The sequence below is a fragment of the Erpetoichthys calabaricus genome, chromosome 1 (assembly GCF_900747795.2).
Source record: "Erpetoichthys calabaricus chromosome 1, fErpCal1.3, whole genome shotgun sequence".
Taxonomy (NCBI): Eukaryota; Metazoa; Chordata; class Cladistia; order Polypteriformes; family Polypteridae; genus Erpetoichthys; species Erpetoichthys calabaricus.
This window is the reverse complement of record NC_041394.2, coordinates 19,541,425-19,613,513: the sequence shown is the minus strand read 5'-3', so window position 1 is coordinate 19,613,513 and position 72,089 is coordinate 19,541,425. Positions and strand designations below refer to the sequence as shown.

General features: G+C 42.7%; 1 protein-coding gene across 2 annotated transcripts; it reads left to right on the top strand.

Moving 5' to 3' along the window:
• The first annotated feature begins 15,821 nt into the window (after positions 1-15,821).
• pglyrp5 (peptidoglycan recognition protein 5) lies at positions 15,822-40,534 on the top strand. Of its 2 annotated transcripts, none has more exons than XM_028796049.2 (4): positions 15,822-15,951; positions 28,288-28,495; positions 28,719-28,837; positions 38,283-40,529. In XM_028796049.2, exons 1-4 carry the CDS (start codon positions 15,846-15,848, stop codon positions 38,459-38,461), a joined length of 612 nt encoding a protein of 203 aa, XP_028651882.1. In that variant the 5' UTR covers positions 15,822-15,845; the 3' UTR covers positions 38,462-40,529. The 2 variants fall into 2 exon arrangements, with proteins under 2 accessions (XP_028651882.1, XP_028651887.1); XM_028796054.2 differs by lacking the exon at positions 15,822-15,951 and adding an exon at positions 22,085-22,144 and having other exon boundaries at positions 38,283-40,534.
• The last annotated feature ends 31,555 nt before the right edge of the window (positions 40,535-72,089 follow it).

The window sequence follows — 72,089 nt, the reverse complement described above, 5'->3', positions numbered from 1 at the left end:
TAGAGCAACTGCAACACTTGTTTATTTTGAGATTTCCGTTGAAGGGACACATGCCAATGAGCATTATTTTAGAACATTAGAACACTCTAGACAAGAACAGGCCATTCAGCCCAACAAAGCTTGCCAGTCCTATCCACTTATTTATTCCAAAAAAACATCAAGTCGAGTCTTGAAGGTCCCTAAAGTCTTTCTGTCTACCACACTACTTGGTCGCTTATTCCAAGTGTCTGTGGTTCTTTGTGTAAAGAAAAACTTCCTAATGTTTGTGTAATGTATGTCCCCATGTTCTTGATGAACTCATTTTAAAGTCACAGTCTCCATCCACTGGATTAATTCCCTTCCTAATTTTAAACACTTCAATCATGTCACCTTAAACTGTAAAGGCTCAGCTCTTTTAATCTTTCCTCCTAATTCATCCCCTGTAGCCCTGGAATCAGCCTAGTCGCTCTTCTCTGGACCTTCTCTGGTGCTGTTATGTCCTTTTTGTAGCCTGGAGACCAAAACTGCACACAGGACTCTATATGAGGCCTCATCAGTGTGTTATAAAACTTCAGCAGAACCTCCAGTGACTTGTACTCCACACATCAAGGCGCTATATAACCTGACATTCTGTTAGCCTTCTTAATGGCTTCTGAACACTGATAATGTCAAGTTCACTGCAACTCCTAAATCCTTCTCATAAGATGGACTTTTGATATTCAGACCTCCCATTCAAAACCTAACATTTTTACTTCCTATATGTAATACTTTACATTTACTGACATTAAATTTCATCGTCCACAAATCTGCCCAAGCCTTATGCTATCCATGCTTGAGCATGGGAAAGGTGCTATATAAATAAAATGTATTCCATCCATCCATCCATCCATCCATTTTCCAACCCGCTGAATCCGAACACAGGGTCACGGGGGTCTGCTGGAGCCAATCCCAGCCAACACAGGGCACAAGGCAGGAACCAATCCCGGGCAGGGTGCCAACCCACCGCAGGACACACACAAACACACCAAGCACACACTAAGGCCAATTTAGAATCGCCAATCCACCTAACCTGCATGTCTTTGGACTGTGGGAGGAAACCGGAGCGCCCGGAGAAAACCCATGCAGACACGGGGAGAACATGCAAACTCCACGCAGGGAGGACCCGGGAAGCGAACCCAGGTCCCCAGGTCTCCCAACTGCGAAGCAGCAGTGCTACCCACTGCGCCACCGTGCCGCCCTAAAATGTATTATTATTATTATTATTATTAAAAAGCCAACATTTTGATAAATGTTATTGAAGAGGACTGGAAACAATTGGTGAAAGCAGCAAACAGCTTCAAGTGAGAAACTGGACACCAAGCTACTTTTCATAACTGGAGGATTTGTTTCCGAGAGTTGTAATGGGCCGTCTCATCTTTGTCAGAGATGTGCAGAAGATGGCTTTGCATGTCAAATATCACCTGAATCACACCCTCCCAGAACAAAAACAAATTAAAATAAGGAAAGTTTTTTTTGTTAAAAAGGGACTTTCTGTAGGGCCAGCTCTAGGGATTTGGGTTCACATCTCAGCCTGGTGATGGGTCCTGTGGAGTTTGCATGTTCTCATCATGTCAGAGGGGGTTATCTCACACAATGCACCATGGCGTAGGGTGTGGGAGATAGCCAATGCCTTACCCACTGGGGCTCCTGTATACTGGAAGGACCGGGGGCAGGTGCAATGGGCATTAGCTCCCCCGAAAAGCTGGACGGCAGCCCAACTGGGTTGCTACAGCACCACAGATTCCCACAGGGCTTCATGGGCAGATGGATGTTCTGCAGCTTAGCCCTGTTGGGTCCCGTGGGTGCCGTCAAGGGGTGCTGTGAGGACTAGTGAGTCCTATTTCATTGGGCTACCACCTCACCCAGAAGTGCTTACGGACCACCAGAAGTCCTCTTGGGTGTAGCATAAAAGAAGCCCGCTATCTTCATTTTGGGAGTCAGAGTTGGAAGGAAGAAGACGAAGCTTGCCAGGAGGAGTGGAAGCTGAGAGAGGTGCTGAAGGAAGAGAAAAAGAGAGGACAAACTGTGGCAAAAGTGTTGTGTAGCTGTGTGCAATAGATAGATAGATAGATAGATAGATAGATAGATAGATAGATAGATAGATAGATAGATAGATAGATAGATAGATAGATAGATAGATAGATAGATAGATAGATAGATAGATAGATATTCATTTGTACTGAGCTGATTCCGTGGAAAACGCTTGGGAGAAGCGTTTCACGTGAATAAAAACCTTCGTGCACTGCTAGACTTTTGCATGTACCTGCTTGTGTCGGGTCTGAGGAAGCTGAAGTGCCCCCTTCAGGCCACAAGGGGGTATGTGCCTCATGATGGACTGCTCTCCATTCAAGGTGATTTCCTGCCTTTGTAGACTCCAGCTGCCTTTGATACCAAATTGGAAATACACATTCACAAAATAGAAGGAGAGATGGTGTCACACACGTGCACATGGGAGGCAGCTGAAGGGCTCACAAAGGGAGATTTCCATGCCAAACCTGTGGGTGGCAGGGTGCACTAATCCTCCCTCTTTTTCATGGGCAGATCAGCCACAGGAAATTTCACCTGGATTTGAAGATGTTACTTCTGGTTCCAGGCCCAATGACATCACTTCTGGTCCCGGGCTCGAAGATGTCACTCCCGGTTCCCGTCCTGATGACATCACTTCCCCTGCCTGGCTTTAAAACCGCCATCTTTGCCGGTTATGATTGTTCTATTGTTGGACTGAAGTCTATGGAACCAACCTTTCAATTTTGGCAGCCTAATTCAAGTATTCGGGCAGCTGCCCGCAAACCGCTTCCTGTGTCTGTCCACTCTTTTCACAATGGATATTTTCTGAATCAGCCACTTTTACATTTTCAACATACTGACGTTTTTCAAAACTTGGCAAAAATGTAATAAAATCACCGTAAATTTAACAGTTAGGGGGCCAGTTTGGTGACCTTGGGATCGCATCTCTTTTTTTTTGCAGTTGCTGTGGTCCTGTTGGCTTCATCGAGTGGTAACCTCAGGTGCCTACTAGGACAGTGTACAGCTGAGTGTGAAGCGGTCAGGATGAGGATCAGCATCTCCACGTCTGAGACTACGTTCATATTACCAGGGTGAACAAACTCAAATCCAATTTTTTTTACCTTAACGTGACGTAAATCAAATGTTTTCAGGGCTTTGTGGATACAGAAATCCGGTCTATTTAAATCCGATTTGAGTCACTTTTATAGGTGGCCCTAGATGGGATCTGTATCCATTTTGTGGCCATGCAACATGAATGAAAACAGAAAAATCACAATTCCTGTTGTGATCACTAGGTGGCACTGTTACCCCTTTAACACTAGAATTATCAAAGTCTACGAAAAAACTTGTAAACCCGGCTCACCTTAAATCCCTTCGCACCTCTCCGTCAGCGTCTTTTGTCTTGTAAATGTTACAAATGCAAATCAAATGTATGTTTTAATTGCATAATATTAACAATAAGAGCAGCTCATCACTCAAATCAGTAAATTCACGAGCCACCCAGGATCAAACCCGTGGTCTCTGGATTACAAGTCAACAGCTCTTACTGCTGCACCACGGAAGCTGTTTTATTATCCTTGCCCCTTTTGTGAAAGTGTTTGATCTTTGAACTTCAGCCTTCACACATTATATAATTTATGTCTATATTTGTTATTTTTTTACTAATACATGAAAAACATTTTTGTTTTAACGATGTGTTTACGTAGATTGTTGTAGACACGGAACACGCATGAAATGCATGTGTTCCAAATACAGTGATCCCTCACTATATTGCGCTTCGTCTTTCGCGGCTTCACTCCATCGCAGATTTTAAGTGTAAGCATATGTGAATATATATCGCGGATTTTTCACTGCTTCCCGGATGTCTGCGGTCTACAGTACGTGTGCTTCCTCAGTTGATTTGCCCATTTGAATTCAAACAAGGGATGCTATTGGCGGATGGCTGAGAAGCTACCCAATCAGAGCACGCAGTTAAGCTCCTGGGTGCTGTGCTAACTCTCGAGCATCTCGCGACCATTCTACAAATGGCAAAAGATCTCCAGACATCAGTTGAGGAATGGGACCCGCAAATGATTCGTTCTTTGCAATTTAAAAATGCTCTTGACGGCGCCACAGAAGTGTATAGGAACCTCTTTACACAAATGAAAAAGCAGCGCCAGCAACTGCCCATCACGATGTTCCTTACACGCAAAACACTGCCTAGTATGCCTTCAGTGGAAGAAGACGACGGCGGTGCTACACAATCGCCTGAAGAGGCTCCTTTAGAACAGCTGTGACAGTGCAGTAAATGTCATCGTTATCTGACAAGTTGGTGAGTGCCCAAAACTATTTTTCTACGTACTTGCCGGTGAAATGAACTTAATCCCAAAAAACACATTTGCACTGCTGTTGTGAAGAAGGCTTCAGGGTGCCCAAGAAAGTCCAGCAAGCACCAGGACCATCTCGTAAAGTTGATTCAGCTGTGGGCACCACCAGTGCAGAGTTTGCTCAGGAATGGCAGCAGGCAGTTGTGAGTGAGATGAAGACTTTTGGAGGATGGCCTGGTGGGTGTCAAGAAGGGCAGCAAAGAAACCAAGAAAAATATCAGGGAGGAACTGAGATTCTGCAAAAGGTACAGGGATTGGACTGCTGAGGACTGCTGGGGTCAAGTCATTTTCTCTGATGAATCCCCTTTCCGATTGTTTGGGGCATCTGGAAAAATGAAGAAAAGGTGAGTGGTGCTACCATCAGTCCTGTGTCATGCCAACAGTAATGCATACTGAGACCATTCATGTGTGGGGTTGCTTCTCAGCCAAGGCAGTGGGCTCACTCACAATTTTGCCAGCCATGAATAAAGAATGGGACCAAAACATCCTCTGAGAACAACTTCTCCCAACCATCCAAGAACAGTTTGGTGACCAACAATGAACAATCCAGCATGATGGAGCACCGGGCCATAAGGCAAAAGTGAGAACCATGTGGCCCGTGCAACAAAACATCGAAAAATTTTGGTCCAAGGCAAGGAAACTCCCCAGACCTTAATCCCATTGAGAACTTGTGGTCAATCCTCAAGAGCCAGCTGGACAAACAAAAACCCACCAATTCTGACAAACTTCAAGCATTGATTATGCAAGAATGGGCTGCCATCAGTCAGGATTTGGCCCAGATGTTGATTGACAGCAATGCCAGGGTGAACTGAAAATGAAGAGCCAACACTGCAAATATTCACTCTTTGCATAAACTTAATATAATTGTCAATAAAAGCTTTTGAAACGTATGAAATGATTGTAATTCTATTTCAGTATACCATAGAAACATCTGACTAAAAGATCTGAAAACACTGAAACAGCAAACTTTGTGAAAACCAAATACTTGTATCATTCTCAAAAATTTTGGGCAGGACTCTACAGCTTCCATTAATGTCCGCAGTGTACGTTGCCATTTTGGATCAAGGTCATAATCTGAAGTCGGATAAACTCAGACTTGACAGAGCAGCCCAGAGTCTCCAAGTTGGAAATTTGACTTGTGGGGACCTTCCAGCGGAACTTGGAAATTCCAACTTCCCACTTCAAATGGAATGCAGGAAGACAGATATTGGGTCCCCTAGAGCGGCTTGTCACTCCCCCAACTCCTGATTCATCCCGATATTGCAAAGTCTTGCAGTTAGAAAATTTAAAGGATCTGGTTAAAGAGAGATTGGTGCGTTCCAAGGCTAAACAAGCCCGGTTTTACAATAAGCGCCGAAAGAAGGTTACATATTCTGAAGGGGACCGGGTTTGGCTGAGGACACACTACATCTCAAAAGCATCATCCAGATTTACATCTAAGCTAGCGCCAAAATGGTTTGGTCCAGCCACAGTATTAAAACAATTTGGGCCCGTTAATTACCAAGTCCAATGGCAAACTGACAGTAACATGAAAACAGATACATTCCATGTGACCAACATGAAACCCTACTATGCCCCCATGGAGGGTTTGGGGAGGGGGACTCTGTAACGGTCGACCGGAATATGTATATGTACTTGTAAGTTTGTACCTTTTTCCATACCTGTTTGAGTGGTACGCCTTTATGTGCAGGGCCAGCCCTTTATACAGAGGGAGGGGAGCACCTGGCTTGGAGGGCCAACAAACTGTACGGAGAGGAGCTATCCGTATGTAAATAGGTGGCGGGAAAAAAGAAGATGGAGAAGAGCTAGGAGAGAGGAGGAGGCCATAACAGGAAAAGGCACAAGGGAAAGGATTAACACCTTCTAGATATCGTCAGGAGAACCCGGGCTCATTGCCAGCCAAATTATTTTTTCTTTCGGGAGGACGGCATACGGGAGAGGACTTGACGGGCCAGCCCATACCACGAGTTGTCGCGCAAATGTGATGTACTTATGAATATGCACCATCAGGATAGGCCAATCCGATCTGAGCACAAAATTAGAATTGAGCAAAGAAGCTTGTAATGTAAATGTAAAGGGAGTTCATGGCTCTCAGCTGGGAAAGGGTGGAGTGCCGTCTCCAGGTTGCACAGTAAAATCAAATTGCTTAAATCTCAGGAAGTCATGAAGTGATCGCCACCATTATCATATCTGGAAGACTTAAGTGGCTATGAGTTAATTCTTAAGTGGATAGGACTTAATTAAGTGGATAGGGCTTGTCGGGCCTGTTCTTGTCCAGATTGTTCTAATATCACATCAATCACTTGCTGTATTACTATATGATTTAGCACTTCACCCACTGAACAGAAATTAGAAATATATGCCTATTGTGAAGCTCTGGGCGTGTACGGCCGCCCTAACCCAACACAGACAGGCAGGATGCAAGTTTCACCTCACAGCACTATTTCAGCACCACAGTCCCTTCTCTTTGACAGTCCTTTTTTTAATTCTATATTACAAAATCAAAATACAAAAAGTTATATATGAACCTTAAGAATTACACACACATCCAGTGCCTTATTTGTATGTTCCCTTTAAATAAGGTGAGAAATATTTACTTTTAAAAAGTTTCTAATTTGGCATCTCAGTGCACTTCGAGCTTCTTAGAATTAAAATGGCGCATGCGCATTTCAAAGCCACTTGCCAGTTCATGGTACTGGCATTCATTTTCCTGATATCTACAGTATCTTGAATTTGAAAAATTAATAAAAAAAATAATTCATCAGACAGATGCAAATTTATAAACATTGTCACATGCTTGTGCATGGGGGGGGGGGGCAACTTAAAGGCACAGATAATAGTAATTTCCTGACAGAACACCAGAGGGCGCTGTTGATTAATACCTTTTGTCTTCCTCTCTCTCTTCAGACCGGAGGACTGACCATAGATATAGAATTACTAGACGCCGCATGACCAGCAGCATCGTACGTCAACGTCGCCGCCATATTGTGAGTGGCACTGCTGTGGAGTGAAGTAATGGATAAAGATGCCTCACACATGTGCTGCTTGGGATTGTACAAACCGCTGTACACTCCAAACCAAATCACAGGGATTATATTTCATAGGTAAAGCTGAACAATTGTTTTGGTTATATTTGGCCATTAGAAAATCCCGTTTTATAATCTTAACTTTAGCTACGCCAGGCTAAGATAGCAAACTATGCATTTATGTGCTCAAGTGAGCTTCCAAGCTATGTTTTGGATAAACGTTTTTAGTCACTATGTAGATTGTTGTTAGCTGTTAACATTTCTCAAACTTTGAAGGTTTCCCAAAGAAATCCACCTCAGGAAGCAGTGAGAGGTAGCCCTTAGACGGGATTTTGAGAAAGCTGTCCTGTGATGTGTGCCTGGTAACAGACGCTGTACCGGCATCATATGATCAAAGCTACCACTCGCTCACATTATAAAACAAAAGAGGTTTGATGATTCCTTCTGAGGGTCCAGTCAAGGTGGTCAAAGTAGCTGAGCGTGTTATCTGACAGTCGACATTAGGACAAGCTGTCAGTGTATCTTTGATCAGTCAGTTTGTTCGGGCTGAGATTGGTTCAGATGATGTGTTTTTTCTCAAGGAGCACATTAAGGAAACACAGTTTGAAACTGACAACCATCACTGTATGCTCATGTGTTTAGTTGTGTCCGTCTTTTACAAACTAAGGCTGCACCATATTGTCAGACTGAATACTCTCAAATTACAGAGTGGCAACACACGGAAAAAGCTATGTAAGACAGTTCTGTTTCAAGGACTTTAGATCCTATCCTCTATATATTTAAGTAACCAGATTGTGTGTGTGTGCACGTGAGAGGAGAGAGATTGAGAGAGGAATGAGTGAAGTGTTTTCAGAAATTATTAAGCCAATTTGTATATAATAAAATTGTTTATTTGTGTCACTGAGTGTATCATTTCACTGTTAAAAGAAAGACCAGACTGTCAGTTGCAGTCTTACTATTTTGACTTTTAGACACTGGTCAAGTTTTTGTACTGTATTCTGTAGTTAAGAGGGAGCCAGTGAAGTTGAGAGAGAAGAGGTGTAATATGCTCAGTGGATTTAGAACAGCAGGTTATTATCCTGGCAGCAGAATTTTGAAGAAGTTGTAAGCGATGGATAAGTTTTTGTGTGTCCCAGATAGAATAGCATTACAGTAATCTACAGTCTATGTGAAGTGACTCGGGCATTAACCAATACTTCAGTACTGTGTTGTGTAAGAACAGGACAAAGTCTAGAAATGTTTAGGAGGTGGAAGAAGGCAGTCTGAGAAATGTTATTATAAGGGAGGAATTATTTAATAATAATAATAATTATTATTTAATAATTGCCATTATTAGTGTATAAATTGATATAAATAATTGCATTTAAACGATTTGCCAAAATCTGTTGCACATAAACGATACTGTTTTAAACGTTATTGTTTTTTCATCATTAAGCCCGGTTTCCACGTCTGCCTGTATTAGTTTAAATGGCACTTTTGCCACTCGCAATATGGCGGACGCGCTGACATATCGTGTTGACTGGGCAACACAGTGAATGCGGCGTCTATCTATATATGTCTAGGGGACTGACAACCTTAACATCTCTGACATCACTTCCGGTGACCCGCCTCTTCCTGCCAGGAGTCCATATTTCTAGAAGCTCCTCCATCTTTGAGGCAGTTGACTCCAGAGACTGCATGACATTTTCTTTGATTTTAACGCATTTATAAACCCGCGTTTTGCTTTCATTATACGAGGTTAGCCTACAGGTTCCCCAAAACTTTACAGTTGTCTGTATCTTGTATTACAACATGAACAGCAGTTACATGCTGGCTTCAAATTCTTAACATTCAATTTAGTTTTGTTAAGTTTGACTTGATTGGATGGAATATTACAGGCTTTAAATAAATTCAACACAAGTTCTTTACAGTTCAAAATGTCTTGGAATTGGTCAGCACACTGTCCTGATTAGGGTTTGCATGAATTCATTTGGTATGTCTTACTAGGCGAGGTATCACCTGCAGCACTGTATGCAGTTCTTGTCTCCATATAACAAAAAAGACATAGCAGTACAAGAGAAAATCCAGAGGAGAGCAACCAGGCTGATTACGGGACAGAGGAATATGAGCTATGAGGAGAGACTGAAGGAGCAGAGCCTTTTCAATTTAAACAAAAATGAAGATTAAGAGGAGACGAGGCTGAAGTGTTTAAAATTATGAAGGGAATTAGTGAAGTGGATCAAGATGGTGACTTTAAAATGAGATCATCAAGAACACGGGGGACACAGTTGGAAATTCGCAAAGGGTAAACTTCACACAAATGTAAAGGAGGTCTCCTTCAGGCAAAGAACCACAAGCACATGGAATAAATTACAAGTAGTGTGGAGGAGCGCAGGACATTAAGGACCATCAGATCTCAACTTGATTTTATTTTGAACAACTTTGGTGAATAAGATGAACAGGCTGGTTGGGCTGAATGGCCCGCTCTTGTCACAACTTTTCTAATGTTCAGACTCTTTAGGGGACAAAGCTGTTTTAGAAAATAACAAGATGTCAAATTGATTTAGATATCTGACTCATTTTATCACTTTTGTCTTTAAAACATTTTTGCTGGCAACCATTAAATTAATTAAAATCTTATGTTTAAAACATTACATATTGATTATAATAAAAATGAATGATATCAAGTCAAGTTTTTGAGGTTGTCTCATTTAGTGCTTGTCATTTGCTTGTCTAAATAAGTTAGTTGTGGTTCTCATAATGAAATGTGATCTCTGCGATCAAATGTTTTAAACGTTCTGACTTTATTATAATTTATAACTCCTTGTAACTGTTAAACAAAACTTGTGAGAATAAACATGCAAAGAAATTCTCTTTTACTAATGCAGGTGTAATAATAACACTGATGATGACAATCACAACCTCATTCGGGAAGCTCCTGGGAATTCACTGGGTTCTGTTTTTCCTTTCTTTCATTATATTGTTAAGGAAGCACTGACAAACATTCGACAAATTAAAATAACAGAGCTTTCATGTTTTTTCATAGTAAAATATTACTTTGTATTTTACCCATTCAGCCTTATTGTTAACCTCGTAACAAACCTGTGTGCTACAAAGCATTTAACAGGCAACAAGTCGACAACCGTTGGACCTTTTCTATAAACTCCAATGCGATGTTTACTTTTCACAGGTCAAAGAAACCAATGCAGCTGCTGACTCACCTGTGCACACAAAGGCCGTTGTAGGAGAGTCAAGTGTACAAAGAAAGGTATGCTGAGGGTCTGTGGGGGGGCTACACACCTGATACTGCACAACAGACAATCACACAGGCAAATATGGAAGGAGCCGTCACTGTAGATTGGTAGATAAAAAGAAAGGAAAGACACTGAACAACAGAAAGATAGACAGACAGATGTTAAGGGCACTGTATGATAGATAGATAGATAGATAGATAGATAGATAGATAGATAGATAGATAGATAGATAGATAGATAGATAGATAGATAGATAGATAGATAGATGTCAAAGGCACTATATAACATAGATAGATAGATAGATAGATAGATTGATAGATAGATAGATAGATAGATAGATAGATAGATAGATAGATAGATAGATAGAAAGATATCAAAGGCACTATATAATGATAGATAGATAGATAGATAGATAGATAGATAGATAGATAGATAGATAGATAGATAGATAGATAGATAGATAGATAGATAGATAGATGTCAAAGGCACTATATAACATAGATAGATAGATAGATAGATAGATAGATAGATAGATAGATAGATAGATAGATAGATAGATAGATAGATAGATAGATAGATGTCAAAGGCACTATATAATAGATAGATAGATAGATAGATAGATAGATAGATAGATAGATAGATAGATAGATAGATAGATAGATAGATAGATAGATGCCAAAGGCACTATATAACATAGATACATAGATAGATAGATAGATAGATAGATAGATAGATAGATAGATAGATAGATAGATAGATAGATGTCAAAGGCACTATATAATAGATAGATAGATAGATAGATAGATAGATAGATAGATAGATAGATAGATAGATAGATAGATAGATAGATAGATAGATAGATAGATAGATAGATAGATGTCTAAGGCACTATATAACAGATAGATAGCCAACAAGCACCACTCATGTCCAGAGTTAGGAGGAGGAGGACAACGCTTGCTGAGAGGACTGGTGGAGAAGCGTGGGCTTTACTTTGTTTTATTGGTGTGCTTTGGGACTGTGTACTGCCTGTGGATCACGGGGAAGAAAAATAAGTCATTTTAGTTGATTTTAACATGCCTCTATTGTCAATCTGTGTCGGGTCAGGCACATATATGGTGCCTTTATCACAACATACACACACAGACATAATTCCAAAATTGGTATTTTCTGACTCAGGGAGGTCTGAAATGTCGAGATTTAATTTCCTGCATAAAACATGTTCCAAAATGGCCTAAATATTTGTGATTTTGAGTCCACAGCATCTTGCATAACTAGATATCAAAACGTGATGAACAGCATATCACAGTGTTTCTCGACCTTAATTACCTCGTGATCTTTTCAATTTCACAGGTGACTCATAGACAGCATTTTGAAGCGAGTCTCCCCCAGATGACCAGATGACCCACTGGTGCTTGAGTAATATAATTATATCATATCTACTGCTTGTCTAGTACTAGTAGGTGGTTCAGAAGTAATTCTTATGATCACAACACAAGCACTACTACTAGTAGTTGCAGAGTACAAATGGTTAATTTTAAAATATTTTAGAATATGGTAAACCAATCCGTATTCCATTTGTAGGACTATTGGGATACTGAACTCCAGTCCTGGAAGGCCACAGTGGCTGCAGGTTTTTGCTTTAACCAGATTTTTATTTAGAACCTGTTTAACTTTGCATATAAAATAGAATGTCTGTCTGTCTGTCTGTCTGTCTGTCTGTCTGTTTGTCTTCCAAACAATCCAACGCCCTTTGACCAGCCTGGACCACATTTTGCATAGATGCTCTCTAGGACAATACAGATAAAACAGACTACTTTGGAGCCCAAAGTTATGACCCTGGAGGAGCCAGTGTGCTTTTTTCTTTTTTTCCTGTGGGCTACAGTTTCCACACCAGTATGACCTGCTGACTGAAAGCAAGTGAAACATCCCAACAAACTGAAGCCACACTAGTAGACAAATGGACCAGAGCTTGACATGACTTACCCAGGCAAGGCTGTGTGCTGCTGCTGTCTACTGTGATATAAGATGGAGTACAGTGGGCTTTTTTTAGCGGAAGTGCAGCCCAACACAAAGAAGAATCTAAAGGTTGCTGTTTAGCTCCTGCTTTGTCGACTCTTCTTCATAATGTAAGCACTACGAACTGTCACCCTGGAACTAAAAGGTGGAGTCAGAGTGGACATCATTCATGGTTACAGCCCAGTAAGGAGTTACCACAATTCTGGAATCCAATCGGACCCAAAAAGAACAAATGAACGACTCAGCCACTGATAGAGAGGGAGGGTGGATGACAGATATGGCAGCTAGCAATAACAACAGGGTCACCAACTGAAAAACACGTACAATGATGCTTTCTTTCCTTAAGCCATTCTAGAAATATACCGAGGCAATGCCGGGTACTTTGACTAGTTTACTAAGAAAGCAGTAAGTTTTGTTGGGGTTAATTTTAGTTAATTCTCTTATTGTGATTCAGAACCCTTAATTGCCTATTTTAGTTTAACAAGGTGGAATTTAGGTTTTATTTGCTGCCTATTTTCTTAAACAACCATCAGTTAATAATGGGGTGCAAATGACAAAGGAACCAGCAGCTCTCCAGCTAATGGGCTTTAGTTTACACCTGTGCATGCATCATGAAGTATTTGTGCTAATACAATATTTTGAAGGTGGCACAGTGGCACAGTGGTATTGCTGCTGCCTCGCAGTATGGATACATGGATTCGCTTCAAGGGTCCTCCCTGTGTGGAGTTTGCATGTTCTCCCCCTGTCTGCGTGGGTTTCCTCCCACAGTCCAAAGACATGCAGGTTAGGTGCATTTGGAGATCCTAAATTGTCACTAGTGTGTGCTTGGTGTGTGGGTGTGTGTGTGCCCTGCGGTGGGCTGGCACCCTACCTGGGATTTGTTCCTGCCTTGCGTCCTGTGTTGGCTGGGATTGGCTTCAGCAGACCCCCGTGACCCTGTGTTCGGATATAGCGGGTAGGATAATGACTGGCTGACAATATTTTGAAACAAATGACAGAAAAGGACCGAGATGTAAAAATCTGTTCTGGACCACAAAACATTTTAACAAACGCAGGGTCCGGACAGCAGAGAAACATACTCCTCGAATGGCTGGAAAGTCTGGAGATACTGTATATGGAAAAGGGGGCTATAAAGCAGGCCATGAGCAGCAGGTATGGGGGACGCGGTCACAGCACTTCAATCAGACGTGCCTCCTGGAAGCTCAAGCCAACCAGCTCAGTGGTGTCACCTCGGACTGGACCCTGGATTTAGGTCAGCCTGCAGAGATCAGTGGGGCATAGGGTGGCATGACCTCAGGTGGAGGCGTGCATGAAGGGACAAGTGCCTAGAAAAGAGTGTGGCGCCAGCGCTGAAGATGCCAATGGTCCTTCCTCACCATCTTTAATTCCACCAGGGGGGGGTAAACGTTAATATTTAACATTATACATAGTTATTGTCTGTTTTTTCACCTGCATTATTATCACTCTTTAATTTAATATTATTTATTGTATCAGTATGCTGCTGCTGAAGAATGTGAATTTCCCATTGGGATTAATAAAGTATCTATCTATCTATCTATCTATCTATCTATCTATCTATCTATCTATCTATCTATCAATCGGCGTTAGAACCTAATTCCATTCCTCCATCTCACCGCAACTCTGGGTCATTACAAAATGGATAACCTTTTCAAAAAACGAAATATCTACAGTGCTAAAAACAGTTGTCTTGAAAGAATGAAAGCACAGCAAGCCATAAAATAAAATGCTAAGTTTTATCCTCTGCTAGGCTTGATTTCTTATCACAAAACTAGTTGGCATGAAAAACTTACAGCGACTGCGGACCTTCAGCCCATCAGAGAAGGGCATGTTTGGAGGGAGGGTCTAACACAGGGGTCGCCAACTCCGGTCCTGGAGGACCACCATGGCTGCAGATTTTCATTCTAACCCTTTTCTTAATGAGTGACCTGTTTTTGCTGCTAATTAACTTGTTTTGAATTCATTTTAATTGACTTGCTCTTGAAGACTCAGACCCCTTTAATTGTTTCTTTTTCCTTAATTAGCCGCTAAACAATGAGATACAAAACAACAACAACAACAACATTTATTTATATAGCACATTTTCATACAAAAAGTAGCTCAAAATGAAGCAAAACATGACCAGCAAACTGTGACCATCATACAATATCAGAGAATAAGGAAAGACGAAGGTCTCAGGAATGCTGATCTGCTCAGGTCCCCAAAACATTTGACCAGTTGCTCTTAGAAAAGAGAAAATCCACAATTTCAGAAATGTCTGCTAATGCACCATGAGAGCAGCAACAAGCCACGGAATTAAAGAACGAGTTTAATTGACGAGAATCAGCATGTAATTAAGCAACTGGTTGGAGTGAAATTGGTTTGAGTTTGAGGCCCTGACTTAGTTGGTTTTCTGTCGGCTCCCTCACTTCTCATTTCATTTCTGTTTGGGTGCCATTTAAAGAAAGAAATGAAGCAAATCAGAGAAACGAGGAAGAAAATTCAGAAAAACAAATCTTTAAACAAGTCAACTAAAGTTAAGTAGCAGCAAAATCAGGTCACTAATTAAGAAAAGGGTTGGAATGAAAACCTGCAGCCACGGTGGTCCTCCAGGACCGGAGTTGGCGACCCCTGGTCTAACAGGTGTCGTTTGTTTAAACATGACACAGCCCCCTCAACAGAGGGATTCCCGAAATGTCCACATGTCTACAGACCTGCTCCTGTAATCCAATCGCTGCTCGGGAGGCGTGGTCTGTTTAATCCCATCGCTGCCCTGCGCTGGCAATCACAGAGTTCCCGGTTCAACTCCTATAACTGCCAGAAGTGATTCCATTTCGTTGGGCCATAGGGTAAGGCCCTTAACCTGTAATTGCTCCGACCTGGTGTGACATTAACCTTCATTCAGGTCCTTCAATTTGCAGGGAAAACCCAGGGGTTGGTGACAGGATTGTCACTCCAGCTATTCACAGTGTTTCACTCCAATCGAACTAGCGTGGTGCTGAGGTGTCACCCGCTGGATGGGTGCGCTCGTGTGGTGTTTGCGACAACGCGCTGTTTCAATGCAGGCTTCTAACCTCCTGCTCGGGAGGCGTGGCTTTCTCTGGCCGTGAGTCACCGGCCGACCTTCCCATCCCCGCCTTTTTCAAACAAAACTCGTTAGTGTGGATGCCGTAGTCGTCACGATGACCACCCATGAAGTGGAGGCAGACTATATGGAGCCGACAGATGGTAAAGAAAACAGCCCTGTCTCGTCATGCCCAACATTGCTGTCCACGGTGTCTGGAAAAAGTAAGTTATCTTTTAAAGACACGTACGCATTTACACAGCATCCACTTACGGAGTTCGCTTTAAAAAATATTGGGTACAGAAAGTGGGCTGAATTGTGGTGTGTGAAATAACAGGAATTTTCTGCGACTTGACAGATTGAAACAAATCGCTTTCCATTACCATGTCGAAGCCCTTTTCTATCCGTTCCCTGGAGAGGAGCGAACCGGAGCTGCCGCACTTCACGCCGAAAAGACCAAGGAACAGGCGGAGAAAAGCGGCAGTCCTGACATTCTCAAAATAGGTCTTTTCCTTTTTTTATCATTACAGTTAGTACCAGTCACTAGACGTTCCGTTTTGTAATTTTTTCTCAATCTCGGACCATGTGACTTCCTTTTTTTATATAAATAATCGCCTAATACGCTGTGACTGTCACCTCCAGGCATTAGCTGAGAGGTAACGACGTGACTCAGCAGCAATTTATGGGCGTTGTATTCGATTTACTTTAAAAACTTAAACACATCGTGATGAAATTTATCTAGTTATTTCCAAACTGCTGTTTTCTATAATACAGTTGTGGGCAGCCAGAACATATCCTGAAACCATGGGTAACAAGGCATGAACAAATCTCAGATGGGGTGCATGTTTATTTTAGATTGCCCTTTCACTCAGAGACCAGTTTAGTTTCACTCTCTTACCCACACAGCATGTATCTGACCAGATCTGAGGACACCATTGGGGGCACAGACAGAGGCGTAGCTAGGGTTTTCAGCGCCTGGGGACAACTGAAGATTTTGCGCCCCCTCCTGTTTGCCAAAATGCAATGGGGAACATCAATTTGGTGCCCCCTGCATGCTGCGCCCGGGGACAGATGTCACTCCCTTGCCCTCCGCTAGCTACGCCACTGGGCACAGAGAGAACATTCAGGCTCCATACTGAACACTCAGCCAGGAAACTAATCATTTGGTTTTACATATAGTAGCTGGCATGCTATGATTTCCTGTACATCTGAAATTTTAATTTGGCCCTTTGGCAAGATTTGTTGCTTCTTGCATTTACATTATGTCTCTAAAATGAGTTTCCCCTATAGAAGGAAAGAAAGGTCTATCTTAGTTTCTCTTCTCTTAGCAAGGGTCTCAGCAGCAACAGACTTAGCTGTTTTAGCCTGGCCTCCATGTCCCCAGCAGCCTCCTCCAGCCTGACGTGGAGATTACCCAGGTACCCATAGAACTCTTCTAAAGTCTGACCCTCAGTCTTCTCCTACTGAGCAGCACTTTGTGCACCAGCTGATGCAGGTGTCTGGGGGGGCATTGTAACATTATGTCCAGAACATCTCAGTTGGCTCCTCTTGATTCAGAGAAGCAACAGATCTACAGAGTTTTTTGTCATCCCAGAACTCCTGTCCCTCTCATGGAGAACAGAGTCCAACAACACTGTGCAGGCTTTGGCATTTATTATCACAATGATATTTTTCCACTAATCGTGTTGTGACTACAGGTAAGGATTAGGATGATGATTGTCTGGTAAAATGACAGCTGCCTCCAATGCCTTCAGTCTGGCACTGTGTTAATGAAACTGCTGCCGCTGCACTGACTCATTGCTCAGTGTCACAATCATCTCTACTGTCACTAACAGACAATGTCAATTTACACGACTGAAAATCACTGCCCGTGTCACACTTACTGACTCTGTACCAGGAGCGGACTGGGTCTCAAAACTGGCCCAGGCTTACTTCAACGAGGGAGGTGACGAGGTCGACCCACTCGGTCTATTATTCATTGTAATATTCTTAAAATTTGTGGTGAGTACGCAGCTCGCCTATGATATAAACTCTATCTGAACTGTTGCCAAACTTAATCTGTACACTGTTGTTTAGACACAACTTTAAAATTGATGACATGCTTAAAAATAAAATTTAATGAAAAATAAAAAACGTTATTAGAGTACATGTCAAATGTCAATTACATTTACGTTTACATTTACATCATTTAGCAGACGCTCTTATCCAGAGTGACTTACAACAGTGCTTAGTAGTCTACGACTGTTCTTCAGTCTTTAAGGCTAGGATTAAATCTACTGTCATTAAACAAGTTACCGCTGACCAAGTTGTATACAAAACCATGCTAGAAGAAAATAGTAAGTTGTTAGTACAAAAATTTTTTTTTTTTTTTGAAAAAAAAAAGGGTAGAAAAAAAAGTATGGGGACTTTAGTCCAAGTGCTGTTGAAAGAAGTGTGTCTTCAGGCGATGTTTGAAGACAGTGAGGGTCTCCGCTGTTCGTACAGCAAGAGGAAGTTCGTTCCACCACTGAGGAGCCAGCACTGCAAAGAGTCTTGATGCATGTCGTCCTCTTCTTTTAAGTAGGGGTGGTTCGAGACAAGCAGTGCTTGATGTTCTGAGACAGCGAGAAGTGACACGCTGCTTGACCAGTGCTGATATGTAAGGTGGTGCAGTTCCAGTTTTGGCCTTAAAGGCAAGTGTTAGGGTTTTGAACCTGATGCGGGCAGCCACAGGGAGCCAGTGCAGGTTCCGCAGCAGAGGTGTAGTGTGCGAGAATTTGGGAATATCAAAAACGAGTCTTGCAGCTGCATTCTGGATCAGTTGAAGTGGTCGTGTTGCCTTTAGTGAAAGTCCAGACAGCAGAGAGTTGCAGTAGTCCAGCTTAGAGATGACCAAGGTCTGGACGAGAAGCTGAGTAGCCTCTGTAGTGAGAAAGGGGCGGATTCTCCTAATGTTGTAAAGGAGATATCTGCAGGACCTGGAGAGGTTGCTGATGTGTGGAGAGAAAGACAATTCTTCGTCTAGAGTGACACCAAGACTTCTTGCCGTTTTTGAGGGGACGATAACCGAGTTGTCAAGAGAGATTGCAAGGTCAAGATTCGGAGATGAGTTGCCTCTGATATACAAGAGTTCAGTCTTGCTGGGATTCAACTTGAGGTGGTGGGAAGTCATCCAAGAGGAGATATCAGCAAGGCAGTTTGAGATGCGGGTTGAGACCTGCTGGTCATCGGGTGGAAAGGAGAGAATGAGTTGACTGTCATCCGCATAGCAGTGGTAAGAGAATCCATGTCCAGCTATTACCTTCCCAAGAGAACCTGTGTATAAGGAGAAGAAAAGGGGTCCTAGGACAGAGCCCTGAGGAACACCAGTGGTCAGTCTTCGTGGAGCTGACTGGGAGCCTTGCCAGGCAACCTGGAATGTCCGGTCAGCAAGGTAAGAAGCAAACCATTGCCAGACAATGCTTGAGATCCCAAGACTAGTGAGAGTTTCCAGAAGTATCTGATGGTTGACCGTGTCAAAGGCTGCAGATAGGTCCAGAAGTATGAGGACTGAGGACAGGTTGGTAGATCTGGCTGTGTGAAGGGTTTCAGAGACAGCAAGAAGTGCAGTCTCGGTAGAATGAGCTGCTTTGAATCCAGACCGGTGAGGGTCAAGAAGGGCGTTATTAGATAAAAACAAGTTAAGTTGGTTATACACTGCTCGTTCCAGTACTTTAGAAAGAATGTCAATGTCATGTCCAAGTGCCAGTACCCTAGCAGCCTTATAGCTGCTCATTTACAATGGAATAAATTATAACCGACGTTATAATGAAAACCTCACATGACTGAAATGTTCCATTAACTTAACGGTAAACTAGAAATATTCCATCCTAATATGAAAAATTCATATCGTGTGCTTTATAACTTTATTTCATCATACTAATAATCGCAGCTGAAGACCACTAATTATCACTCATGCCGACGAGCAGAGAACAATAAATGCATAATACATAATCTAAGCTAATTATTAGTACCGAAGAATTTGAATACTAGATATGAGATAAAATAAAGAGCAATAATGTATATGGTAACTGAAATGTATGTCGAAACAGAAATCACCAAAAGGCTGTTTTGACCAAATTTAAACAACTTGATGACGGTATATTATATAGGACTATATACATCACAGTACCGAACAGATAATGTTTAGTAGTTTATTAAATTAATTTTAATGTCAAACAGTAGCCAGTACATAAAATTTATTTCATGAAATGGCCAGCCCAAGACCAGACCAGAGTCCGCGGCCCACCAGGCATTGCCCAAATGGCCAGTCCGCTCCTGCTTCGTACTGACCTTCTAGCAGAGTCTGCTCGCCCCTTTTTCCTGACAGCCAAGAGTGTGCTGCCTGATTGAGCCGTGCTGTTCGAAGGGTTAACAGGTTTGGCAAGTTGAGAAGTTGGGTTCGACAAGAAGAGTGTAAGCTGAAACACAAGTGATGGCCTCCCCAACCCCGACCCTGAATTAAATTAGTTTTGGGTTTAAGAATGTTATGCAGACATGTCGTTTTCTACAATTGACACACACACTCACCAGCCACCTTATTAGGTACACCTTGCTAGTACCAGGCTGGACCCCCTTTTGTCTTCAGATCTGATATACAGTGCATCCGGAAAGTATTCCCAGCGCATCACTTTTTCCACATTTTGTTATGTTACAGCCTTATTCCAAAATGGATTAAATTCATTTTTTTCCTCAGAATTCTACACACAACACCCCATAATGACAACGTGAAAAAAGTTTACTTGAGATTTTTGCAAATTTATTAGAAATAAAAAAAATTGAGAAATCCAAATGTCCATAAGTATTCACAGCCTTTGCTCAATACTTTGTCGATGGTTCAGTCTGGGTTTGGTGAATGCCAGGAGAACACCACCTTCCAGACTGCAGGTTGCCTACAAGTTTATTGGAGGAGGGATGATGTCAGGGTTTGGGCTCAGCCCCTTGGTTCTAGTGAATGGTACTGTTAAAGCTACAACTTACAGACCTTTTACACAATTTTGTACATCCAACTTTCTAGTTACAGTATGGCAAAGTAAGCAAGACTAGCCCCCTAAAGTCAGGTCCGTAAAGACAAGGAGGAACTTGAATGGCCTACACAGAGCCCTGGCTTCAACCCTAAAGAATACTTTTAGAGGCGATGTGGAACATTGGTGGTGAGTCCGGTCTTCAGGTCAAACAGTACTTGACCTCACTTTTGGATGAATGGGCACAAATTCCCACAGACACACTCCAAAATCCTGTGGGGACGAAGAGTGAAGGCTGTGATAGCTGCAAAGGGAGGACCAAGTCCATGTTAATGCCAATGCTTTAGGTATGGGATGTCTAACAAAGCTCATGTACTGTAGGTGTAATGATCAGGCGTCCGCAAACGTTTGGCCATATGGTGCATATGATTTCAGGCTGAAACATCCATCCATCCATCCATTTTCCAACCCGCTGAATCCGAACACAGGGTCACGGGGGTCTGCTGGAGCCAATCCCAGCCAACACAGGGCACAAGGCAGGGGACCAATCCTGGGCAGGGTGCCAACCCACCGCAGGACACACACAAACACACCAAGCACACACTAGGGCCAATTTAGAATCACCAATCCACCTAACCTGCATGTCTTTGGACTGTGGGAGGAAACCCACGCAGACACGGGGAGAACATACAAACTCCACGCTGGGAGGACCCGGGAAGCGAACCCAGGTCTCCTAACTGCGAGGTAGCAGCGCTACCACTGCGCCACCGTGCCGCCCCTGGCTGAAACATCGTTTCTTAAAAATCTGCATTTACATTCACAAGAGGGCAGAGTGGTCAGTAGCATAGCGTGGGTGTCAGCCGCCCGGGGCGGAGGAAAATTCCGCCGCCCCCTTATTTAGGTATGGTTCAAATTTTTATAAGATATTATTATTATTTATTGTGAAATTTTGCCGCCCCCTAAAAGTGCTGCCCAGGGTGGGCCGCCCCCACTACGCTACGCCACTGGGAGTGGTGGCTCTGAGGCTAAGGATCTGCGCTGGTATCACGAAGGTTGCCGGTTCAAATCCCTGTCACTGCCAAAAGAGATCCTACTCTGCTGGGCCCTTGACCTTCAAGGCTCTGTACAATGGCTGACCCTGCACTCAGACCCCAAGGGATATGCGAAAACTACAAAATTCCTAATACGAGAAATTGTATAAGGTGAAATAAAGAACAAAAAAAAGTAATCGTCTGGAGTTCACCTGTGTCAAAACCTTTCAACATCATTAAACTGCACATAAAGGATTAAAAGGTCATCTTCAGCCACCGGAAATACGCTGGACGCCATGATATTTTTTGCTTGTGCTTTATAAATATATTTAGTCAGATTGACTTGTTACCGGACTGCACACAGCACACTCCGTCCTGTTTGTTCGATCCCTGTAATGAACCCGGTACGTGTGCTTCTTGCTTTATACTCAGTGCTGCTGAAATAATAAAAACGCAGGTATTTTTATTTCAATAAGATTAAGTGTTGCGTTAGGTTACTCGTTACTTTTAAAAGTAATCGGTCTACGTAACGCACGTCACTTTTAAGGTGTCACCCTACTGCTCTCGAGTTTGCGTTGCTGAGTTTAGCCCTTTTACGTTCAGCACATCAATATAAATTTAGCGATTTTGGAAAGATTATTCCAGCCAGGAGACAGAATAATGCCATCGCCCGAACATTTTCCTCTGGAAATTTGTTTTGTGGAGGCTTCTCTTTACCCGTGGCTGATTAAAGTGTCTACAAAACAAATACAGGTGCAGGCTGGCAGAGTGCGACGGACATGCGCAGACTGCAAACCCCTCAACAGTGATCCTTATTTTGGGTTTACATGGTCACATAAATAATCGAGTTATTTATGTAGAAAACTACTTCTATTAATCAGGATTCTAAAAGGCCAGGAACCCTATATTTTTAATCGGAGTAATGGTTTACAAGGCAGTTTTGAAAGTCGGATACTGTGAATAATCGGGCCGCAGAAGCGCATGTGAGTGCGCGATTAGTGTAATAGTCACGTGCCGCTTGTGTTTAACGTTTCAGTGTTTTAGCGACCTCTACTGGTCATTTGTCTGACTGTAGAGTTGGGCGCTCACGTTCAAATGCGTTGCCAACAAGTAGACTTGGGGTGAGTTTTCAAGCAAATTTAAAATAACGTTCCATTGTTGGTCAGTAACAAAAGCACTATTTGTAATTATCGGTTTTGTATTGTGATGTTTTTTTATTGAAATTTTTTTTAACTCGCTTTCATAAAAAGCAGAACAGACGTTAACTATGCAGGATGGCCATGCAGATCTTTTAACAACCCAAGATATGCTTGCCACTAAATGCCGACACACACACACACACCAGTAGCAGGATTTTTTGTAGGGTTATTTCCAGTGGCGTAGTTAGCATGCTGAAGCCCCCGTGCAGCGCCCTGAGGTGGGCTTCTCCTATCTAGCATAACATTTAGTCATTTATTCGCAACTAGATTGTAAGGGACGGCTGGGCAGTGGCGTTCGCGAACCCGACACTATCAAATCACACGCTGGTGACAAACAAACCGGCTCTCTAAATAGAATTTGTAATAACGTTTTAAATCGCTTTATTACGGCAGCTGTAAGTTAGCAAAAATAAAATAATCTGTGGGAATGGAATGTGGGTGGTGTGGGTAGTACAAAAATATATGTAAGATGTGGACCCACTTACTTTTCCAAGACCACTTTGTGAAGGAAGATGATTAAAATGTAATGTATGGTAGAAAGTAGAAACTGTTCTGTGCTATAAAATGAAGCAACTTGTAAAAAATTAAAGCGACAACATCGACTGACAGGATACTACTACACAATCAACAGGTGAATTCTGAGCAAACAGAATTCCGTTTCCTTAAAATTAGCTATTCAGCTTTAACAAGAGAAAAAAAAAACAGAAGGGAGGAGATGTTTAAGGTTGAATTCTGAGCAAACATCCATCCATTTTCCAACCCGCTGAATCCGAACATAGGGTCACAGGGTTCTGCTGGAGCCAATCCCAGCCAACACAGGGCACGGACCAATCCCGGGCAGGGTGCCAACCCACCGCAGGACACACACAAACACACCAAGCACACACTAGGGCCAATTTAGAATCGCCAATCCACCTAACCTGCATGTCTTTGGGAGGAAACCGGAGCACCTGGAGGAAACCCACGCAGACACGGGGAGAACATGCAAACTCCATGCAGGGAGGACCCGGGAATCGAACCCAGGTCCCCAGATCTCCTAACTGCGAGGCAGCAGTGCTACCCACTGCGCCACCGTGTGCCCTCTGAGCAAACAGAAACAGAGTATTTTCTTAGAGAGCTATTAACACGTGAAACATTAAAAATAGTGAATTTGATATTGGAGCTATAAGGACTTTCACATCTCACCTAGAGATTTCTCAAAAATTAGGCGAGTAGAGATGAATGAGCCATTTTGGATTGCATGGAGTGTTCATCAAAACATTTCTATATTCATGTCACAAGTTCTGAGAAAATGGACATCATAAAGTCAGGTGTCAAGGGTTCCAAGAAATTTGCCTTGTGGGTAGGAAATTGCTTGGTCATATATATTGCTTGTTTGTCTTCAGTAGTTTCTCCATTTTTAACAGTTTCAGCCGATAGCACCTGATCTGAAGCTGCTGTATCGCTGCTTCAAGACTCGGTAGTTGCAACCATTTCACTCACTGCCCTGTCTGCATGACCTGCTTGCGACCGCTGTGACGATTCACCAGCTTATAGACTTTTTTCAGTTCCTGTTGCAGGTAGGTCATAGGTTATTTCATCTGTCAGCCTTGGGAGACAAGTGATAAACAGTGGAGCTTCTTCAGCGGAATTGCCGTCTTCATGAACTCTTCGTCATTTCGTCCCCGTTGTAACTTTCCACTGCCTCTCTCTTCGGCTCAGCGCAGACCTCACTCATTCGTTTCCTTACAGGCTGCTGCACTATGTATTGTATGTGCACTATTAATGTATGTCATGGCTCTTTGTTCATTACTCACACAGCATATCAAATTCTTTTAACTGTTTAACAAACTTGCTTATGTGGCTCTGAGGCTAGGGATCTGCACTGGCAATCGGAAGGTTGCCGGTTCGAATCCCGTAAATACCAATAGGGATTCTGCTGTGTTGGGCCCTTGAGCCAGGCCCTTAACCTGCAATTGCTGAGCGCTTTGAGTAGTGAGAAAAGCGCTATATAAATGCAAAGAATTATTGTTATTATAAATATTATAAATGGAATACAGACTAGTTTCCTCCCACAGTCCAAAGACATGCAGGTTAGGTGGATTGGTGATTCTTAATTGGCCCTAGTGTGTGCTTGGTGTGTGTGGGTGTGTTTGTGTGTGTCCTGCGGTGGGTTGGCACCCTGCCTGGGATTGTTTCCTGCCTTGTGCCCTGTGTTGGCTGGGATTGGCTCCAGCAGACCCCCGTGACCCTGTGTTCGGATTCAGCGGGTTAGAAAATGGATGGATGGATGGAATACAGACTATATGTGCTGTACATTGGAGTCTGAAGGTATTCGGACCCTTTCATGTTTCACCCCACAAATTTTATGTGTTGCAGATTTAAGTTTAAATGTATTAAGCAAATTAACCTGCAAATGCTGCAATCAAGTTCCAGCCTCACTGGGTCACATGTTCTGGGCCTGCACCAAATTCACATCATTCTGGACCAAAATGCTTAAATTCCTTTCAGACAGCCTTGGTGTCACAATCCCTCCTAATCCACTAACAGCTGTGTGCGGTGGGCTCACAGAGGGGCTTAAAGTGGAGAAGGACAAACAAACTGTAATGGCCTTTACTTCACTATTGGCACGCAGACTTATTTTGCTAAACTGGAAGAATTATTATTTGAAATTGGAAAAAAATCAAATTCTCACTTAGAGGATCTGTGCAGAACTTTTTCAAAACCCAGGAGGATCTAATCAATAAAATTTTAGAATAAGATTTTAAAGCACTGAGGAAGCAAATTCTCTCCACCATTTGTTTTTCTTCTCCAAATATCTCTATTAACTTATTAATTCATCTATTTACTTGTTTTTACCAGCTTTCAGTTTTGCTCTGCTGGGCATGTTCTCTTTCTCAGGGCTGGGGGTTGATTTGTTTTTAATCCTATTTTTGTAAAATTGATCTATTTGTATGGAATGTTGTGTGATTTCAATAAAATCAATAAAATTATATTAAAAAAATGTATTAAGCAAATTTGTTAAAAATCAAAAACTGAAACCTCTGTAGAAGCCTCTTTGGCAGCAATTCCAGTTTTTGGGTAAGTCTCTACAAGCTTTGCACACCTGGATTTGGCCAGTTTATCCCATTCTTCTTAGCAGATCCTCTCAAGGCACTGCTAGACCGGATGGGACGTGTCTGTAAATTGCCATCTTTAGGTCTCTCCACACGTGTTCTATAGGATTTAAGTCTGGTCCACTTGACGACACTCGCTCACACAGCTGTCTTGGCTGTATGTCTTGGGTCAAAGTTTGGAGTGGAGGATGCTATCTGCTCGGCAAGGCTTATTCTCATCTGGGCAAAGCTGACAGCACTGTGAGGTTTATGTTTTTTGATTTCTCCAGTCTGCAGTTTCAGTACCTTCTAGCCATCCCTGTTAAGGGGTAAACGCGGAGAAGCGCAGGTGATGATGAGCTTGTGGAAGACCACAGTTTGTGAGACTCAAGGACTGTGTGAGCAAAACTGGAGGACCACCAGGAACAGGCCTGTCTGCTTGTCTCTTCACTCTGTTCACCTCAACTACAAGCATACAAATATGACTACAAATATAACAGCCGGTCATGTAACTTGCAGAAATTCACAGATGATTCTGCACTTATGGAGTGTATTGATAGGGGATGACACAGAGGTGAGGAGTCAGGTGGAGTACTTTAGGAATTGTCTGAAACCAAACATCAACTAAATCAAGGAACTGGTTATTAACTTTCGCCTCACCAAAGAACCTCTCTGTTCAGTCACTATTCAAGGAGTGGATGTAGAGTGGTGCACTCCTACAAGTACTTGGGGGTCCATATTAATAACAGGTTGCACAGAAGAACTATAGAAGAAAGGGCAGAGCAGCCTTTCTAGGAGACTGCGTTCATTTAATGTAGGAAGTGACATCCTTCACATCTTCTATAACTCTGTGATGGCCAGTGCAATGTTTCTAAGCTGTGGTGTGCTGGGCTGGTAACATCACTTCAAGAGAAGCCCACCGAATCAACAAGCTAATTAAAAGGGCAGACTGGGTTATGGGACACACTCTGGACCCCCTGGAGGCCATACGAATAGGACGAATTAAAACAAAACTGAGTGCCATTATGAACAATGCTACACATCCACTTGCTGACACACTAACACTGAGGACTTGCAGCCAATGAATTATTCGGCAGACATATGTCAAGAAACGTAACTGAGGGTCATTTATACCAACCGCAATATGCCTATATAGTGCCACGCTGAGACCCTGACTGCCAAACGACACGTTTTCTTTCTTTTTAATTTTCTTTCTTTGTAGTCTTGCTGGTGTGTGTTCAGACAATAGTCTGTGTGCATGTTTATTTATTTACCTACCTGTTTATCCGTCAATGTATGGATTTATTTATTTAAAGTGCTTAAAGAGCAAACATTTCCCCTGAGGGCCAAATATCTATCTATCTATCTATCTATCTATCTATCTATCTATCTATCTATCTATCTATCTATCTATCTATCTATCTATCTATCATATAGTGCCTTTCATGTCTATCTATCTATCTATCTATCTATCTATCTATCTATCTATCTATCTATCTATCTATCTATCTATCTATCTATCATATAGTGCCTTTCATGTCTATCTATCTATCTATCTATCTATCTATCTATCTATCTATCTATCTATCTATCTATCTATCTATCATATAGTGCCTTTCATGTCTGTCTATCTATCTATCTATCTATCTATCTATCTATCTATCTATCTATCTATCTATCTATCTATCTATCTATCTATCTATCTATCTATCATATAGTGCCTTTCATGTCTATCTATCTATCTATCTATCTATCTATCTATCTATCTATCTATCTATCTATCTATCTATCTATCTATCATATAGTGCCTTTCATGTCTGTCTATCTATCTATCTATCTATCTATCTATCTATCTATCTATCTATCATATAGTGCCTTTCATGTCTGTCTATCTATCTATCTATCTATCTATCTATCTATCTATCTATCTATCTATCTATCTATCTATCTATCTATCTATCTATCTATCTATCTATCTATCTATCTATCTATCTATCTATCTATGGCACTCTGAAGGAGGATTTCTTCAAAATAGGAAGATGAAGGCTGACAATCTCTTTTCTTTGGGGGGCCAAAAAGTCTGTCTCTCTTAGAATGCCTCCATTGTCAGTATAGTTTCTAATTCCAGCTCTTGTTTCAGCACAATTTGAATCATATGAAAAATGAATTGAATGATTCAATTTTTTGTGTTTTTCCACATTTTCAGAAGAGTGGTAAGCCTACGTGATTTGTTAGCATACTATTATTAACCTGTTGTTGTGCTTTTTATCACAGGGTTTCAGTGTTTCCGCCTAATGTGCAGAAAAGAATGGGGAGCCCTACCCCCTAAACTCCGAGAGCCCATGAAAGTACCATCTAACATGGTAATAATCCATCACACCGCAATGGACTCCTGCCTTGAGTCGTCATCATGCATCGAGCAACTGCGGCAGATACAGCGCCTCCACATGGACACAAATGGCTGGAATGATATTGGTTACAAGTGAGTTTCTGTCTGTCTTTCTCTCTCAGTGAATGAGCTTACAAATAAAAAAAATGTGGAAAGTGAATTGTAGTTATTAAACGCAGTGTTTTTTGAATTTGGCAATGTTTATAGATTTCGGAGCTGGTGACTGAGAAGGTTGTACAGAAGAGCTCCAAAACAACATACAGTTTCGATCTTTGAGTTCTTCTTAACTGGTTCTTTTCATGTGTGTGTTTTTCAGTTTTTTGATTGGACAGAACGGCATGGTGTATGAAGGGAGAGGCTGGGGCATTGAAGGGGCTCACGCCAAGAATTACAACAATGTGGCTTTGGGAATTGCAATTATGGGCAACTTTGAGAGTAAGTAAACTACAGTCCTTGCCAGTCAACACTATTGCCCCCTTTATTACTGGTTTAGCTAAGAAGGAACTTCAGTGTTGGCTAGATTTTAGCAATGAAAGAACTGAGATTGATTCAGAAATATTTAGAATGTTGTGAATGAATGAAGAAGTATAGTCAGTGGTTGGACCAGGCAGTAGAAACAGGCCATTGATGAGATGGAGCCATGAAGATAAACTTGGCTTGTGCAGAGTGAACAGACCAGTTGACTGTGATATGGCGTAAGACTGTATGGCAGTAGAGCACCCTTCTATAAATGGGCATTTTAGCTGGAAAAAAGGTCATAGTCATATAGGGAACAGCACCATCATGAATATAGAAATGTTTTGATGAACACTCCATGCAATCCAAAATGGCTCATCCATCCCTACTCGCCTAATTTTTGAGAAATCTCTAGATGAGATGTGAAAGTCCTTATAGCACCAATATCAAATTGACTATTTTTAATATGTTTCATGTGTTAATAGCTCTCTTTCTAAGAAATTACTCTGTGGCTGTTTGCTCCGAATTCAACCTTAAACATCTCCTCCCTTCTGTTTTTTTTCTCTTGTTAAAGCTGAATAGCTAGTTTTAAGGAAACGGTTAGCATCCGCCCTAATAATTAATTTAAAAACCCCTTTGATGTTGCCTCTTCTTCATCAGTTGATAAAGTCATTCAGACCTTTCAATTTTTCATCAAAGGTTTTTGTGTGTGTATCTAGTTATGCTACCTGTCTATGATGGGTTGAAATCCAAGTAATCAACGTAGACCTAAGTGTTAATGTTTGCAACACACCATGTAATGAGTATGTTTCTGTTATATGTCTTTTGGTATGGGATTTGTAAAAGTAGGGTTAATGTTTGTGATGTACCATCTGTTGGAATGACAGAGACATAGCAAGCCAGACTGACCCATAGATTGACCCACAGATACTTATCCTTTTATTTAGGTCTCATCAGTGTGTTACACAACTTAAGAAGACCTTCCCTTAACACAATGTGCTACATAACTGAGAATTGCCCCTTTTGAAATCCAAGCATTGCTTTACATTTTAGCTGACATTATTGACACCCTGTTGAACAGATTGATGGACTCAAGAGGTTGGTTCAGAATTTGGAGTAAACAGGAAATATGGTTCATCAGATCAGGCAACTTTTCCTGAGTCCCTGTGTCTGCCTGGATTTTCTCTAATCATTAGGGTACATAGCTGTCCAGGGTTGTCTTCTGATTTCTGTGTGGTGCTGCTGGGAACTGAATCGCCATCTTTACACATGGAAGGCAGAAGTGCTAACGACTGTGTCCACATATCGGCCATTAAAAGATGATGTAGAGAAGAAAGTTCAAGATGTCTGGCATATACACCCAATATAGTACGGAGACAAGTGACTTTCTAGGAATGGGACAGAATATTTGCCCACTAATTATAACTCTTCACTGCCACCCAGTGATTATTTTTAACAGACAGTTGGGAAACTACAGCAGATGTAGTAAGGGTGGCAGCTAGAAGAGTGCTTGGTGTGACATCTGGAAAGAGGAAGGAGGAAAAGGAAACCTGGTGGTGGAATGAGGAGATAAAGGAGAGTATACAGAGGAAGAGGATGGTGAAGAACAAGTGAGATAGTCCGAGAAATGTAGAAAGTAGACAGGAGTACAAGGAGATGAGGCGTAAGGTGTAGAGAGAGGTGGTGAAGGATAAAGAAAAGGCGTATGATGAGTTGTATGAGTGGTAGGAGACTAAGAAGGGAGAAAAGGACCAAAAGGCTAGACAGACAGACCAAGCTAGGAAAGATGTGCAGCAGGTTAGGGTGATAACGGATAAAGATGGAAATGTACTCACAAGCAAGGAGAGTGTGTTGAGCAGATGGAAAGAGTACTTTGACCGGCTGATGAATGAGTTGAATGAGAGAGAGAGAAGGTTAGATGATCTGGAGATAGTGAATCAGGAAGTGCAAGGAAAGGAAGTTATGGGAAAGAGTAGTGGAAGCTCGGTTAAGAAGGGAGGTGATGATTAGATAGATAGATAGATAGATTAGTGAGCAGCAGTATGGTTTCATGTCAAGAAAGAGCACCACAGATGTGATATTTGTTCTGAGGATGTTAATGGAGAAGTAGAGAAAAAGCCAGAAGGAGTTGCATTGCGTCTTTGTGGACCTGGAGAAAGCATATGACAGGGTGACTGAGAGGAGCTGTGGTATTGTATGAGGAAGTCGGGAGTGGCAGAGAAGTATGTAAGAGTTGTACAGGATATGTACGAGGGAAGTGTGACAGTGGTGAGGTCTGTGGTAGGAGTGATGGATGCATTCATGGAGGAGGTAGGATTGCATCAGGGATCGGCTCTGAGCCCTTTCTTATTTGCAGTGGTGATAGACAGGCTGACAGACGAGATTAGACAGGAGTCCCCGTGGACTATGATGTTTGCTGATGACATTGTGATCCGTACTGATAGTAGGGAGCAGGTTGAGGAGACCCTGGAGAGGTGAAGATATGCTCTAGAGAGGAGAGGAATGAACAAAACAGAATACATGTGTGTGAATGAGAGGGAGGTCAGTGGAATGGTGAGGACGCAGGGAGTAGAGTTGGCAAAGGCGGACAAGTTTAAATACTTGGGATCAACAGTACAGAGTAATGGGAATTGTGGTAGAGAGGTGAAGAAGTGAGTGCAGGCAGGGTGGAATGGGTGGAGAAGAGTGTCAGGAGTGATTTGTGACAGACGGGTATCAGCGAGAGTGAAAGGGAAGGTCTACAGGACGGTAGTGAGACCAGCTATGTTATATGGGTTGGAGACGGTGGCACTGACCAGAAAGCAGGAGACAGAGCTGGAGGTGGCAGAGTTAAAGATGCTAAGATTTGCATTGGGTGTGACGAGGATGGACAGGATTAGAAATGAGGACATTAGAGGGTCAGCTCAAGTTGGATGGTTGGGAGACAAAGTCAGAGAGGTGAGATTGCATTGGTTTGGACATGTGCAGAGGAGAGATGCTGGGTATATTGGGAGAAGGATGCTAAGGATAGAGCTGCCAGGGAAGAGGAGAAGAGGAAGGCCTAAGCGAAGGTTTATGGATGTGGCGAGAGAAGACATGAAGGTGATGGGGGTAACAGAACAAGATGCAGATGACAGAAAAATATGGAAGAAGATGATCTGCTGTGGCAACCCTAATGGGAGCAACCAAAAGAAGAAGAATAATTATGAAAATAATCTGAATTTTAAAAACAAGCTTAACCTCTAAGGTTCTTTTATATCGATGGACAAGTTAATACCGGACATGCCTAAATTATTAGTCTTGGTTTATGTGTACACCTTTACCTCTTTTAGCCTTTACTCATGTCTCAGACGCAGCAATTGGCAAGAGCCTGTCAATGCCCCTTGCAAAGCTACAGATCAAACACAAAGCAAGAATTCCTTAACCGTGGCCAAGTACCTAGCACTGCCCCTGCCTAGCACCTGGGTCACTTCCCCAGAATGGACTACACTTCAGAATGCCTTAGCAATGGCCGAGAGTCACTTCAAGAGCTGCTCTCCTCCTGGGATTAACGGATGTTGTTCTCCGCTCACAGATAGCTACTTTTTGAAAAGGGCTGCACAAATATTCTAACAGTAGTTAAGGTCTTGCTTGAAAGCCTTTCCTGCTGGGTTAGGGTCCATCTCCTCCACAACTCTGCTAGATGATGTGGTTTAGAAAGTGTAATGCTATGTAACTTGATGGAAAAGAGGCAGGAAATGGCACACACCGTGACGCATTTCATATAGGTTTTTAATCAATTGAAAGTGCTTTTAGTGTACAGCTATTTTTTTAATTGTACACTGTTAAAATAGGAATGTGTGCTTCTTGTGTTGGACCAAACTTCTCTTCTCTCTCGAAAGTTACATTTTGGGAGTCCGGCCTGTCTGTTTAAAGACCAAATGAGGACCTGCAAACAAGAAGCTAACCCTGTGCAAACAGAGGGAGGTTAATATGCGAAAGGGAAGTCAGTGGGGTGCTAAAGGTGCGCCTCACCTCTTACTTGAACTTCAGCAAAGTTCCTTTTACTTTTCTGTTCTTGTGGTACTTGTAGAATACAAGAAATAGAAAATCACATAATGTGAATTCACAGAACCTTGTGCTTGCTGCCTTGTGCCTTCTCGAAGTTGTTCTTCAAGTTGAGCCCATGGGTGTTGCAAATTTTGTCTGTCATTACATACAGAAAGCGTAATTTTTATATTTGCTGGTATCAACTTGGGACAGTACACTTGTGTTATGCCTTGAAATGTTTTGTCTCACAAACCCACCATCTTCAGTTTGTATCATGTTTCTGGTCGCCCTGTGTGGAGTTGGCACAATCCCCTCTTCTGTATGTGGATTTTTCTACTGCATTCTAAAAATGTGCACATTACGTTAATTGACTGTTCTAAATTTATCTTGTGTGGGTATGTGCCTGAGTAGGCCTTGCGGATGACTGACATAACCAGAGCTAGTGTTGATCAGCAAAATTCACCAAAAGGTTTTTTTGTAGAGTAATTGCTGTGTTTGCCAGTGACCTTGTTTGGAGAATACTTTCCTGCAAATCTACCATGAGGTCGGCTTAGATAAACATTTTTTTCCCAGAGCCTCATGATGCCAAGCACAGGACTTTCATGCATGCGTATTTACTGATTAATCTGGATCTGCGTCATGCTTACGTGATGTCCCAACCAGATCAGTACTCCAGACAGATTTCCACCCCACATTTTTTTTTAATAAAATTTATAGTATTTTTACTTGAGGGGTACATTAGCTGACCATAACGAGAATATTATGAGTACTGCCACCAGATATATAACACTGATTCCTGTGTGCTGGCAGCGCCACATGGCTAATTTTCATGCATAAATAGCCTTGTGCTGCAGTTCTAGTCTAAATATGCTTTAAAGGAGCCCTCCCTCTTTCCCTCCTCAGAAAAAAAAAACATGAGACCCAGTGAAATAATAAAATGAAAGATTTAGTACTATTTACAAAGTGTTTCCTTTTATTTTTTGATGGAAGAAAAAAGTGTGAAGAATATGCGCAGATAGATCTCTTTATTATATAAAAAAATGCAACTTTTTGGAAGAGATTTATTTCAAGTCCAGCGAGTCGAGACTTTTGGCTATGAGATTTTTTTCAAGTCACGTCTTCCTCTCAATCATATTCAACCACGCCCGCGGTCTTCTCACCTCACATTTGTGTGAATTCTTTTGTCAGACACAGTTCTTGTTCTCTCGGCTCTTATCAATTTTAACATTTTCCTCACTTTAAGTTCCCAATTAAATAAGACGTATTATGTCCAAATCTTATTGAAGAATTTCATCACGAAGGGTTATCAACAGAAGAAATTAGTACACGGGCAATCCTAGCACCGAGAAACGAAGTCAAATAAATTAATGCCAAAAATGTCGATTGGTTACACGGCAAATTGGTTAAATGTGTATCAATAGACGATGCTGAAACAGTTGGTGGTGATGGTGTGGAAGATGAAAACATCAACTTACAATATCACGAAGAATATCTACAACCATTAACACTGTCTGGTGTTCCACAGCACGAATTACTGTAGAAAGGTATATCCAAAAAAGGTAATGTAGTACGTCTTCCGCAGATGAAGTTAGACAACAGATGAGATCTTGATATGCCATTCATATTAAAACGTTAACAGTTTCCCGTTAGAATAGCTTTTGCAAAGACAATTTACAAATCTTGGAGCCAAACATTCGAAAAAGTTGTTTTATTTAATAGAGAGAAAGAAACGAAATCACTGGCAGTTATACGTCACATTGTCACAATGATAGACCAAACACAGAATCAAAATTCAATGCGATATTAATCCATCCATCCATTATCCAACCCGCGATATCCTAACTACAGGGTCACGGGGGGTCTGCTGGAGCCAACACAGAGCGCAAGGCAGGAAACAAACCCCGGGCAGAGCGCCAGCCCACCGCAGGCCACACACACACCAAGCACACACTAGGGACAATTTAGGATCGCCAATGCACCTAACCTGCATGTCTTTGGACTGTGGGAGGAAACCCACGTAGACATGGGGAGAACATGCAGACTCCACACAGGGAGCACCCGGGAAGCGAACCCAGGTCTCCTAATTGCAAGGCAGCAGCGCTACCACTGTGCCACCATGCCACCTATGCGATATTAATGAAAATGTAATTCAAAAAATTGTTTTTACTGAAGTTTTACAGTAAAAGCATAAGTTTAAAAAGTATTTGCTTGTTAATTTCAAAGTCAAACAGAATGAAATAGTATTACGCAACGAATAACTCTAATGCAACATGAAACATAATTTACTTTCAAATTAATACGTTTGACTATTTTTTACTATAGTTAATTACTCACTGTAATGTAAAATAGTTAGTTCCATTATGCATATGTAGCAATTCCATATGCGAGCGGCACAACCGCCAAGAGGCTAACGCATAGCGCAGGCCAGGGGGTTGACACCAGATGCTCCCCAGTATAATAAGTGGATCTTTGCCGACCCTAGCAGTGTTACCACGGCACACTTTACATTTTCAACCTTGGAGATGTAGGATTAGTAAAGATGGATGGCCTAAATAGTGTGAGTGTCTCTTTAAGAGATTAAGTCACCCACCTGTATAAATTGGCCCAGAAGCAGTCTCAAGGCAGGGGTGCGAGGAGAGTAACGTTGAACTGGGTGTTTACAGTAAGGAAGTGAAATCTGTGTCTTAACTGTTTGGTTTTATGGTAGGGTTTTATTATTTTTAAAGGGTTTTGTAGGGGGATTTTTAAGTATTTATTTTGTAAAGGTGTATACTAAGAGTCAAGCTGTTGTAAGTTTTTGATTTTTTAGATGCAAAGGGGCTTGTCACGTTTTTCTTTACTCTTTTTTCACAATATATTGTTAGATTGACTTGCTTTGTTATTGTTGCACTGTTTAGTTTTTTTTACTGATTATTTTATTAGTTTTTTTTTGGTTTGTGTGGTTTTCATCCAAGTTCATTTGAATTCATCCAAGCCTTGACGAGTTATATTGTATCTAGTTACTTGTGTGTAATAAAAGTTATGACTCTATAAGGGCATGAGCATTTGTTTTAAATGCCGGACTTGTGCTACAGAGAGATGGACAAATTTATCATCCCCCTTATATTAAGTGAATTGCAAATGACTATTTTTGCTTTGTTCCTGTAGTTTCTATGAGGATTGTGGGGAGATCTCACATAAAATTACTGCAGGGAAAAAACAATAAATAGATAGATAGATACTTCATTAATCCCCAAGGGGAAATTCACATACTCCAGCAGCAGCATACTGTTAAAAACAATATTAATTAAAGAGTGATAAAAACACAGTGCAAGGTAGACAGTGCGAGGCAGGTATAACAGTCATATTGTATAATGTTACTATAGTTTGGTGGAGGAACGATCTCCTCAGTCTGTCAGTGGAGCAGGACGGTGACAGCAGTGTGTCTCTGAAGCTGCTCCTCTGTCTGGAGATGATCCTGTTCAGTGGATGCAGTGGATTCTCCATGATTGACAGGAGTCTGCTCAGCGCCCGTTGCTCTGCCACAGATGTCAAACTGTCCAGCTCTGTGCCTACAATAGAGCCTGCCTTCCTCACCAGTTTGTCCAGGCGTGAGGTGTCCCTCTTCTTTATGCTGTCTCCCCAGCACACCACTGCGTAGAAGAGGGCACTCACCACAACCATCTAAATAGAACATCTGCAGCATCTTATTGCAGATGTTGAAGGACGCCAGCCTTCTAAGGAAGTATAGTCCTCTCTTGCACAGAGCATCAGTATTGGCAGTCCAGTCTAATTTATCATCCAGCTGCACTCCCAGGTATTTATAGGTCTGCACACTCTGCACACAGTCACCTCTGATGATCACGGGGTCCATGAGGGGCCTGGGCCTCCTAAAATCCACCACCAGTTCCTTGGTTTTGCTGGTGTTCAGGTGTTTGGTGGTTTGAGTCGCACCATTTAACAAAGTCTTTGATTAGGTTCCTATACTCCTCCTCCTGCCTACTCCTGATGCAGCCCACGATAGTAGTGTCGTCAACGAACTTTTGCACGTGGCAGTAATCTTGTCATTTACCACTAGGGGGCATAATAGCCAAAAATAGGATGCCAGGTATTGTAATTTGAATTTTTGTTTAATTTTTCATGGGTTTTCTGTAAGTGGTTAAATGAAACTATACGTCTTTCCTGGGGTTTTGTAACCCAACGAATTTCTGATGTCTGTTTTTTGTTAAAAAAAGCTTCCATCAGAAACGGACAAATTTTTAGCATTATATTTTGATGCCATTTTGTTTGGCCTTGGATGCTGCCATTTTGTTCACTCTCATTGTTGTGGTTACCTATGGTGTTGCTGTGGGTGATATCTCTGATCACAGTGTGTGTCACTGGAGGTCAAGGAGATAAATGTTGGCTCCATGCAATTCCTGGGATCCCTGGGTAACTTTATTTGCATTCTGCTTTGCTGCTTTTCAGACTTCATGCTTTTCCTTTTTTGTTTTTCAGTCACCATAATGAGAATATTATGAGTACGGCCATCCATCCATCCATTTTCCAACCCGCTGAATCCGAACACAGGGTCACGGGTGTCTGCTGGAGCCAATCCCAGCCAACACAGGGCACAAGGCAGGAACCAATCCACCGCAGGACACACACAAACACACCCACACACCAAGCACACACTAGGGCCAATTTAGAATCACCAATCCACCTAACCTGCATGTCTTTGGACTGTGGGAGGAAACCGGAGCGCCCGGAGGAAACCCACGCAAACACGGGGAGAACATGCAAACTCCACGCAGGGAGGACCCAGGAAGCGAACCCAGGTCCCCAGATCTCCCAACTGCGAGGCAGCAGCGCTACCCACTGCGCCACCGTGCCGCCCATGAGTACGGCCACTAGATGTATAAGCTGATTCCTGTGTGCTGGCAGCACGACATGGCTAATTTTCATGCATAATTAGCCATGTGACAGAGTTCTAGTCTAAACAAGCCTTAAAGGAGCACTCTCCCCACCCGGAAAAAAACACGAGACCCTGTGAAATAATAAAGTGAAAGATTTAGTACCATTTACAAGCTGTTTCTTTTTTCTTAATGGAAGAAAAAAAGGTGAAGAAACTGCAAAGACAGGTGAGAAACATAAAAGACATTTAACATTGTGTGTTATTAGACGTCAAGGGTATAAAGGTCGGCTTCATGCATGTCCTGGTAACCCTTTTGATCTTTTGACCCGCTTTTCAGAGTTTGCTTTTAATTTTGTTTTTCTTCATCACTTATTTCATTTCTGTGACAAAGATTGGCCTGAACTTTTGGTTAACAGACTTTGCTTGATTTCATCTCCAGATTTTTAGTTATGTAGAAATATCTCTGTCCTATTCTGAAGGCAGTTAACAACGCAAAGGTTTAAAACTTTACTCTTTCTTTCTTTCTTTCTTTGTCTGTTTCAGATGAATTCCCATCTTTGGCGTCGCTGTCGTCTGTTCAGAAGGTGCTCCAGCATGGTGTGCTTTTGGATTTTCTACACCCTGATTTTATCTTAAAGACGCATCGTAATGTGAGCAACACAAAGTGTCCTGGGGAAAATCTATATAATATTATCAAGAATTGGCCCAATTTTGCACCATAAAATAGAGGAAAGTCACTTGATGAAATACGAAAATTGATTAAACATACAATCATTATTAATGGTGAAGCTTAAGGCAGGGTAAAGTGGTAGGGTGGTGCTGATCAGACTTGTACTGTTGAGCTTCAGTCGTAGCAAATGGTTGTTGGCAGCTGTTGTGCTGTAATGAATCATTAGAATCTCCATTGTCAATTTACACCAAAGAATTCTGGGAAGCGATTGGATTCTTGTTTGTTTCATCAAACTGAAGTGATACCACCTGTACTTGAGAACAGGTTATGCACCTGAAGCTAAGCATGTTTGGGCCTGGACAGTACTTGGATGGAAGACCATCTAGGAAAAAAGCTGGGGTTGCTGCTGGAAGATGTTTTGGTGCTTGGTTTGTGTGTGGATCCCAAAGCCCCCAGTGTCATGGCAGGGACTCTGCACATTTATAACTGGAGCTGCCCTTCTAATGAGACATAAAACTGAGCTCCTTACTCAACTGTGGTCATAACACATCCCTGGGGGTCTTTAAAAAAAGAGGGTAGGGTGTGTCTGGAACTGCTGACTAAATTGCACACCATGGCCTGGTCATTCTACCCCTCTAATCATTCCCCCATTCACCACCTAGTAGCTAATGTATTGGCATTAAAATGGCTGCCATCACATCTTCCAGGTGGATGCTGCACATTGGATGTGATTGAAGTGGCTCCCCACCGTCGATGTCAGGGCTACTCAACTGTGATCCTGGTGGTCTGCAGTGGGTCACAATTAGAAGCCAGGCCTAGCAGATAATGAGATTAATTATATGACTTGTTAGTGCTTTCAAGACAAGTCTTTATCACGTTGTATATTTTTCATTTTCCAAGAACATTATCCATATGTTTTAAGGTCCAGAACAGATTTGTACCTCTTGGTCTCTCTGATTCTCTCTCTGATTTTCTTTCAAAACTTTGTATTACCACAGTAACTTCATGGAGCGTACACAGCTGTAAATGGAAATATGTTAGCTGGAGAGCTGCTGGTTCCTTTGTCATCTGCACCTCATTATTAACTGATGGCGGATTAAGAAAACTGGAAACAGTTAAAACCCCAAATGCCGCTGTGTAAAACTAAAATAGGCAAATAAGGGTTCTGAATTGTAAAAGGAAAGCTAACTAAAACCAAGACCAAAAATAATGCTTTATTAGTAAATAAAAAGGTTCAAATGAAAAAACTGGTTAAAGCAAAAACCTGCAGCCACCATGGAGCTCAAGGAGCGGAGTTAAGCACCCCTGGGTTTATTTAAAGTGTTTCGAGTAGCTAGGGAAGTGCTACATTTTATATATACATAATGTGTGTGTGTGTGTGTGTGTGGCAGACAGCCGGCAGCTTATCCCGGCCAGGATGCCCCTGAAGTGGAAGGATGGGGGAAGGCAACATTTTCAGGACACTGCCTCCCCCAAAACGCTAGATGGCAGCTCCCCTAGAGTGTAGCTGTGCCCCAGATTCCCGCAGGGCATCATGGGACTTGGAGTCCGGTTTCTCAGCCCTATTGGGTGCCGTGGATGCCGCCAGGGGGAACTACGAATGGACCTGGGGAGTTATGCTTTCCTTGCAGCCCGGAAATCATGAAGACGGAAGCCCCACAGTACTTCCGGGCTGATTTAAAGAGTTAGGATTCTCCATCTGACCCGGAAGTGCTGTCCAATCGTGTGGGAGGAAGAACGGATCAAGGTCAAGGACTATATAAAAGACTGATGGAGACGCAGCAAGTGATCCAGAGCTGGGAGGAGTGGAGGAGAGATGTGTGTAAATTATTTTGATTATTGTTGTTTATTTACTTGTTTATGGTGGTGGTAGTGCTTAAAAGGCCCTTTTGAAGAAGGAGAAATAATTAAATCAGCTTCTTCATGCTTTTATCCTGTGTCTGCGTATTTGTCTGATGGGTTTAACGGGGCGACAGTGACCCCTGGTGTTCACAATATATATAAAAGAAAATATGGAGTCACAATGGAGATCTGGTTTAACACACAGAGAAGTGGATAGTCAGTCAGTCAGTAGTCATCATCTAACCCGCTATATCCTAACACAGGGTCACAGGGGTCTGCTGGAGCCAATCCCAGCCAGCACAGGGCGCAAGGCAGGAACAAATTCCTGGGCAGGGTGCCAGCCCACCGCAGGGCATACACACACACCCACACACCAGGGACAATTTAGGATCGCCAATGCACCTAACCTGCATGTCTTTGGACTGTGGGAGGAAACCGGAGCAAGAAGTGGATAGGTCACGTGAAAATATGAAGGCTGCGTGGTGAGGAGATTTGATAGGTGAGGGTCCTCATGCCATTGTTCTGCACCCAGACAAACACCAAAGAAGCAAATGGTTTAAGAACAAAAAAGAAATGGTGACTTTATGAACATGTATAGGGAGGAGTGCATATGAGAGGAGTACAAATAAAGAGGTGCAAAAACAGCTGACCCACAGCTCCTCTCAGCCTGCTTAAATGGCTGTGGAACTCCGGGTCACTAGGTGGGCTTGTCCAGCTCTTCCGCTCAACTCTGCACTCTGTGAGGAGGCTTTAAACCCATCTCAAGGGTACTGCGGTCCAAGTCCCAGAATCAGGAAAAGCCTTCCATTTGTTCCAGAAACTCCAAGTTACTCTTGTGTTTAGTGCCAAAGGTGTTCTTGCACCCTAAGCCTTCAGTTGTGTCTAAATGGCAGCTCCCCATCTTTCTCTGACTTTCGCGTCCGTATGTTCACCCTAAAAACCGGGAACTCCGACTACCTCTGGTATTTGCTCCCTGACCTTGGCTCTCTTTACAAGGGGAGGGTCTGCCATCCCTGCCAGTAGCTGGATCTTCTGTCCCCTAAAGTCATGGGGAAATGTTAAAGGAGGAGTGTTGCAGTAGCTTTGGGTTTTCCAGGCTTTTTCTTAATTAGTAGCCCATTACTGCTGCTAGTAGAATGGATTTCTTCCTCCTTCATTTTAAATGACTCGTTTTTTATTCCAGTTCCAGAGCCCTTACTTGTTTCTTCTTTCCTTAACAAACCAGCAAACAATAATGAGATGCACGGTGTGCCAACTTGTGTTGAATTGGTAGTAAAATTTTGCCTTCAGCGTTGCTATCAGCTGTTGGACCTCAGTATGGACACCAAAATGGTTCTGAAGCAAATAACGGATAACTCCAAACCCCCCATCTTATTCCAGCCCCCATGGTGCACAGCAAAATTGCTCGCCTCCCTTTTCCATTGCAGCACTTCTCACTTGATAGCTGTGAATTCCTGATAAGGTGAAGGATGCTCTGTGAAGTCCCGTCTCATTGAAGCTATAGAGGGGTCTCCCACATGATGTTTCAAACATGTCAAAGCATTTAGGTTTGTAAAATCTACGAAACGGACATTATTCCACCAGTGCAATAGTGAATGTCCAGGGAAATTTGGGGATTGATAGGAAAGCCAATGTTACTTCTGGTACCGAAAATCCTAAAATGCCAGCACTGTTCCTTTTCAATATTTGGGTTTTTCTGTACTTTTCCAGTATGGGTATATTGCACAACTCTAGTGCCAACTGATTACAACTAAAATAGGAGTTTCATATTCCCTTTCTTGGAGGCCACCATTTCCACTCAAATTTCTTAATTAGTGGTCAATTCTTATTGCTTCTGTGGCCTCTTAGTTCTCTCATTTTGTCACGCTAGATTCATCCGATTGTTTTTTCTTCTAAGACAGGTTCTTAACCTGAGGTCCGTGGAGCCCTAGGGCACAAGTGTCAAACTCCATGGGCCTCATGCATAACGCTGTGCGTAGAATTTGCACTATAACATGACATAAGCACAAAAGCAGAAATGTGCTTACGCACAAAAAAATCCAGATGCATAAAACTGTGCGAACACCAGCTTCCACGTTCTTTGGCTCCATAAATCCCGGTCAGCGTGAAAAGTAACGCACGTGCAGGCGCCTGCTGCCCCACCCCAACTCCTCCCAGAATTATGCCTCTTTGAATATGCAAATCAATATAAATAGCTCTTAAGCTCAGTCTTCTGTGAAAAGACAATGGCAAAAGTACGAGGGAAAATAGAAGAATTTCAGCGAATACCAAGTGGAGGCAAAGAAAAACGTACTATTTGTTAATTTAAACAGTGGTATTAACAACAAAAGGAAGCTGATCGAGTGACATAGAATGTCGGAGAAACTCGAAAGCTCAAATTCACAAAGTCGCATAGTGCCCGAAATAAAAAAGAAGTTGTCAGATATCAAAGTCGCCGTGAAAAGGTGAGTCGTAGCCCACCGTCTGAGTGTCATATGAAAGCTTATTAGGGTACAGAGAAAAAAAAAAAATAGGCACACAGTGGGGAAAAAAAGCACGAAATGTCAACTTTAATCTCGAAATTTCCACTTTAATCACGTAGTTTATTTTGTCATTAAAGTAGAACATCATAAACTTCATCTTAAAATCGTTTAATTTACTAGTTTCTCAAGTCCCTTTGTAACTAAAGTAGCACGTTAAATGCTTTGATTTGTATTTGATCTTCTATGTGCGTGAATCACTACATGCTTCCAGGCTTTCTCTTCCTCCGACAGGACACAGAATTCATTACATTCGAAATACTACAGCTCTCTGAATAATTAAAATACTGAGAAGTATACTTAATAGAATTTTCATGATGATAGGAGTTAAAGCATGTTATTAAACATGGGAACACGGTGGCGCAGTGATTGTTCATGTCTCAGGCAAGATACTTGCTGCGCCATGCGCGACCTTCAATTAAATACTTTATTACAGAAGTACTGTCTCTTTCAAATGTACTAACCTCCAATTCCTGTCCTTACTTTTCTTTCTCCAAATACCCAATCGCCACACAATCTGCTCTGTAATAGACGTTAAGCCATCTGTAAGCTGAGAACGCCGATTATTCAAAACTTTTAAGGAACATCGAAATGTCTTTGTAATGTTGAATTATTCTATCCGTCTATCCTTCCAGTGTCAAGCCAGCCACAGCAAGAATACAGCGCGAGGCAGGAACAATCCGTGAACGAAGCTCCAGCTAAGTTAAAGTTTTATCTGTATAATATAATCAACATATTTTGCTGCATTTCATCTTAAAAATTATATTGTCATCATATGTAAATATGCGCTTTATAAAGTGGCTCAGGTTGTGCAATATTATAACTGTATCACAAGTTTACAGTGAGGTAAATGTACTTATAAGTACAAACAGTTCTACAAGAAGCACTTGATGGTCTGATTGAGTGCATTTGTAGATCTTGAGATGAAACTGTTTCTGAGCCACGAGGTCCGTACAGGAAAGGCTCTGAAGCGTTTGTCGTATGGGAGCAGTTCAAATAGCGAATGGCTGAGGCAGCATGTGCTTGATGCTGTATACCGATAATTCTCTTTCTGATCAGCTGCTGTAGAGCTGTGATTCACACTCAGATACAGTGATATAAATACCCCAAGTGGTGCAGTGAGAGTAATATGGAAAACGATGATCCGATGTGGCAACACCTAACGGGAACAGCTGAAAGAAGAAGAAGAAGGTGCAGTGACAGTAACAACGCTAAAGCAGTTATGGTATTTGGAATAGTTCGACCATTCTGTGGACCATTATATTCTTACAGGTTAATTACAATCAGATGCATTAAGCTAATAAACAATATGCAGTTAATTTCAGTGTATTTATAAAGCCGTGTCAGGGATGTGGATCTAAAAAAAGAAAGGGAAACAACACAGGAACAGTAGCACTGCTTTGACGCTGGGTGCAGTCTGCAAAACCGAGCGCAGAACTTGCGTACGACAGGGTATGAGGTACCGTGGAAATATGTGTGGCTTTACGCCAAGTTTAGGTTTTATACATCGTGATTTGAATGTGGAAACGTTGTTACACAACATTTCTGTACGTACGCACCATTTATACATGAGGCCCCAGGCCTGGTGGGCCGCTGTGGCTGCAGGTTTTCATTCTCACCCTTTTCCTAATCAGTGCCCAGTTGTTACTGCTAATTAACTCCTTTTCCCTTCATTTTAATAGCACTGTTTTTAAGGATTCAGTCCTCTGAATTGATTCTTTTCTTCATTAAATGGCAACCAAACAGACTATCTGTTGCCAACATTTACAGCACTGATTTGGGACTCTCTGACCATAAAGCAGTATTTTTCACTGTTTCACTGCCTTTCCCTCCTCTTACCTGTAAACGACAAATTTCTTACAGAAACCTTAAAAATATCTGTCCCTCTATCCTTTCTGGATCCATTTCTGATCTTTTACTGTCTTCACCTATTCCACCAACACTAGATAGTCTTGTTGACCACTATAACTCAGCCCTTCATTCAGCATTAGATAAAACAGCTCCTTTAAAACATAAGGAGGTTTCCTTTAAACGTTCAGCTCCTTGGTATAACTCAGAATTGCGATCTATGAAAGCAGCTGGCCGACGCCTTGAGAGAATGTCACGTAAGACTGGCCTCACCGTGCACATCCAGGCTTTCTCTGACCACCAAAGAGCTTACAGAGAAGCACTAACTTCTGCCAAGAACACCCATTATGGCAGAATGATAGAAAGTGGCCACGATAACCCAAGGGTTCTGTTCTCTGTAGTTAATAAACTACTCGAACCCGCATCTGGCCCAACTACCTCTTCTACTGAAGTCTGTGAGGAATTCCTCCACTTTTTCCGTAACAAAATTAATGATCTAAATAATTCAACTAACATAAATACATCATCTGTTTATATCTCTCCCTGTTTTCCCACTCCATCCAGCTCCTTCTCTAAGTTCTCACCAGTCACATCTGCATTTGTTAATAACCTGCTTTGTAAGATGAGGCCGACTACTTGTGTACTGGACCCCATCCCCAGCACACTACTTAAATCCTGCCTTCGTGCCATAATCCCGACTGTTACAACCATAATAAACTCATCCCTTGACACTGGCTCTGTGCCGCTCACTTTTAAAATTGCTTCTGTAACCCCAATGTTAAAAAAGTCTGGTCCTGATGCTGACAATCTTAACAATTTCCGGCCTATTTCCCACTTACCTTTCCTGTCAAAAGTTCTTGAGCGTGTTGTAGCTTCCCAACTCACCAATTACCTAACCTCTAATAATTTGATGGAACCCTTTCAGTCTGGTTTCAGGGCACGGCACAGCTGTGAAACTGCTCTGCTACGGGTAACCAATGATTTGCTTATGGCAGCAGACTCTGGACAAACCAGCATATTAATTCTGTTAGACCTCAGTGCAGCATTTGACACTCAGGTCAGACATGACATCCTACTGTCCAGAATGGAGAACATGCTGGGTATCTCTGGCACTGCCCTCCAGTGGTTCAAGTCCTATCTGACTGATAGGTAACAGTTTGTTAGTGTTGGCAACAGCAGATCCAGCTCAGTGCCAGTCACACAAGGAGTCCCTCAAGGCTCTGTCCTCGGTCCTCTGCTTTTCTGTATTTACATGCTTCCCCTTGGCCATATTATCCGTAGCTATGGACTGGGTTATTATTTTTATGCAGATGATACTCAACTCTATTTCAATGTTAAAAGTGGAACTTCATCAGAGCTTTCTCAGCTCACAACCTGCCTTAGTGAAATTAAAACCTGGATGGAGCAGAACTCTTTAAAATTAAATTGCAATAAAACTGAACTCCTGCAAATTGGGACTAAAATGCAACTTAATAAAATGAGCTCCTTCCCAGTCCATCTTGGCGGTGATCTCATCAGACCTGCCTCTACTGTAAAAAATCTTGGTGTCATTTTTGATTCCTCCCTCTCTGATTCCGCCCACATAAATCACATTAAGAAACTTTCTTACTTTCACCTTCGTAACATATCCCGTGTTCGCTCCTTCCTCTCCTTCTCTAATGCTGAGAAACTTGTCCATGCTTTTATCATATCCCGCATCGATTATTGTAATTCCCTACTGGCAGGTGCCCCTTCTAATCTTATATCACAGCTCCAGCTTATTCAAAACTCAGATGCAAGAGTCCTTACTCGAACCAGCAGCAGCGAGCACATCACACCCATCCTGCTCCGTCTCCACTGGCTCCCTGTGTCTTACAGAATTGAATATAAAATCCTACTAATAACATACAAAGCCTTAAATAACCTCGTGCCAAACTACATCAGTGACCTTCTCCATCACTGTGTGCCTGCCCGCCCACTAAGGTCCTCTGATTCTGCCAATCTTGTTGTGCCCGTCACTAATCTACACTCCATGGGTGACAGCAGGGCCTTCAGCTGTATAGCGCCCAGACTCTGGAATGACCTACCGAAATTAATCAGGTCAGCTGACTCCATGAATTCTTTTAAAAAACAACTCAAAACTCATCTGTTCAGGAAGGCTTTTACCTCTACTTGACTTTATTACCCTTCTCTCAGTTTACTTCTCTGTCAAGATGCTCATGTAACCTGTGTGTGTGTGCGAGACCATCAATTATGTTGTCTGTTTCTTTTTTTTTCAGAATTCACTGTCTTAATCTTCTTTATTTATTTATCTGGTTTGTACAATGCTATATACTGTATACGCTGCCGTTCTTTATTATATTCTGTAAGTGCCTTGAGCATGGGAAAGGCGCTATATAAATAAAATGTATTATTATTATTTATTATTAAATGAGATGTGAAACGAGCTGACAGATGACCAGCTAAACTGGGGCTTCAAACTCCAGTCAATCTCTTAATGAGAAGCCGATTCTTGCTGTTAATTAAACCCGTTCTTTAACTCCATTGCTTGTTGCTGCTCTCATTCTGCCATAGCAGCCATTTCCAAAACTTCTGATTTTTCTGTTTTTTTCTAAGAACGCCATCAGTGACCTGAGAGATCAGCCTTACTGAGACCTTCACCTTTCTTTATTTCCAGATATTGTGTGATGGGCACAGGTGAGCTGGTCATGTGGTGGCTTGTTTTGTGTCTTGTTATTGTTTGGCTGTTAATTAAGGAAAAAGAAACAACTAAGGGGCCTGAGTCAAGTTAATTAAAACTAAGGCAAAAGAAGTTAATTAACAGCAAAAGCTGGTCACTAATGAAGAAGATGGTTAGGATGAACATCTGCAGCCACTGAGTTTGATACCCCAGCCCCAGGGGGTCCATGGATGGGTTTCAGGGGGTCTGTGAGGGTCAGATAAAAATTAACATATTCACTACAAGGGGGCTCCGCCCCCTGCTCGCTTCGCTCGCCTACCCCCGGCGTTGGGTATCCTGAAATACATTAGTCGAGCTCGTTCGTTTTGGAGCCGTGCCCGCTTTGCCCGCGGCATTTCAGACGCGCGTTGTAGGCGCCTGCATTCATTGATTGTATCCATGCGGGCGCGTGTTTGTATATCCGTCAGTCGAGCTTGTTCATTTTGAACCCGTGCCTGCTTTGCTTCCGCAGTTTTAGACGCGCGTTGTAGGCGCTTGCGTTCATTGATCTTATCCAGGTGGGCTCGTGTTTGTATCGTTGAGCTGTATTGTGTTTGAATTTGGTGCAACACGTTCAGCGGTTTGTACGATCCCAAGCAGCACATTATTCCTAACTTCACTCCGCAGTAGTGCCACTCACAATATGGCGGTGACATCTGCGCCTTCACTCCATAGTAGCGCCACTCACAATATGGCGGTGTGTGGACCTGTGGGGCCTCCGTAGCCTCTTCCGTTTGAATCTGGGCTGCAGCGCAGAATCCTCTTTTTTATGTGGCTGTGCCGTTAGTCGTTAGCTATGGGCGCTTTGTTGTTTCATTTCTCATTCATGTCAGTTGAGCTCTTTCGTTTTTGGGCCATGACTCCTTCGTGCATGGTGGATACGACTTCACTTGCGGTTTATGAGACGTGCGCTGTTAGCACCTGCGCAGTACGTCTCATAGTCCCATCGCCATGTACCTGTGTCCATGCCATCCGGTTTACCATTCTCGGTTAGTAATATGGATACAGCCCAGTACTGTTGATTTAGAGTAGATGTAGTAGTAGTAATGCTAGTAGAAAACGTAGTAGTAGAAGATTTGGTTTAATTTGCACAAGAGGATTGTATTTCATAGTTATAATGACTGGCCATTACTAATTTCATCAAAAAGGAGTTTTGGATTGATTACTTTAAAGTTTAATAATACTTTGTGTATGTTGTATATGTATGAGACAATCAAATCTCAATAAACAAAGTACATTATATTCATTGCATGCAAAGTTGTATATATGTGAATATTTCTGGGGAAGAGGGTCCTTAGATTCTATTAGATTCTTGAAGGAGTCCGTGACTCGAAAAAGGTTAAGAATCACAGTTCTATGAGATCTATTGAAATTTTTGAGTACTTCTCAGTCCTTCACTTTTTCTTGCCGAGAAGCAATTCATACTTTTGAATCCTAAAAAGTCTGACCCGCTTAATCCAGACCAGGGTCACAAGAAGCGGATTGTGCTTTATTTCATTTTATACAATTTCTTGTAATTAGGAATTTGTTCATTTTTCGCATACCCCTTGGTGTCAGAGTGCAGGGTCAGCCATTGTACTGCACCTCTGGAGAAATTGCAGGTTAAAGGCCTTGCTCAAGGGCCCAGCAGAGTAGGATCTCTCTTGGCAGTAATAGGGACTTGAACCAGCAACCCTACGGGTACCAGCACAGATCCTTCACCTTAGAGCCACCACTCCGCCCTAAGAACTCAATCACCCAACATGGGGCTCAAACCAACGACCCTAAAATTAATGATACGATACCAACTGAGCTAGCCAGGCTACTACCAGAGCCAGACCCAGCTAGCATAGGACACAAAGCAGGAACAATCCCTGGACAAGGGTGCCAGTCCATCGCAGGGCAAACACACATACACACACACTGGGCCAATTTAGTGTTGCCAACCTGAATGTGTTTGGACAGTGGGAGGAAAGCAGAGCACCAAGAAGAAACCCACGCAGACACAGGGAGGACATGAAAATTCCACGCAGGGATGACCCGGGATGTGAACTCTGGTCTCCTTACTGCGAGGCAACAGCATTACCGCTGTTAATTACTCCAATTAAAGTGAAGTAAGCATGTTGCATTGGCAGCAGTAGTTGCTTAATAATTAGGAAATTGTAGCAGGAACAAAAACCAGCAGTCACTGTGGCCCTCCAGGATCTGAGTTGGATACCCTTGCATTAAAGGATAAGGTCAGTGTTATTGAAATCTGCTATTATCATTACTATTATTATTATTATTATTTTTATAATCATGGCATATTCATTTGCACAGAAAATTTGCAATGTTTGAGAAAAATTAGGTATATGAATTTCAAAAAAGGGGTAACTTGCAATGCTAAAATGCTGGTTTCTCATTCAAATGAATATATGCCATAAATGCGAAAAATAACTTTGCCTTCTGTTTTCAGCCATGCTAGAGCTCCCTTTCGTTCTCTCGTGCTGATGTCCTTGCCTGCTGTAGGGTGTACTGCCCCCTGGTGGCTCTTTGTGCCTTTATCTGAACTACAGGAGTTCATTGCTGCAAGTGTGACACATTCTGGCTCAGTTCTGGGGAGGTGGTCAGCAGGACTTAACACAGACCCTTGTCTTCCTGATAATTTATTATTGTGCCCTCATGAAGAGAACAAAAAACGTCCCTCTGTCAGAAATATGTTAATAATTTATTGCATATTTTTTGTTACAATGTGTTAATGTTAGTTTCATTTTAAATTTTTTTTATCATCATTTCATTGACTTCATCATGTCTCCATTCTGAGTATTTATTTTTGTGGTCAATCCATTTTATGTGACTAGATGATATCATGCTTTGTGGCTCCTAGGCCCATGATGCATGTCTTGTGTGATTATAATAGCATGACAGTCGTATTTAAAATCTATTCACCCCCTAAAATCACAGTGGATTGAAGTTGGCTTTTTGACATTGACCACCATAAGACTAATATCAAAATGCCAACATCTCCTCAAAGTGGTCTGATTTAATTGCAAATATTAAACACAAAATAATTGAAGTCAGTATTTAGTAAATGGCAGCCTCGATTCTGCAAGCACAGGTCTCTCTCTATGAGCTCTGCCATTCTTCTTTGCCAAGCTTCTCCAGCTCCATCAGGTGGCCATGAGTGAGCAGCCTTTATCATGTCCAGCCATAGATTCTTGATTGGATTGAGATCTGAACTTTGACTTGGCCTTTCCAGGACATTCATATCTTTGTTTTGAAGCCATTCTTGTGTAGTTTTGATTTTATGCTCGATGACGTTTTGGAAAGTAAATCTTCTCCCAAGGCACAGGTATCCTACGGACGGCATCAGGGTTTCTCCATAATTTGATATTTTTTCTTAAGGCGTATGGCCAGGGCTCTTGCCTGGCAGGGACGCCTCCACGTTGGAAGGACTCTGGGAGGGAGCGTATCCAGAGCATTATCTTTCCTAGAGTGCTAGATGGCATCCCCCCATCCCAATTTCCCTCCCTCCCCCCCCCCCACCCGGGTTGCAGTGGTGCCTAGGATTCCGCAGGGCTCAATGGAAGCTGGAGTTCGGTGCAGCATGGTTGGGCTCCGTGGGCGCTGCCAGGGGATGCTGCAGCTGCTGCTGAGCCCCTGAATGCGGCTCTTCCACCACACCCGGACGTGGTGCTGGCAGGGCCGTCTTAACAGCATTATAGGCCCCCAGGCAAAGCAGTGCACTGGGGCCCCTACCTACACAACCACTCAGCAAGTCACAACATACAGAGATTAGCATGAGGCCCCTATGCTTGTGGGGCCCCCGAGCAACTGCCCAGCGTGCCCATGCCTTAAGACGTCCCTGGCTGCCACAACTGGGTTAATGAGCACCTGAAGCACTTCCAGGTGCTTTATAAAAGGAGCCAACAGCCACTACTCCGGGAGTCAGAGTTGGGAAGGGAGACTAAGTTTGCCAGGAGGAGTGGAGGAGAAAAGAAAGAGAAAGAGAAGAAGAAGATTATTGTGTTGTGCTGTGCTTAGTGAACTGTGTTGTACTGGTGGGAAACGGGTGAAGGTGTTTCCCACGAGAGAAGAAGAAAAAATAAAAGCGTGTGTTTGCACTTGTGTCACCTGCATCTGTCTGTGTCGGGTTAGGGTGGCTGTACGTGCCCTTAGGCTTCACATCCTTTACAAGCCATCCAGGGCCTGCTGCAGAGAAGTATCCCCACAGCCTGTTGCTGCTACCGCCAGGATTCAGGGTGGCAATGGCGTGTCTATGATAACGTGTAGTGTAACATGGTCTTTGGTCTCAGGTTCACAAAACTCGATTATGGTTTCATCAGACCATACAACCTTCAGAGAGTCTCGTGTGCCTTCTAGCAAACTCTCCCTGAGATGTCCTGTGTGGTTTTTGCATTGCTGCCCTCCCATAAAGCTGGGACTGGTGAAGCACATGGGAAACAGTTGGTGTCTTCACAGTCTCTCCAATCTCATACACCCACTGTGGATTGGAAATCCTTCAGAAGTCCCTTGGTGGTCTCCCTTCCTCATTGTCTCCTTTAGTTGTTCTTGTGGACAGCCTTGTGACGATGCGGGTTCACTCCACGCTCCCTTTCAGCTTCTGGGAGCCCTTGAACCCGTCACCGTCGGTAATGTTACCGATGAGCTCGGCAGTGAGGCACAACAATGGAGGAAGGGGATGGTGTAAAAAGGTGTCAAGTGCTTTTATTAAAAACAAGCAACAAAAACAAGTGTCCAAATAAATAAAGTGCAATGCTTCAAAAAGTCACTAAATAAATAATCCATAAAATTGAAACGGGGAGGTAAAAACCAATAGATAGAAAAAACTACAATTCTTTAAAACGAGGTTAAAACAATGCTGGAAGCAGTCTCTTAAAAAAACAACAAGCAGGTATCTTCTTTTATCTGGCGGCTCTCCTGCTTCTCCCATCTGGGCCCCACAACAGGAGAGTCGCCCTCCCAGAAGCTGAAAGGGTGCGTGGAGTGAACCTGCATCGTCACAAGCCTGCTCTAGCAGACTTGCAGCAGCCGTACTCTTTCCATTTCTTCACGACTTATTTCAGTGACTTAAATATTTTCTTGTCTCCATCCCTGACTTGTCCTTTTCATGGAGTTCTGTAGTGTTGTCTTTTTGTCTTCAGTGTGTTGGTTAGCCCAGCATGAATAGATGGGGAAAATGATACGGAAGGGTGGAAGCTTGTGTCAATCAATCTGAAGCGTAATGAGTCGAATCGCTTGTGTCGAAACACCGCTGTCACGTGACCCGTGACGTTTGAAGCTTTTGATGTCATTGGTGCTTCACAGTGTGTACATTGTTTTGACAGGTTTGATGCCAAATTAACAGGTAGCCGATATAAAACGCATCATTCTCATTCAACAATGCTGGGTTGTGAGGAGAGAGTGATTTGGAGAGCTTTGGCGATAGATGGCGACAAACAGCGGAAAACGGCGTTCAAAAGTTTGGGGAGCACACATACCACCGAATAAGGTAGAATATGTTGTGTGTCATCCGTTCAGTCGTTTCTGACCTTCGGCGATTCTATATGCTAGCTCTCTCCACGCTTTTCGATCTTGCACAGCTTCTTTGAGCTGTGTTATACTCATGTCCGTGTCTGCTTTGATGGTGTTAAGCCAACGAGTCCGCTGGCGGCCGGGTCTTCTTTTGCCACTTACCATCCCTAGCATGACCGATTTTTCTAGCGAATTTGGTCACATTATATAGCTGAAATAGGTCAGTTTGAGTCTAGTGATTTTCCCTTCTAACGAGATATCCGGCTTTATGCGCTCTAGCACTTCTTTGTTCGTTACTCTCTCTATCCATGGAATGCGGAGTAGCTTTCTCCAGCACCAAAGTTCAAAACCGTCGATCTTCCTTCTGTCAGCTTTTTTCAGGGTCCAACTTTCACATCCATACATGGTTATTGGAAAAACAATTGCACGGACTAGCCTGCATTTAGTGGTGAGGCTGATATCTCTGCTTTTCCAAATTTTTTCCATGTTCAGCATTGTACTTCGGCCGAGTGTCAGAGGGGGACACTTTTACATTTTTTTGTGCACTGGGTGGTTCCATTAGGCACCCACTGTTGGGACTAGGGGGGGTGAGAAGTTAAAAGGCTATCTGTACTTATTAATGGTATTTGCTGTCCTGCAAGAGAATCACTGCTTTGAAGTCTGGCCTTGGTAGAATGTCTGTATTTACCTGGCTTGGAAATATTGGTTCCGAATCAGCATATCTGTACTTATTAATGTTTGGTAACCATGCATTTTGTTAACTTGTGTTTTTATTAATTGTTAAACCCAGGCAATTTAGATGTGCCATTGATTAAACTGTTTGTCCAGGACTGACAACAGAGGGGTGAAGTAAATATAAACTGCTGGCCAGCAAAAAGCAGAAGGCAGGAGGGAGAGTCCACAGGAAACGCTGCCAAGACACTCGGACAGGGCACAGGGGCTCGCAGGCAGACAAGGGTACCTGGCTGGCACAACATGATGCACAAGGACGGCAGCACTTCCAGGGAGGAAGAGACAGCTCCACAAAGAGACGCCGGATGTGGGTTCAGCGAGAGAGGGAATCTGCATGAAAGGACCCAGTAAAGCTGACAGACGAGGAATGAGGCGTGCCTAGGTCCCAGCCACACAAGGAGCCCAGAGTGGAAGAAAAAGGAACAACGAAGAGACGCTGACAGGGAGTCAACAATTTGACACAACTTCTGCCAGGGAACAGAGTGCATCCATGAACAATTAAGTGTTGGGGTAACACAGTGCCCAAACTGGACTCTGCACCACTAAAGGTTGTATCCTCCAATTCTTGTTTCTATGGACTTTTAGAGTATGGACTGTGTATTTTCCTTTTAAAAAAGGAAATTAATTCCTGATATGTTTAGGTTCTGTTATGTTCGTTTATCTTTTTAATGTACCTTATATTGTCTTGTACAATAGAACTTACTGTTGCCTTTTCTGAAATTACTGCTGTGTCTTTCATTGTGTGTTTACTCACCGCCCAATTTAAAGAAACCTGTGTGCTATTATTGGTAAATTTCAGGAGTTCCCAGTCTCTTAATAAAACTGGGTGGCGTAGTCGGATATTTTAATGGTGTCTAAGTTAGATTACTTATACGTGTGACCAGACACCTGTGACACGAGCGCTATCCTTCTTTTTACCTCTGAGCAAAGTTCTCCGCCCCGGTCGATGTTTGAGCCTAGGAAAGTAAATTCTTGAACACATTCTATTTCCTCATCGCCGATTTTTATTTTGATGTTGTTGACTGCGGTCGTCATGATTTTCGTCTTTTTTAAGTTCAATTGCAAACCCATTTTTTGCTTTTGTGCTTGATTTTCATTATCAAATCCTCAAGTCCCTTTTTCGTTTTAGCCAACAAGGTAGTGTCGTCAGCGTATCGGAGATTATTGATGTTTCTTCCGCCGATTTTTACTCCAATTTCTGACTCCTCCAGTCCTGCCTTCCGCATGATCACTTCTGCGTACAGATTAAACAGAAAGGGGGAGAGGATGCAACCTTATCGCACTCCTTTTCTACAGTGGAGCCATTCAGTGTCTCCGCATTGTGTCCAAACTGTGGCTTCCTGCTCAGAATATAACGATCTGATCAACTTAACCAGATGCGGTGGTACACCCAACTCTTTTAAGGCTTCCCACAGTTTCATATGGTCAACGCAATCAAATGCCTTTGTGTAGTCTATGAAGCACAGGTAGATCTTCTTTTGATATTCCTGTCATCTTTCAATGATCCAACGCAGGTTTGCGATGTGGTTGCGAGTGCCACGTCCCCGCCTGAAACCTGCTTGTACATCGGACAATTCTGCCTCGATTGTTGACCTCAGCCGCTCCTGTATGATCTTTAGGAGCGCTTTGCTTGCATGCGGGATCAGAGCTATTGTGCGATAATTCAAGCAATTTCGGGTGTCACCTTTTTCGGTAATGGGATAAATATGGATCTTTTCCAGTCCCTCGGCCATTTGCCAGATTCCCAGATCTTTTGACACAGGGTCGTGATGACTGCCGATGGTACAGGGTGCAATAATTCCACTGGGATGTTATCTATTCCCGGAGCTTTGTTCTTAGCAAGCTGCTTGATGGCCAATGCAACTTCCGCTTCCAAGATCGGTGGTTCTAATTCCAGCGCGTCATCGTTCTGCAAAATCCCGGGTTCATTTTCGCATGCGTACAGCTCTTCAGTGTATTCTTTCCACCTGTGTCTTATACCTTGCTGGTCGTATGCTTCGGTTCCGTCATTGTTTTTGATTGTTCCTTTATGAGCGGAGAAAGGCATTCGGATGTTCTTCACCTGAGCGAATAGATGCCTCGTGTGACCTTTCAAGCAATTCTCCTCGAGCTTTTTGCAGCGCTCATTCCAGTACACTTCCTTATCTTTCCTGGCGGAGCTTTGAAATTCTATGTTCAGCCTCCTCACCTTATCTCTGTCTCCTGCAGCTTTAGCCGTTCTCCTTTCATGGGCAATCCTAAGAGTTTCCTCCGTTAACCATTTGCCTTTTTTTCTGGCTTCTTATTTGGTATGTACCTTTTCGCTGTTTCCGTGATTGTTGATTTGATGTTGTCCCATAATTCTTCTGGTGGTTCCTCCGCCGCATCAAGTAATTCAAAGTGATTTTTTACCTCGATGGCGTATGATGATGGTATTTTCGATATATTGAATTTTTTCGGCGGTGCATGTTTTCTGTTGCCACAAAGTCTCACCCGGATTTTTGCGACTAGCAGTTCATGGTCTGAGCCGCAGTATGCTCCAGGGAATGTTTTCACGGCAACTACGGAGCTTTTCCAACGCTGACTGCAAAGGACCAGGCCCGGTCTTAGGTATTATGGGGCCCTAGGCGAAAGGGGGGTCCAGGGGCCCCCTGAGGGGGGCAGAGCCCCCCTGGAAGCTCTGTGAAATGCGTGAAAATTAGACCAAGGAGTCGATCCAGGGCCCCCCGGACGCCGGGGCCCTAGGCGGTCGCCTACTTCTGTCAAAGGGGGACACTTTTACATTTTTTTTGTGCACTGGGTGGCTCCATTAGGCACCCACTGTTGGAACTGGGGGGTGAGAAGTTAAAAGGCTATCTGTACTTATTAATGGTATTTGCTGTCCTGCAAGGGAATCACTGCTTTGAAGTCTGGCCTTGGTAGAATGTCTGTATTTACCTGGCTTGGAAATATTGGTTCCTAATCAGCATATCTGTACTTATTAATGTTTGGTAACCATACATTTTGTTAACTTGTGTTTTTATTAATTGTTAAACCCAGGCAATTTAGATGTGCCATTGATTAAACTGTTTGTCCAGGACTGACAACAGAGGGCTGAAGTAAATATAAACTCCTGGCCAGCAGAAGGCAGGGAGAGTCCACAGGAAACGCTGCCAAGACACTCGGACAGGGCACAGGGGTCTCGCAGGCAGACAAGGGTACCTGGCAGGCACGACGCGAGGCACAATGATGGCAACATATATTTCCAGGGAGGAAGAGACAGCTCCACAAGGAGATGCCAGTTGTGGGTCCAGCGAAAGAGGGAAGCCGCATGAGAGGACCAAGCGAAGCTGACAGACGAGGAATGAGGCGTGCCTAGGTCCCAGCCACACAAGGAGCCCAGAGTGGAAGAAAAAGGAACAACGAAGAGACGCTGACAGGGAGTCAACAATTTGACACAACTTCTGCCAGGGAACAGAGTGCATCCATGAACAATTTAGTGTTGGGGTAACACAGTGCCCAAACTGAACTCTGCACCACTAAAGGTTGTATCCTCCAATTCTTGTTTCTATGGACTTTTAGAGTATGGACTGTGTATTTTCCTTTTACAAAAGGAAATTAATTCCTGATATGTTTAGGTTCTGTTATGTTCGTTTATCTTTTTAATGTACCTTATATTGTCTTGTACAATAGAACTTACTGTTGCCTTTTTCTGAAATTACTGTTGTGTCTTTCATTATGTGTTTACTCACCGCCCAATTTAAAGAAACCTGTGTGCTATTATTGGTAAATTTCAGGAGTTCCCAGTCTCTTAATAAAACTGGGTGGCGTAGTCGGATATTTTAATGGTGTCTAAGTTAGATTACCTATAAGTGTGACCAGACACTTGTGACACTTCGCCTATGCCTAAGGCCGGGCCTGATTGGGACAAAAAATGCTGTAGTATATTTAAGTATATATGACAATTGCTCACTCGGACAATTTGTTTTGGGGGCCCCCATGAAGGCGGGGGCCCTAAGCTTTAGCTTGTGTAGCTTATACGTAAATCCTGCACTGCAAAGGACATAATCATTCTGGTTTTGATGCAATCTGTTAGGTGATGTCCATGTGTATAGTCGATGCTTTGGCTGCATGAACCATGTGTTTGTGATTCTTAATCGGTTTTCCTGGCAGAACTGAATCAGGTGTTCCCCGGATTCGTTCCTCTTGCCTAGTCCAAAACTGCCAACAATGTCGGCTTCTGCTTGCTTGCCTACTTTCGCATTGAAGTCGCCCAAAATGTAGGTGATGTCCTTCTTCGGTGTTTCATCGACAGCGTTTTGTACTTCAGAGTAAAACCGCTCAAGTTCTTCTTCTGATGCGTCCATTGTAGGAGCATATACCAGCAAAATTGTAATGTTCATTGGCTTTCCACGCAGGCAGATGGACATTATGCGTTCGCTAGTTATTTTGTAACTTTCTACAGCCTGTGCAATGTTTTTCTGAGCAATAAACGCTACCCCATTCTTTCTGACGTTGTCATGACCAGAATAATAAACGGTGAAATTGTCCGATTGAAAATGACCGCTACCAGTCCAGCGTAATTCGGTGACTCCGAGGATATCGATTTGGAGCCTGTCCATTTCATTTTTTACAACGTCTAATTTTCCTTGGTTCATACTTCGCACATTCCAAGTTGCAATTTTGAGCATTTTTTTAAAGCTCAGGCTGTTCTGTTCACCGCTGGCTACATTAGCACCTGGGCTTCCCGGGGGATTTCCCCCAGGCGCGTCATAATTGCAGCGGTTACTAGAGTCCGGCTTTTGCTCTTCCCCAGTAGCTTTTTGGGTATCCGCCGGCCTGGGGGTCCTACCTTTGGGCACCATATCTGAAACGTTCGAGAGCGTATTCATAGAATTTTCTTGGCAACAAATTCGCGAAGTGGGTTGCCAGGTCCTTCTCCGCTACCCTCCCCATTTTCCCGGGTTTGGGACGGGCGTATAGGGGTGACCCTACAGGGCTGGGTTAGAATATGTTACCTCCTTATTTTATGTTCTGATTAGAATCTTATTCTTACACTGTTAAATGAAATGATAAAATTATCGTGGCTCAATTATTCAATACTGTGTAGGTGCGGCGTTTGCTGTGCACGCAGGAGTTGTCTTACAACAACACGCCATCCATGTTGAGACACCTGTGTTGCCACTTTTAAATCTGCAGCAGGAAATATGTCTGGTATGTCTTTTTAGTCCATTGTTTCGGATTCGAATTAAAATACAAAATCAAAACAAAACAAAAAACTCTCAAAATCGCTTGAAATGAACATTCAGACATACTCAAACCAAGTTATATTTGCTCTTGAATTCGGAATGTGTCATGTTTGCGCGCATTAAGTCTGCCATTATACTATTAACCTGTTTATTTAGAGACCGATAACGTGCCGTGAATACACTTGACTTGACCATTCCTAGTTTTCCTCCTCTTTCTCTGTACGTTTACCATTCGTTTGCTCAGAGGTTGATGCGCTTGCTGTTTCCTGAGCAGCTCTTCTTTTCTCCACTGTAGCGGCCCGCTTCTTCTCTTCTTTTGTCTGCAAATTTTCGCGTTTCACGGATTAAGCCAATGTTTGTGTTGCAATTACTTAGTACATTTTCTTTACGTTTTCACTTAAGCTGGCACTTAAGTGTTCAATCTGCCTCAAGAATGATTTTAAGGGGAAGCGACAGTGAAGTTGGTAGGGTATGAGAATGGCGAGCATTGATTCTACAAAAAATAAAATAAAAATTTAAAAGAGGAATAACCTTGGAGGTCAAATCATCACCCCAAAAGCAGGTAGTAGACGTCACGCAGTATATGTGTACCAAATTTCAGGTCAATAGTTCAAACGGTTTGCGAGCTATACGTGATTTAAAATCCTGGACAGACAAACAGACAGCCACTGTAGCGTATTATATTAGAAGATGACACAGAACACTTACCACTGGTACAGTGCCAAAGTCTCTTCTAAGAAATATATTAATTATTTAATGTCCAATGATTGTGTAATTTATAAATAGTATAAATGATAGCAGAATAAAATGAACACAGACTTTTCTGACCTTTCAATCGTGACCGGAGACTGCTTGCTTCACTTGTGCTCTTTTGAGCTTGCCTTGATCTCAGTTAACCACCAGATGTCGCTGTTCATACTGGGGCTGAGGCTTCAAAGCTTCGAATCTTTTTCGGCACAAATAGAAAGAAAGCCTCATGAGGCTTAATTTTCCCATCACTACCAGCATGCTGACTCCCCCAAAGTTGGGGTGCATTTATACTGCAATCAACTGAATCTCCCGACAGGTAAACCTCCACTGAACTAATTCTGGGATATTTTTAAAGATGATTGGCTGCGCCGGTGAGAATCTAGGGGTGTCATTGTAAAGGTGTGAATAGGTATGGGATCGATTATGTTCTGTTTATTATTTGTAGTTATGTAGGTCAACTTTGCACAGATCTGTTTTCAGTTTGACATTAAAGAAAAGAAGAAAAACTAGCTCAACCTCCTGTGATTCCATGTTGTATACTGTAACAAGAAAATGTGAAAACGTGCAAGGGATACTAGGCAATTATTCTAGGAAATGCAGATATCATGGCTGCCATGGTGTCAACATCCCTTAGCAGTTTGTGTCAACAAAAATTGTATTTTGAGAAGAATTCTTCATTTTGTTTTAATTACAACTTTTTTGTCTTTAAAGATTTTGATGAATGAATAAAACTCGTCCAACAACTTCGGCTGTCCTTTTGTTTGCCGAGACTTCCTTTGTGCTCCGTCACTCTCTAAACCAAATCTTCCTTATAGCATTATTGGAACAATACAAACTGGAAAATGAATACCTGTAGATGGATGTTTACTGAAGCTCGAAAGTCAAGCCATCTCGCTGCTGTGCACTACCAAATGTGAACACTAGATGGCGCACTTGTAGCATCCAAGAAAAACTGAAAAGGTAAAGGGTTGAGGGGGGTTTGGGGTTGGGGCACATGAAGAGGGGAATCAGCAAAGTGTGAGGTCAACAGAAGTAAAACAAATCCTGATGAATGTCTGGGGTTGCCTTACAACCTAGTCTGTGAGGAGGGGTGGCTTGCACCCCCCCCCCCCCCCAAAATAAATCCCACATTCAAGCACTTGCTTTACACATTCTGTCACTCACTTTGACTTTTCTTTCTCCCACCTGCTGAGTGTTTTGTCCTTCTACACCTTTTAGCTCCACTCTTGATGGGACCTTTAAACTTCACGTAGGTTTTACATCCTGTGTAATCCATACTACTACTTCTGGGTTCAGAAACACTTTCTAGAACTTCCTGGGCTTCCTTCAATTGACATAAGACAGTGTTCCAGCCTTTTTGGTGTCACAACCCACTTTTTACAATATAAGTGTCTTCACAACCCACCAAGGAGGGAGGGGGTCCCCATTGGTAAATCAAGGATGATTTGCAGGGGATGGGGAGTTCCCCTTTTGTGAATTGAGCGTGATCGTCAGAGTTGCAACCCACCTACAAACATAAACCATTACAACTCCCGACCCACCGTCGGCAGCCCACGGGTTGAGAAACACACACTTAAGACATCCTAACACCCTTGAGTCCGAGTTAATGGGCTGCACCCACACAGATCTGTCTATAAGAATTCAATGCCAATCTGGGTGACAGGGGTCTTTAATGATTAATTTACTGGGCACATTTGGCTGCAGGGATCAGAACACTTCAGCTTTCCATCTAACTGATACCAGCTGTTAGGTTTTGATAATCTGGGAATTGTAACTCGCTTGTATTTTGTTGTGAGTACTTCACTTTTTGATTAATTTTGCCACCTTGTCCCCAAACAGTCCCCCAGACAGATGTCTACTCTATTATGTTTTGTCGCTTTGGGTAAATGCTTCTGCTAAGGAAATAAATGTAAAAATAAATGACACCCAAATCAGAGCTCACACCTTTTCTAGAATACCTTCAGTAAGTCACAGGCCAGCTCAAGAGAGTTTCATTCCCTCTACCCAAAGAAATCTCACTATTGTGGGTTGTTCAGGAATGATACATTCCTGTAGCAGAGCGTCCATGTTCATTTGTCGTTGGCTTCAACTAGACTAGAGGCAGAGTGCTGCCCTGTGTGTGTTCAGACTACCCATAAGCCATTGCGAACATGTATTGCATTGGCTTCTGTCCTTACCGCTACCAGGTCATTTTCAGATCGTCGTTACTTTTTCAATTACCCTTTGTGACCACACGGGGGCGCCAGAGCGCACCACACCACAGACACAGTATAACGCCACACGTTGCTTAATAAGAAGCCCTTATTGCTTAAGTAACACTTTTGCTTCATTTTAGTGGTCTTGCTCATTAAGATTTTGAACCATCCATCCATCCATTATCCAACCCACTGAATCCGAACACAGGGTCACGGGGGTCTGCTGGAGTCAATCCCAGCCAACACAGGGCACAAGGCAGGAAACAAACCCCGGGCAGGGTGCCAGCCCACTGCAGGGCACACACACATTCCACCGGCTGAATTACTGTAGAAAGGGGTATCCAAAAAAGGTAATGTAGTACGTCTTCCACACATAACATTAGTCAACAGATGAGATCTTGATATGCCATTCATATTAATACGTTAACATTTTCCCGTTAGAATAGCTTTTGCAAAGACATTTAACAAATCTCGGAGCCAAACATTCGAAAAAGTCGTTTTATTTAATAGAGAGAAAGAAACGAAATTCAATCACTGGCAGTTATACGTCACATTGTCACAATGAAAGACCAAACACAGAATCAAAATTCAATGCAATATTAATCCATCCATTATCCAACCTGCGATATCCTAACTACAGGGTCACGGGGGTCTGCTGGAGCCAATCCCAGCCACCACAGGGCGCAAGGCAGGAAACAAACCCCGGGCAGGGTGCCAGCCCACCGCAGGGCACACACCCCCAGGGACAATTTAGAATCACCAATGCACCTAACCTGCATGTCTTTGGACTGTGGGAAGAAACCCATGCAGACACGGGGAGAACATGCAAACTCCACGCAGGGAGAACCCGGGAAGCGAATCCAGGTCTCCATACTGCGAGGCAGCAGCGCTACCACTGTGCCACCCAAGATTTTGAACCCTTATTGTTTATTTTAGTCTTAAACAGCTGTGCTCTTAGTTTTAATGACTTTTTATTAGTAATAAGATTCAAATGACAAAAGAAAGCAGCATTTCTCCATTTATCTTGTTTCCATTTACACCTGTGTGTACTTATCTTGCACTATTGGGTTTAATTCAATACTTGGAAGGAAACTTAAGAGAAAAAAGTGAAAGACTGAGTATTACTCATCCATTTTAGACATCAAATTATTGGGTCGATATCCTTATAAAGGAAAAAAAATCTAGGAGATGAGAATGACCTGACACGGCAGAGTTAAAGCACTAAGAAGCCATGAAATTGAATTATTGGCAAGGATTGTTTCCTAATTAAGCAACAGGGTTGGAGCAAAAACCTGCAGCCACTGCAGCCCTCCAGGAATGACTTTGCCCACCCCTGCGTTATACGAATAAAATAAAGTCCATTTATTCCCCCAAGCACCTTTTACAGACCTCTTCTCAGCAATGCGCCACAATTATACAATAAATGAACAATAAATCACCAATTCTTCCTCCTCCTCTCCTGCACTGAGCTGCTTCCTGACTCTGACTCGTCCGTGTGTGGCTTCCTTTTATGCCACAACCAGGAATGCTTCTGGGGTCATGCCACGTGTTCCATAATGAAATTAGCGAGGGTCTCCCCCAACAGCACCCTCTGTAGGGACCCCGAACACGTGTCCATGTTCCGAACGCCATATCCCAAACACCCCTGCAAGTGTCCCGATTGGGTTCACATGGGAGGACCTGTGACGGTGCAGGTCGGCTCCTTGCTCTCTCTTCTCATTTGGGAGCCTCTTGAACCTGACACCGTTGATAGTCATGACTGGGATGAGCTGAGAAAATGAGGATACCACATGAAGCAGGGGAAGGGGCAAAAGTGTATAGTGTGTGACGGATGGCCGGGACGCCCCTTCGCCACATCTGCCAGGGGGACAAGGGTGGGAAGCCCAGTATCTTCCCCCTGGACGCTAGATGGCAGCCTCCCTGGGTTGCAGCGGTGCCTCCGACTCCCCCAGGGCTTCATGGGGATTGGAGTTCTGTGCAGCTCTGTGGGGCTCCACATGCGCTGCCAGGGGGTACTGCAACAGGAGCAGCCGGCCCCTTTTGGGCACTGTTTCCGCCTTACCCGGAAGTGCAGCAGGATGTTGGCAATCAAACACCTGGAGTACTTCCGGGTACCCAATAAAAGCGACCACCACTCAGCGGCCAGAGTCGGATGGAGGAGGACAAGGTTGCTTGGGAGGAATGGTGGTGCCAGAGAGGAAAGAGAAGTGCTTTGCATTACTTGTGTGCTGTGTTGTGGGACTGTGCATTGCCTGTGGGAAGAAAAATAAATAATTGTTTTATTTTACACGTGCCTCGCATGTCCAGTCTGTGTCAGGTTGGACGCTATACAGCATCCTTCTTACAAGTGTATATATTAAAAACTGCAAATGATGCCCAAATAAATAGTGCAGTGTTTCAAAACGATCCATAAATAAATAATTCATAAAAACGTGAAAAAGTGGAGGTTAAAGTAATCCAATAAATCACATTAAAACGAGGTTAAACTACTGGCAAGAACAATCATTAAAATAAAACAAAAAAACCTGGTGCCTTCTCCTTCATCTGGCGGCTCCTCTGCTTATTCCTCACGGGCCTCGCAGCAGAAGAGTCGCCCTATCAGCAGACACAGCTGACCTCCGTCCCCTGGCTACATACAGGCCCCCTCTCCGGACCGAGACTCGGGACCCCAACAACCATGACACTCACACCGGCGCTCCTGCTCCTCAAAACAGCACAGCGGGAGCGACCCATTCCGACTGCCCCCAAGTGTCGGCCATACACTCCTCACAGGGGCTCTCCTCCCAGCTGCCTGCTCCCTTTCACTCACTCACTCCCACACCGGCTCTTTCACCTCCTGCCTTCTTCTTTCTTCCTTCACTAACCTCGGTTCTGTCTTCTCCCATCTCACACTTGCACTTCCCCTTTTACAATGGTGACGTGGCACAGTTGTGGCAATTAGCAGCTCCCGACATCAATTACGGCCACAGGCGATTCAGCACAGGTGCACTTAAGTGCAGGACCACCTCCTGCTCCTGCCACGCTATCACGCCCCCTCCTTTAAAATGGTGCCGATCAGCCACAGTCCTGACTTTACCACAGGACCACCCGCCCAATATATGTGGAATGGAGCTGTTCACAAGTTTAGGTTTCTACTGGTCCATCCGTTATTTAATACTGGTTGGGCATAAAGTTATCTTTTCATCCAGCTGGCCAATCCATCCATCGCTCCTCCCGGGCCTCCCATCCAGGTAATAAACTCTGCTCCTCCCTGGCTGAGATGCACGGTTCTTATCCTGCACTTTGTGTATTGTTTTTACATGTGAGGAACCACTTTTCTGCCTTTCTCTTCAGTGTAGGCACAGGTTGTTTGCTTTCATTGTGTGTCTTGACGTTAAGCATCATTAGCCACACATGTCCTGCTTCAGCCACGTGGAGAGATTTGATGAAATGTCCATCTCCACTTACAAACACACAGTCGTTTAGTGCAGGTAACTCAAAACGATGTGCAGGCTGATTAACTTCTCCTCTGACGTGTTCAGCCATCCATTGGTTGTACCTGCCCTGCCACCCTCACAACCGATCCCCTCGTGTTTTCCTTCCTATATGGAGTTTGCTTTTTTTTTTTTTTCCATGAGTCTGCCTGCATTTCCTTTGTGGATCACATTTCATTCCCATATGGCAGAAGCTGTTGAAAGCGTTGAAAAGACTCAGCTGGGATTACTGGTGACATGAAAGTGATCTGACGAGAGTGTCCAGTGGTGCACTGGTGTCCTGTTGACTATTCTGGACAAGGTGGAGTGTAGGAGTAGCGCTCTTCTTATATATAAACATCTACGCATTGAAGTCTGTCTGTCTGTCTGTCCGGCCCGGAAGTGCGAGGCTACAGCATGAAGCTCAGAGAAAGCGACTCTGTCGGCAAAGTGAAACCAGCGAGAAAAGTGAAACTCGCTTAGCCGCTAATACATAAGTGAGGCGAGCACATCGGCAAAATGAAGCCTCAGAGGAGAGAGAAACTCACTTAGCCGCTGATAGACAAGGGGGACGAGCACATCGACAAAACAAAACAGCAGAGGAAAGAGAACCTCACTTAGCCACTAATGCACAACCTTAAGCGATTGATTGATTGATTGAAGTGCCAGAATCCATGGTTTCTAGAAGCTTGGGCTTTTTACAGCACGGGCTTACACAGCTAGTTAAATAATATATATAAAATAATATCTTTCTATATAATACGCTACTGTGGCTGTTCATTTCTGTCCACAATTTTAAATCACCTGTAGCTCGCAAACCGTTTCACCTATTGACTTGAAATTTGGTACACATATACTACGTGATGTCTGCTACCTGCTTCCAGGGTGATGATTTTTATTTTATTTTATTGTAGAATCAACTCTCGGCAGCGCGCAGCAAGGTGGCTGTGTGGCGCATGCGTACGTGCATCGTTCTCATTCCCTAGCCGTTGCTTCCCCTACCTCTTCATATCTTAAATCATTCCTGAGGCAGATTGAACACTTAACTGCCAGCTTAAGTGAAAAACTTAAGAAAAATTACTAAGTAATTGCAACACAAAAACTAACTTAATTAGTTTTAACGCAAAAAGATGACAACGAAAGAAGAGAAGCAGCGGGCCGCTAGGGTGGAGAAAAGAAGAGGTGCTCAGGAAACAGCAAGCACATCAACCTCTGAGCAAACGAATGCTAAACGTACAGAGAAAGAGGAGGAAAGCTAGGAATGCTCAAGTCAAGTGTATTCACTGCACGTTATCATTACAGGTTCTAATATAATACGCTACTGTGGCTGTCCGTTTGTCTGTCCAGGATTTTAAATCACCTGTAGCTCGCAAACCATTTGAACGATTGACCTGAAATTTGGTACACATATACTACGTGACGTCTACTATCCGCTTTTGGAGTGATGATTGACTTCCAAGGTTATTCCTCTTTTCATCCCTACCACCTTCGTCAAGTCAAGTGTATTCACTGCACGTTATCGTTATAGCAGTGCGCCGTTACTGGTAGTTATCTAAAAGTGAAAACCCACTGACTGCTTCATCACTAGATCTCCTAAAACCCAAGTCCTAGAATTTTGAAATTTGGCAAGGAGGTTTGTTTTAGGGTCTTGGTGAAAATGGAATTTTTGAAACTTGTACCGCAAGAGGGTGAAACTATCCCTTCATTATTAAAATATTTTAGATCTCAAAAATAGTTAATTTTTCTCAGAAATGATGAAATAAGTTTGTTTTTTTTTTTGATTTATGCTATTTTTTTGCAATTATTTTAAAAATGTTATCTTTATACAGGGTGGTCAAAAAAACTTGCCAATTTTTGAATTTTTCTGCAAAATTTTAGCAAATATTTCTGAAATTCAATATCACATAGGAAACTGAGACATGCTGGTTTTGAAAATTTCAATTCCCACTACAACATCACGGCACCGGACAGCATTCAGTATTGAACACGTCAAAACATCCTTCAAGATTAAGTTTGACGTTCATTTACCGTGACAGTACGTGACGTTGCTGGTTAGTGTGAACTGAACCATTTAAAATACAATGACTAATATTTTTGCGTGATGTTCCATATAATGTGAATCGACCTTAACTTGTTTGATTCTACTGTCCTATTCTGTGGACATGTGGTTGTGTCTGTGTGATTTTTAAATATTTTATTTTCTCTTTTTCAGTGTTTTCTTTCTGTTTCCGTTCTACGCTCTCAGCTGTCTTCACTTGTCTGTAGATTTATCTCAATTATTTTGCGGTCATTCGTAGTTATGTTTAGATTCAGGTACTCATGGTATTTGTTAGTTTGATTTTTTTTATTTTATTACTATTACTTATTTTCAGGAGTATTAGAATTTTATATATTTTTTAAAAATTTTTTTGGATTTGTATTTCATTTCTGCTGTTTTTTTTGACAAATTTTGCTGGTTTGGCACTATATTCGAAAATGGATATGGAAAAAAAATAACAAGGTTGAGAACAATGAGGTTGACCCAAAATAAAATTGTGTTCATATTTTTATATCAGCCAATTTATTAAAAGAGAAGCCGCAGATATTAGCTAGTAAAAAAAATAAAAGTGCCTGAGTGGTTCTTCAGAGAGATACCATAGGGAAACCATTTTTCATTCCATAAAGAACCCTCGACATGAAGGTTCCAGATAGAACATTTGATTTGTTTAGATCTGTCACCAGCTCCATAAAATACTGTAGCCATGAATGGATGTAAACAGATTTGTGAAATACCACTGGGTTTGTGCCTTATAAGGACCCTCGCTGCCAACAATAACACAGGCTACAGCACCGTCTGAAAATATTCAGACCCCTTCACGTTATTACATTTTTGTTTTGTTGCAGCCTTGTGCTAAAATCATTTCAATTCATTTTTTTTCTTCATGAAGCAACACTCAATACCCCAGAATGACACAGCAAACACTGGATTTTAGAAAGGTTTGCAAATGTATTAAAAGTATAAAGCTGAAGTAACCCATTGACATGCGTGATAATTAATTAATTACCTTTCTATAGAACTTTTCTCGCTACTCAAAGTACTTTACACTGTGAGTGGGGAGCCACGCCAACCACCACTAATGTGCAGAATCCACATGGATGATGCGATGGCAGCCATTTTTGTGCCAATCACGCTTACCACGCATGAGCTGTCAGGTGGTGAAGTGGTGAGAGAGATGGCCAAAGATTAGGGGGTCATGGAGGATAATTTAGCCTGGAGATTGGGACAAGTGTTCAGACCGTTTGCTCAGCACTTTGTTGAAGCGATTCCAGCCGGGAGTCTTCGTGAGTTTGACATGACCAGCTTCACACTCCTGGATTTGGGGATTTTCAGTCATTCTTCTCTGTAGATCCTCTCATACTCGGTCATGTTGGATGGAGACCATCGGTGGGCAGCTGTTTTCAGGTCTTTGCAGAGATGTTTGATTGGGTTCAAGTCCAGGCTCTGGCTGGTCAACTCAAGAACATTCTCAGACTTGTCCTTAATCCACTCCTGTGTTGGAAAGAGAGCATTGTCCCCATTCAAAGGTCCAGAGCGCTCTGGAGCAGGTTTTCATGAAGAATATCTTGTAGTATAGTATGTCCGTGGCTCTAAATGGATGGACAGTTTTTATTTATTTATTAACATTTTAATTTTATTAAAATCAAATTACATTCCATACAAGCAAGTCAAGTTTAACAAAACTAGGTTCAAAACAAATTGACCCCCACCCATGAGAAAGAGAGCTAGGCCAACAGATTAAAACTTTAATAACAGTAAAAATAGGTAGATAGATAAAATGAATAAAAATAAATAGAATTAAAAAAAAGAAACGAGGGGAGAGAATCTGCTTCCTCACTGCTTTAAATGCTTATTCTAAAATTGTATTGATCAGATCTTGCCAGATTCTGAAAAAGTTCTGCACAGATCCTCTAAGTAAGAATTTGATTTTTTCCAGTTTCAAATAGTACATGACATCAGTCACCCACTGACTTAGAATTGGAGAGTTAGGATTCCTCCAGTTGAGCAAGATAAGCCTACGTGCCAATAGTGAAGTAAAGGCCATTACAGTTTGTTTGTCCTTCTCCACTTTAAGCCCATCTGGGTGTCCACCAAACACAGCTGTTAATGGATTAGGAGGGATTGGGACACCAAGGTTGTCTGAGAGGCATTTAAAGATTTTGGTCCAGAATGATGTTAATTTGGTGCAGGCCCAAAACACCCAATGAGGCTGGAACCTGATTGCAATGTTCGCAGGTTGGATTTTGCCCTGGAAACATTTTGGACAATTTTAAACCAGACAGGGATGTGCTTGATAGCTGATTTTAAGTTGAATAACTGTATGTTTTGTGCATATGGAGCTTGAGTGAATTCTGTGCATGGCTGCCTTCCACTCCTTTTCTGAGATCCTTTGGCCACTGTACATTAGGATCTTTGAAAGGGAGGGACTGTAAAATGTTTTTATATATTCCAGAAATGCTGTCTGAGTTCCTCAAGACTCATTAATAATTCTTCCAGAATAGAGGTAGGTGAGTGGTGAGGGAAATTGATTAGGTTTTGTTGGACAAAGTTTCTAATTTGGAGGTAGTGAAAGAAATGTGTTGCTAAATTTGGGGTGTAACTGTTCGTAGGATGCGAAGACTTTGTCTATATACAGATTTATAAGTGATTTAATCCTGAATGATTTCCAAACATTAAAAACTGTGTACGTTTCAGAGGGTGGAAAAGGGTGGTTCTCTTGCAGAGGTGCCACAGATAAAAGCTTCTCTATCTTGGACAGCCAGTTTTTAAATAAATAATTGCCGCACTTGCGGCTTAAGAACGAGGCGTGGTAGTATGGCGGGAGAGATATGGCATGGGTGTTTCTGGACTGAAGGGCACAGGTGCGGGATCGCCTGTGTCTATAATTGATGCCAGGAGCTGCTAATTGCTACACCTGTGCCACGTCCCTGTTATAAACAGGAGAAGTGCAAGTGCGGAAAGGAAAAGAAATAAAGAAGGTGGGGGGAGAAACAGAAGGACAGAGGTTAAGGGGGAAGAAGGCTGGAGATGTGGAGAGCCGGTGCGAGTGAGTGCGAATGATTGTAGGTTCACTGGTGAAGGCAGACAGCTAGGAGAAGAGCCCATAAAGAGGAGTGTGTGGCCGACACTCAGTGGGCCGGGGCAGAAAGAAGCGGTCACTCCAGCTGAGCAGTTTTGAGGATCTGGAATGAATGGCAGTATGGACGACTCTGCACGGGATTAAAGGAGGTTTGGGAGGTTTGTTGAGGAACGCAAGTCTTGGTCCGGTAAAGCAGCCGTATGAAGCCAGGGGACAGAAGGCAACCGGACCAGGAGAAGGTCACCTGCAGCTGCAGGTAGAGTGACTCCACTGTTGCAAAGCCTGTTAGGATAAGCAGGGGAGCTGTCAGTTAGAAGGAAGAAGGCACCAGGTATTTAAAAAAAGGGACTGTTTCCAGTATGTTGGATTTTAACCTCGTTTTAAAGGATTTATTTATTTTGGATTTTAACCTCCGCTTTTATCACCTTGTTTTATGGATTGTTTATTTATTTAACTTTAACTGAGCACTGCACAGTTTATTTGGACCCTGCCTTTGGTTTGTGTTTTTGATAAAAGCACTGTACACTCTTTTCACCATCCCCTTGCTCCATGTGTCATTTGTCCTCATTGCACGGCTCATCCGGTTACTTTACCAATGGTGTCGGGTTCAAGAGGCTCACAAACCAAGAAGAGGGCGCTTGGAGCAGGACCCGCACTGTCACATATCTCTGTATTTTGGGCTGTTCAGCTTTCCTCACCCCACGGGTTACCAGACACCTGCAAACCCAAAGGAAGGACACTGAAGATCATAAAGGAGGACAGAGGAGAACGCGTCCCATTCTATTCACAAAACACAGAGTGAACTGTGTGTTACAATGAAAACTTTTACAAACAACTAACTTGACAGGTCACAAAATGAGTCATTGGAATTAAAAGTTATAGTATATAGTTTCATATTTTTCAGATGAGGCGACTTTTCCCTGCAGTTCATCGTTGCTGGCAACATTGGCATGGAACTCCAGACAAGAAACGTTCTTAAAATTGTACTTTGTCAGTTGACTCGGTCAGAGGAATTCTTCTTACAGTTTATTTCTTTCTTTTGTCCACTGTGCGTTGATCAAAGAAAATACTCTTTCAGTGTTGGAATACAAAAGAAACATTCGCCGATTTTAAGCAACTCTGAGTAACTGGCTTCATTTGCTGGTTACGTGATCTAAATTAGCAGACACTGTGCTTTGTTTTTGGTGTGTCCTTCACCGGTCACAGATACTTTGTTTACATGTGCTTCGAGAATTTGCATTTCCACTTGTTAGTGTTACTGCTGGACGACATTTCTCTCTATTATAAAAAAAATTAATCTTGGAAGGAGACAAGATGTGACTTTCTTATACACTTAAACATCCCGCGAGACGAGACTTTGTGCCAAGAGATTTATTCACACTCGGGGCTGGAAATAAAAGACGAAGAGTAGATAACAAAGTAGAACGTCATAAAGAATTCAAAAACGTTGGCGCGATACACATGCAGAGCAGGTTAAAGATAATAAAAGTACGAAAATTCGAAAGTCTCAAAAAAATGATAGTAAAGATCGCATTAGTGCAATCAAACGGAAATTATTACTCAGTGAAATAACGGAACAGCGAAAAGAGATCAAATTATATTGTACGGATTTAAACTATAAATCGGAGACTTGTAGATCATCTAATTCGTGTTGCCAGTGAGAATTAAAAGATTCCAAAAACGTGGGCATGGTATGAAGTCCCATGAGACGGAGAATTTTAACATGAGATTCTTTCAAGTCACGCCCTACTTACAACTATTTTTAATCAAGACCACGGTCATCTAACCTCTCAGTTGTGTGAATGCTTCTGTCTGACACACTTCCTG

Bases quoted from the DNA above. Each gene is read 5' to 3' on its own strand.
- pglyrp5 (XM_028796049.2), top strand. From the start codon at position 15,846: ATGACCACCCATGAAGTGGAGGCAGACTATATGGAGCCGACAGATGGT. The intron at 15,952-28,287 runs GTAAGTTATCTT...TTTTTATCACAG, and splicing joins GTCCACGGTGTCTGGAAAAA to GGTTTCAGTGTTTCCGCCTA. The intron at 28,838-38,282 runs GTAAGTAAACTA...TGTCTGTTTCAG, and splicing joins AATTATGGGCAACTTTGAGA to ATGAATTCCCATCTTTGGCG.